The following is a 72,089-nucleotide window of genomic DNA, read 5'->3' as shown; positions in this document are numbered from 1 at the left end:
CTTGATCTCAACACATGAGGAGGTGGTTCTCTCTCAGAGAATGTATGCTGGAAGCGTAGGCACATTTTGATGGCTCTCCTCACGAATGAAGAGTGAGTGGAGGGGTATATATAGCCTCCACACAAAATCCAACTGTTACACACAATTTACCAAACTCGATGGGACCGAATCAGAAAACTCGGTCAGACTGATTTAGTTCATAATGTGACCGTTAGGCATTTCGGTGGGATCGACATGATCAACTCGGTGGGACCGATGTGCTAGGGTTAGGGTAAAAGCTCATCTTGGTTTGACCGATTGCACAAACTCGGTGGGACCAATTTTGGTAATAAGCTAACTAGAGAGTTGGTCAAGCAAACTCGGTGAGGCCGATTACAAATCTCGGTAAGACCGAAATAATTGCAACAGGAACCAGAGAGTTTGCAAGTCCATCTCGGTAAGATCAAGATCCCATCGGTGAGACCGAACTGATTAGGGCTTCTGGCTGTGACTATGTCAAGTGAACTCGGTGGCGCCGGATAGATCAAATCGGTAGGGCCGAGTTTGACTTTTGGTTTGGGACATATGTGGAAATAAGAAAGTGGTTGAGGGATTTGTAGCATATCACTAAGTACTTTGAGCAAGCAAGCCATTAAGCAACACCTCATCCCCTTTTAATAGTATTGGCTTTCCTAAGGACTCAATGTGATCTTGGATCACTGAAATGAAAATGTAGAGTCTTGAGCTTTTGAGCTTATGCCAATCCTTTGTTCTTAGCCTCTTGCAGGGGTTCCACATCCTCTTGTCCATGCCACTCCATTTGTTGAACTCATCTGAAATATACTAGATGAAAACGTTAGTCCAACAAGAGATATGTGGACATTAATTACGAAAATCACCCAAGGTGCACTTGTGCTTTCAGCATCGCGAAGAGCTTGGGAATCGTTTTCATCATCCCTTGCATATTATAGTTCATCACGAAGTTTTAGTAACTTGGTGATAGTGACTATTGAACTCTGTCAATCACTATATTATCTGGAAGATTAACTCCCACTTGATTCAAGCAATTGTAGTACCCAGACATTCTTAGCACATGCTGACTAGTTAAGCTATTCTCCTCCATCTTGTAGGGAAAGTACTTGTCAGAGGTCTCATACCTCTTAACACGGGCATGAGTCTAAAATATCATTTTCAGCTCTCATATGCTCCATGGTGTTCAAAAGATTTTTGAAGTCCCGGTTCTAAGCCGTAAAGCATGGTGCACTAAACTATCAAGTAGTCATCATACCGAGCTTGTCAAACGTTCATACCGTCTGCATCTGCTCATGCAATAGGTCTGTCACCTAGAAGTTCATCAAGGACATAATTCTTCTATGCAGCAATGAGGATAATCCTCAGATTACGGACCCACTCCGCATCATTGCTACTATCATCTTTCAACTTAGTTTTCTCTAGGAACATATCAAAAATAAAACAGGGGAGCTATACGTGAGCTATTGATCTACAACATAGATATGCAAATACTATCAGGACTAAGTTCATGATAAATTTAAGTTCAATTAATCATATTACTCAAGAACTCCCACTTAGATAGACATCCCTCTTGTCATCTAAATGATCACGTGATCCATATCAACTAAACCATGTCTGATCATCACGTGAGATGGAGTAGTTTTCAATGGTGGACATCTCTATGTTGATCATATCTACTATATGATTCACATTCGACCTTTCGGTCTCAGTGTTCCGAGGCCATATCTGCATATGCTAGGCTCGTCAAGTTTAACCCCAGTATTCTGCATGTGCAAAACTGGCTTGCACCCGTTGTATGTGAACGTAGAGCTTATCACACCTGATCATCATCTGGTGTCTCGGCACGACAAACTGTAGCAACAGTGCATACTCAGGGAGAACACTTATACCTTGAAATTTAGTGAGGGATCATCTTATAATGCTACCGCTGTACTAAGCAAAATAAGATGCATAAAAGATAAACATCACATGCAATCAAAATATGTGACATGATATGGCCATCATCATCTTGTGCCTTTGATCTCCATCTCCAATGTACCGTCATGATCTCCATCATCACCGGCATGACACCATGATCTCCATCATCTTGATCTTTATCAATGTGTCGTCACATAGTCGTCTCGCCAACTATTTCTTTTGCAACTATTGCTATCGCATAGCGATAAAGTAAAGCAATTATATGGCGCTTGCATCTTATGCGATAAACAGAAAACCATAAGGCTCCTTCTAGTTACCGATAACTTTAACAAAACATGATCATCTCGGACAACCAATTATATCTCATCACGTCTTGACCATATCACATCACAACATGCCCTGCAAAAACAAGTTAGACGTCCTCTACTTTGTTGTTGCAAGTTTTACGTGGCTGCTACGGGCTTCTAGCAAGAACCGTTCTTACATACGCATCAAAACCACAATGATTTTTCGTCAAGTGTGATGTTTTAACCTTCAACAAGGACCGGTCGTAGTCAAACTCGATTCAACTAAAGTTGGAGAAACAGATACCCGCCAGCCACCTGTGTGCGAAGCACGTCGGTAGAACCAGTCTCATGAACGCGATCATGTAATGTCGGTCCGGGCCGCTTCATCCAAAATACCAACGAATCAAAGTAAGACGCTGCTGGTAAGCAGTATGACTATTATCGCCCACAACTCATTGTGTTCTACTCGTGCATATAACATCTACGCATAGACCTAGCTCTAATGCCACTATTGGGGAACGTAGTATTTCAAAAAAATCCTACGATCATGCAAGATCTATCTAGGAGAAGCATAGCAACGAGTGGGGAGAGTGTGTCCACGTGCCCTCGTAGACCGAAAGCGGAAGCGTTTAGTAACACGGTTGATGTAGTCGAACGTCTTCACGATCCAACCGATCCAAGTACCGAACGTACGACACCTCCGTGTTCAGCACATGTTCAGCACGATGACGTCCCTCGAGCTCTTGATCCAGTTGAGGACGAGGGAGAGTTTCGTCAACACGATGGCATGGCGACGGTGATGATGAAGTTACCGGCGCAGGGCTTCGCCTAAGCACTACGACGATATGACCGAGGTGTGTAACTATGGAGGGGGGCACCGCACATGGGTAAGAGAAGACTTGGTGTGTTCTAGCGGTGCCCCCCCCCACATATATATATATATATATATATATATATATATATATATATATATATATGGGAGGGGAGGGAGTAGTAGGAGGCGCGCCCCAAGTAGGAGGAATCCTACTTGGGGCCTAATCCTATTCGGCCTCCCCCCTTTCCATGTTTTCCGGAGGGAGAAGGAAAGAGGAGGGGGAGAGAAGGAAAGGGGAGGCCGAATTGCCCCCCTTCCTTTCTCTCCTCTCCCTTCCCTTTCTCCCACCCTATGCGGCCATGTATGGGGCGCACCAGCCCACTAGGGGCTGGCATGCCCCGCCCTAGGCCCAATAAGGCCCATATCTTAGCCGGGGGTGCCCGAAACCCCTTTGCGGTGACCCGATACGTACCCGGTACCCCCGAAACACTTCCTGTGTCCAAATACTATCGTCCTATATATGAATATTTACCTATCGTCCATTTCGAGACTCCTCGTCATGTTCGTGATCACATCCGGGACTCTGAACAACATTCGGTCATCAAATCACATAACTCATACAATATAAAATCGTCATCGAACGTTAAGCGTGCGGACCCTACGGGTTCGAGAACTATGTAGACATGACCGAGAAACCTCTCCGATCAATAACCAATAGCAGAACCTAGATGCTCATATTGGCTCCCACATATTCTACGAAGATCTTTATCGGTCAAACCGCATAACAACATACAGTGTTCCCTTTGTCATCGGTATGTTACTTGCCTGAGATTCAATCGTCGGTATCATCATCCCTAGTTCAGTCTTGGTACTGGCAAGTCTCTTTACTCGTTTTGTAATGCATCATCCCGCAACAAACTCATTAGTCACATTGCTTGCAAGGCTTATTGTGATGTGCATTACCGAGAGGGCCCAGAGATACCTCTCTGATACTCGGAGTGACAAATCCTAATCTCGATCTATGCCAACTCAACAAACACCATCGGAGACACCTGTAGAGCATCTTTATAATCATCTAGTTACGTTGTGACATTTGATAGCTCACTAAGTGTTCCTCCGGTATTCAGGAGTTGCATAATATCATAGTCATAGGAACATGTCTAAGTCATGAAGAAAGCAATAGCAATAAACTAAACAATCATAGTGCTAAGCTAACGGATGGGTCTTGTCCATCACATCATTCTCTAATGATGTGATCCCGTTCATCAAATGACAACACATGTCTATGGCTAGGAAACTTAACCATCTTTGATTAACGAGCTAGTCAAGTAGAGGCATACTAGGGACACTCTGTTTGTCTATGTATTCACACATGTACTAAGTTTCCGGTTAATACAATTCTAGCATGAATAATAAACATTTATCATGATATATGGAAATATAAATAACAACTTTATTATTGCCTCTAGGGCATATTTCCTTCAAACTCGACGAAGGTAAAGAGTCAGGTATTAAGCTTCAGTATGATTGTGTAATATCTTTTATGAATACCGATGCTCTTCAAAAGTTTAGCACTAAATATGGACTTGACTCTGAGATAGTAGCCTCCTTTTGTGAATCATTTGCTACTCATGTTGATCTCCCTAAATAGAAGTGGTTTAAATATCACCCACCTGTTAAAGAAGAAATCAAAGAACCGGTACCAGTTAAAGATGAAACTATAATTTATAATGTTGATCCAGTTGTTCCTTCTGCTTATATTGAGAAACCACCTTTCCCTGTTAGGATAAAGGAACACGCTAAAGTTTCAACTGTGGTTAACAAAAGCTATATTAGAACACCTAAACCCGATGAACAAATTAAAGTAGAACCTAGTATTGCTATGGTTAAAGATCTCTTGGATGAAGATATGGATGGGCATGTTATTTACTTCTGTGAAGAAGCTGCTAGAATTGCCAAACCTGATAAAAAGGATAAACATTGACCAGTTGTTGGCATGCCCGTCGTCTCAGTTAAAACAGGAGATCACTGTTATCATGGTTTATGTGACATATGAGCTAGCATGAGTGCTATCCATTACACCTTATATCAAGAAATTATGAATGACATAGCACCTGCAGAGATAGAAGACATAGATGTTACTATTAAACTTGCTAATAGAGACACTATATCACCAATTGGGATTGTTAGAGATGTTGAAGTCTTGTGTCAGAAAATAAAATACCGTACTGATTTTCTTGTTCTTGGTTCCCCACAAGATGACTTTTGTCCCATTATCTTTGGTAGACCTTTCTTGAACACTGTTGATACGTCTCCATCGTATCTACTTTTCCAAACAATTTTGCCCTTGTTTTGGACTCTAACTTGCATGATTTGAATGGAACTAATCCGGACTGACGCTGTTTTCAGTAGAATTGCCATAGTGTTATTTTTGTGCAGAAATAAAAGTTCTCGGAATGACCTGAAACTTCACGGAGAATATTTTTGGAATATATAAAAAATACTGGCGAAAGAATCAAGGCCAGGGGGCCCACACCCTATCCACGAGGGTGGGGGCCCGCCTACCCCCTGGGCGCGCCCCCTGCCTTGTGGGCCCCCTGGTGCTCCACCGACCTCAACTCCAACTCCATATATTCACTTTTGGGGAGAAAAAAATCAGAGAGAAGGATTCATCGCGTTTTACGATACGGAGCCGTCGCCAAGCCCTAAACTCTCTTGGGATGGCTGATCTGGAGTCCGTTCGGGGCTCCGGAGAGGGGAATCCATCACCATCATCATCATCAACCTTCCTCCATCACCAATTTCATGATGCTCACCGCTGTGCGTGAGTAATTCCATCGTAGACTTGCTAGATGGTGATGGGTTGGATGAGATTTACCATGTAATCGATTTAGTTTTGTTAGGGTTTGATCCCTAGTATCCATTATGTTTTGAGATTGATGTTGCTATGACTTTGCTATGCTTAATGCTTGTCACTAGGGCCCCAGTGCCATGATTTCAGATCTGAACCTATTATGTTTTCATGAATATATGTGAGTTCTTGTTCCTATCTTGCAAGTCTATAGTCACCTATTATGTGTTATGATCCGTTAACCCCGAAGTGACAATAATCGGGATATTTACCGGTGATGACCATAGTTTGAGGAGTTCATGTATTCACTAAGTGTTAATGCTTTGGTCCGGTACTATTAAAAGGAGGCCTTAATATCCCTTAGTTTCCAATAGGACCCGCTGCCACGGGAGGGTCGGATATGATAGATCCCCTATACTTGTGGGTCATCACTACCACGGGAGGGTAGGACAAAAGGTGTCATGCAAGTTCTTTTCCATAAGCACGTATGACTATATTCAGAATACATGCCTACATTACATTGATGAACTGGAGCTAGTTCTGTGTCACCCTATGTTATAACTATTGCATGAGGAATCGCATCCGACATAATTCTCCATCACCGATCCAATGCCTACGAGCTTTTCACATATTGCTCTTTGCTTAGTTACTTTACCGTTGCCACGGTTACAATTACTACAAAACTACTACTGTTACTTTTGCCACCGTTACCGTTACTTCCATACTACTTTGCTACTAAATACTTTGCTGCAAATATTAAGTTATCCAGGTGTGGTTGAATTGACAACTCAACTGCTAATACTTGAGAATATTTTTTGGCTCCCCTTGTGTCGAATCAATAAATTTGGGTTGAATACTCTACCCTCGAAAACTGTTGCGATCCCCTATACTTGTGGGTTATCAAAACTATTTTCTGGCGCCGTTGCCGGGGAGCATAGCTCTATTCTTTGAGTCACTTGGGATTTATATCTGTTGATCACTATGAGGAACTTGAAAGACGAAAGAACTAAGATTTTTCCCACAACTACGAGGGGAGGTAAGGAACTGCCATCTAGCTCTGCACTTGATTCACCTTCTGTTTTGAGTAAGCTTGCGACGCCTAAACCTACTTCTTCTATTAATTCTGATATGTCGCATGTTGTTGATGATGCCACTTCTGCTATGCATGATACTTATGATGAAACTACTTCTATGCTTGATACTATTGTGCCATTAGGTGAATTTCTTGATGAACAACTTGCTAGGGCTAGGGAGAATGAAATTATTGAAACTGATAATATTGATGAAAGTGATGATGAAGATTTTCCCCGTAGATATGAATTGCCTGTTGTGCCTGAGAGTTATGTTATGCATGAAGAATCTGCTAGAGACTTTCTTGCTTGCAATAAAAGATATGATCTTAAGAAACTGTTAGTTAAGCTGAAAGAAAAGTCTTTGAATGCTGGAATGAAATATGACCCTGCTTTTGCTACTTCACCTATCTGTGTTACTGATAAGGATTATGATTTCTCTGTTGATCCTGAGATAATTACTTTGGTTGAATCTGATCCTTTTTATGGCGATGAATCTGAAACTGTTGTGGCACATCTTACTAAATTAAATGATATAGCCACCCTATTCACTAATGATGAGAAAACTCGCTACTACTATATCCTTAAATTATTTCCGTTCTCATTAAAGGGTGATGCTAAAACATGGTTTAATTCTCTTGATCCTGGTTGTGTGCGTAGTCCCCAGGATATGATTTATTACTTCTCTGCTAAATATTTCCCCGCTCGTAAGAAACAAGCTGCTTTAAGGGAAATATATATTTTTTGTGCAAATTGAATAAGAGAGTCTCCCACAAGCTTGGGGGAGGATTCTCCAATTACTTAATGCTTTGTCTAATCATCCTCTCAAGAAAAATGAAATACTTGATATCTTTTATAATGGACTAACCGATGCTTCCAGAGACCACCTGGATAGTTGTGCTGGTTGTGTTTTCAGGGAAAGAACTGTTGATCAAGCTGAATTGCTATTGAATAATATGTCGACTAATGAAAATAATTGGACACTTCCTGAACCAACTCCTAAGCCAACTCCGAAGAAAAGGGGTATTCTATTTCTCTGTCCTGAAGATATGCAAGAGGCAAAGAAATCTATGAAAGAAAAGGGTATTAAAGCTGAAGATGTTAAGAATTTACCACCTATTGAAGAAATACATGGTCTTGATAACCCGACACAGGTAGTAAAGGTAAATTCTCTCTATAGATTTGATGAAGGTGATATTCCTCGTTATAAGTCTGCTAGCCAATGCTTAGATGAGTTTGACAATTTTATTGTTAAACAAGAAACTTCAATGCTTATGTTGGTAGACAATTGCAACGTAATGCTTATATGATTGAACACTTGAGTGATTATATGTCTAGTGTTAAGTGTGAACTTAAACTTATTCGTAAACATGCTTCTATGGTTACCACTCAAGTAGAACAAGTGCTTAAAGCTCAAAATGATTTGCTCAATGAATTAAATAATAAGAAAAATGATAATGATGTTAGAGTTACGACTAGAGGGTGTACAATGACTCAGGAACCTTTGTATCCTGAGGGCCAACCTAAGAGAATTGAGCAAGATTCTCAGAGAACTAATGTTGATGCACCTAGTCCTTCTAAGAAGATGAAAAAGAAAAATGATAGGACTTTGCATTCTTCTAGTGAACCTGTTATAAACACACCTGAGAATCCCAATGATATTTCTATTTCTGATGCTGAAACACAATCTGGTAATGAACATGAACCTAGTGATAATGTTAATGATGATGTTCATGTTGATGCTCAACCTAGCAATAATAATGATGCAGAGATTGAACCGGTTGTTGATCTTGATAACCCACAATCAAAGAATCAACATTATGATAAGAGAGACTTTGCTGCTAGGAAGCACGGTAAAGAAAGAGATTCATGGGTTTAGAAACCGATGCCTTATCCTCCTAAACCATCCAAGAAAAAGGATGATGAGGATTTTGAGCGCTTTGCTAAAATGATTAGACCTATCTTTTTGCGTATGCGTTTGACTGATATGCTTAAAATGAATCGTTATGCTAAGTATATGAAAGATATTGTTACTAATAAAAGAAAGATACCGGAAGCTGAAATTTCCACCATGCTTGCTAATTATACTTTTAAAGGTGGAATACCTAAGAAACTAGGAGATCCAGGAGTACCAACTATACCATGCTCCATTAAAAGAAACTATGTTAAAACTGCTTTATGTGATCTTGGAGCCAGTGTTAGTGTTATACCTCTCTCTTTATATCGTAGACTTGATTTGAATAAGTTGACACCTACTGAAATATCTTTGCAAATGGCTGATAAATCAACTGCTATACCTGTCGGTATTTGTGAGGATCAGCCTGTTGTGGTTGCAAACGTTACTATTTTAACGGACTTTGTTATTCTTGATATTCCTGAGGACGAAAGTATGTCGATTATCCTTGGTAGACACTTTTTGAATACTGCAGGGGCCGTTATTGATCGCAACAAAGGCAATGTCACTTTTCATGTTAATGGTAATGAGCATACGGTACACTTTCCGAGGAAACAACGACAAGTCCATAGTATCAATTCTATTTGAAAAAATTCAACTATTACTATTGGAGGTTTTGAATTTCCTCATCCTACAGTTAAGAAGAAATATGATATTCTTATTGTTGGGGATGTGCTTATCCCCGCTGAGGTAACCTTGTGTTATTCGAAATTTCTCTGGTTCCATGTTATTCGAAAAGAGTTTGTTAACAAGACTTCATCAACCTTGTTAGTGGATTCCTTTTGATGAGCATGAGATGAATGAAGTTAGAAAGCACAACCTTCTGTACCCTCCTTTTACTTTCTGTTATTTAGATCAAATAAAGCAAAAATAGTATTTTCTGTCTGTTTCCGAATTATTTGTGCAATAAAAAATACCCTGAAAATAAAAGTTCTCCAAATGCCCTGAAAATGAAATTTGATTTTTTTTCTAGAATATTTGAGAATATTTGGCACTGAGAACACATCAGGGGGAGCAAGCACCTGGCCACGAGGGTCCAGGGCGCGCCCCCTTGCCTCGTGGGCCCCTGGTGGCCCCCCTCCACTTATTCCTGCACCCACACACTCCTTCTTCCTCCCAAAAAATCAACCTCCAGCTCAAACCCGTGTTCTAGCTCATCTTGCTACGATTTTCGATCTCCTTGCTCAAAGCTCCATTCACAAAACTGCTTTGGGGGATTGTTCTTCGGTAAGTGACTCCTCCAATGGTCCAATTAGTTTTTGTTCTAGTGCTTTATTTATTGCAAAAAATTTCCTGCTAAGGTGACACTATTCTTGAGCTTGCATGTCAAATTTATATGGTCCCAAGTTGTTCTAATGCATGATATAGTCTCTAGGCACTTGTGGGAGTGGTTGTTATCAATCTTGTTGAGTTTGGTTCACTTTTATTTTGAGTTACTAAAATTTTTAGAAATTTTTCAAAGGAAGAAATATGTTTAGGAAAATGTACCAAGGTGGTTCCTCAAGGAAGCAGGCACCTAGTCTCACGATACGTGAGGCGGACTATGAACTACCGTGGGAAGCTCAAGTGCGGCCTTGTGAATGGCCGTCCGAGGAGTTTGTGGTCAGAGCAGTTATAAACACTACAAAAAAAGACACATCTGTGACATTTTGGGCCGAACAAAATTTTTCCTGTCATACTTATGACACTTCTATGACGATAATTGTGACAAAACCCGATATCATCATCATAGATGTGGTGGGCTCCTACTTCTATGACAAAAAATCATGACAGAAAATGGGCTTTTCATCCTGGGCGGGCCGGAGACGCAGCTGCATGACATTCTTCGGGCCGTCCATGACGGAAAAAACCGTGGTAGAAGCGAGGGCTAGGAAAATATCGGGGTGTTCCCGGTTACGGTGGGTGGTCGGGGCCGAGCGATGCACGGAGGTTTGCCGTTTCTCTCGTAAACGCACACGCGTGGGTGCGAGGCGTTGGGCTCTAACTGAACCCGAGCGAGGCGTTCGCCTACTGAACCCGAGCGATTGCACTGCAGGCTACGCGTTACTGAACCCGAGCGATCGATCGATGGCTGTTAACTGAACCCGATCGAGCGATTCCTTCGCTACTGCTGCTAACTGAAGCCGATCGATGCTGCCTCAGGATGAACAGTGAGCGTTGTTGGGGGGTTTGGATGAATAGTTCCCGGTGGGGGTGGATGAACAGGACCCCGTGGGGTTGCCTCTGGATGAACAGGACCCCGATCGACCGAGCCGGTTGGGGTTGGATGAACAGGACCCCGTGGAGGGCTGGATGAACAGGACCACCCCGTGGAGGGCTGCATGAACAGTAGACGGTGGAGGGCTGTATGAACAGTAGCCCGTGGAGGGGTGGTTGAACAGGAGCCCGTGGAGAGGGCTGGTTGAACAGTAGCCGGTGGAGTAGCGTGCGGTGGAGGCTGGATGAACACGAGCCCGTGGATGAACAGTCGCAAGTGGAGGCTGGAGGAGGTCGACGGTGGATGAACAGTAGCCTGTGGAGGCTGGAGTGGGTCGACGGTGGAGATGAACAGTATCCCGTGGAGTCCCGTTTTGCAGTACGCCACACCCCTCGGACCCACGTTTCGACTGTAGCGCTCCAACACAAGTCTGTTTCCTCCATTTTGCGGTACGCCACACCCCTCCCGATCAACATGACCCCGTTTCGACCGTAGGAGGTCCGTTTCCTCCGTTTTGCGGTACACCAGACCCCTCCCAATGAACAGGATCCCGTTTCGACCATGGCCGGTCGAACACAAGGCCGTTTCCTCTGTTCTGCGGTATGCCAGGCCTTGTTTCCATCGGCTGTTCCGTCCAAGCCCTCCCTATGAACACGACGACGCATTCCGTTCTGACCTAGCCGGTTGGCTCCCCATGAACACGACGACGACGCAATTTCTCCGTTCCGACCCATCCATGTACACGAGCCCTGGCCGTACGTATGCACGAGTAGGCGTTCGAGACCCAGCCCGTATGTATGTATGTGGCCATATTTTCTTTCTTGCACACTGTCACTATACGTACGTGTACATGCTACGTGCGCGCCTCTACTACGACACGTGCGCGCCTCTACATCGACCAGTATGTTACACGTTCGCGACCAAAATGACAACGCTACGTACGCTTCGACCAGGTGGGTCCCGACTGTCAGGCACTTCCTTCCATGCGAAGATGTAGCTAGTGGGTCCCAGCAGTCAGGGGGGCGAATCGTTTTTTTTTGCCCGGACGCACTTCCTTGCATGCGAAGATGTAGCTGGTGGGTCCCAGCAGTCAGGGGGAAACTTTTTTTGCGAAATACGATGGCCCGTCCGGTGGGTCCCTGCTGTCAGGTGGAGAAATAATTATTTTGTGCGTAATAAGGAGGCACTTCCTTGCGGCCGCCGTGGACCCAGCTGTCAGCCTCTCCACGTACAGTACTCTTCCGATGGAAGTCGTTCCTTGACCACATTGACCACGCCGCGCCGAGAGCACCATGGCGGTGGACGACGGCGAGGCCTAGGAAGGGGACGACGCGGAGCCGGGGAAGACGCGGCAGTGGATGCCCACGCGGAGAGGAGTACGAGGGTTCACTGGTTCGGCTGCGGTGTGAGGGCCATCGCCGCAGAATAACAAGGGGTGTGGGTGAGTAGAGGGATGCCCTGGCCAGCGGTGGGAGTAGTAAGGGGCGGTGAGGCCTGCGCGGCAGCACAGCCGGCCACGGGAGGCAGGAGCAGGCGGCACGACCAGCACTACTTTGGGCGGCTGGAGCAAGAAGACCAGAGGTTGAAGAAGCACGACGGCCGTTGGATGGACATCGTACGGTCACTGCAGCTAGAATCGTTTATATTGACTAAGTTGACAAAGCCCTTGGTACGCGTCAACTTAGTAGGCCCACAGGTCAGCTTCCGAAATGGTGCGCCCCAGATGTCAAGGGGGAGGAATCATTTTTTGGGCGGGTGAAGCTAGAATATCCGAGGTTGAAGAAGAAGCACGGCATCCGTTGGATGGACATCCAACGGCCACTGCTTCAAGAACGGTGTGTTGACTATAAGTTGACAAAGCCTTGCATACGCGTCAACTCCTTTTTTTGGAGGGGACGCGTCAACTTAGTAAGGCCACAAGTGTGTGGCAGAGAACTTATAGCCCATTTGAGATTTGTAAGAATGTGCAGCCAATTTTTGAATTCTAATGGAATTTACTACAGCCCATTTACAGTTTGTTAAAAGTACAACCCATTTCAACCAACCGTTCAAAACAGAATTCAATAAATTTCCCACATTTTGATGGGATCCGAAATATTTTTATCCCGAAATTTCTAGTCAGATTAAATACAATTTCAATATAAATTTATATTACGTAAAAATCCAACGAAACATTGCGCTCGCAACAATTAATGAAATTAAAATTTTCAATATCCAAAAATAATATTTTATAAAGTAATTACGTGTTTGGTGCATTTTTTATAGTTACTGCCCAGTTTTTATAACTACATCCCATTTATTTTTTCTTAAAGCCCATTTTCTTGTTAAGCCTAATGCATCCCTCCTAGGAAAGATTTGCAGCCCAGCGGGGCGGAGAATAACAACTTGACCTTTCCTGGGTATTCCTAAAAAAAGTATAGCTGGGTAGCCATTTTCAGCTTGAAAAAAATTAATATCGGGGCTGGATATGTGGTCTGGGCTTCACGGGCCACAGCCCGCCCAGTTAATACCTGCAGCGATGTTTTCGTTGTTGTTCAGAGGAGAAAAATTAATATCTGGGCTAAACATCGCTAAAGAAAAACTCTGCAGTGCTCACACCTCAAAAACACAAATACTGCTCGAGCTGCTTGGTCCCAGCTGTCGGCCGCTTCTTGTGCAATTCTCTTGTTTATTGACTACATAGGTTGAAAATGGTGTGGGACCGTGATGTCAGGAAACCAGGACGAAGCAAAAAAAGTTATAGTTTTATATACTAATAAGGAGGCACTTGCGTACGTGCGGCTATGGCCCTGGTGGGCCCCCACTTTCATCCTCTCCAAGTAAAGTCATCTCCTCATCCTCATGTCCGTTGACCATGTTGACAACGCGAGACGGCGGCGCCACGGCGAACGCAACAACTCGAAGGACAACGGAGAGGGCCTCGCGGGCCCTACGGATGGTATGATAAAACGCCCCCTGCTCATTCGGGAACCCAGGATCATAGGGCCACATGTCCGCGACGACATCGTCGTTCGCTTGTTCACCGGTGCTCGTTGAGGAGACGGAGGTTGCAGCACAGGTCCTCCTGCGCTGGTAGCTCTTCCGCCATTAGGGCATCGAAGTGCGGACGCACCTGCTCTATGGTGAACATGGCATGAACCGGCTTGGACAGTGGCGCCGGCTCCCGGTCGGAAGCTATGTCCATTGTCTGATTTTTGTCGCTCAGCTCGGCGAGCTAGCTGGCGAGCCAGCATGTCCAGCTGCTAGACTGACCCGCTGCCAAGCACGAGTCTGACTGCCCTGGCCCACCCAGACCGCCTCCCTCGCCCGCGCGCGCTTTCCACCTGAAACGGTCAGCACCGCCCGCCCCGCTTCCCGGTGCAGGCGATTGCTCCGCCTTTAAATGACACAAGTGCCATCCGTCCGTCCTTCTGCCGCCCACATTAATGATACGCGGTTGCTAAGGCAGCTACTCCAACGCCACACGTCCGTCCCTTCGCCGCCCACCATTGCCATATAAACTGTTGCGCTGGCCATAGACGCAGTCATCCGCATCTGTTCCCTTTCTCCTGTCCACACCACTACTGCCCACCATGGCTTCCTCGCGCTCCAGCGCTCTTCGGGACGGGCGGACAACGGACCATAAGGAGATGGCAGCCATTGCTGCCGACTGGCTGGCCGTCAGGCAGCTGGAGGACGACGACGTCCCAATGGAGAACATGGTAGTCGACGATCCGGCGCCAACCCCCTCCTCCGTGCCATCCTCGCCGGTGCATTGCACCATGACCATCGGCGAGGCCCGTGCCCAATATATGTACACGGTGAGGCAGAAGCGTGAGGAGCAGTTCTGGGAGGCGCAGGCCGATGCCGCCTACAACCACCATCTCCTCCAGGAGCACCGACAGGCAGAGGAGCACATCACCGCGGAGCGGGCAGAGCAGGAGGCGCTGCTCGACTCGTACTGCTCCGCCCGCGAGGGCCTCCTCGAGCGCTGGCGGTACGTCATGCGGGTGGCGAGGCTGCGGCCGCCTACAAAGAGGGCGATGAAGCGGGCGAGGCGCTGTTTGGCGAGACTGAGAACGAGGCAGAGGACAATGCCGGCTCCGACGAGTCCCCACTCCGCTGGCGTCGACGAGGCCCTGCTTTGCCGAGGCCCCGCGATGCCAACAACGAGGCAGAGGACACCGCCGGCTCCGCCGAGGCCCCACCCTGCGGCAACGAGGGGGAGGATTTCCCCTGCTCCGTCGAGGCGCCGCCCGCCGGCAACGAGACAGAGGACATTGCCGGCTCCGCCGAGGCCCCGCCCCGCTGCCAGCGAGGCCGCGCCACATAGAAAATGAGGAAGAGGAACACGGTAGGTCGCTGCCGCTCGGGTCCAAGTAACGCCACCGCTGCTACCCTCCGGTTGAAGCCAAGGTTGGCGGGTTGACCACTGACGGTCGGTTAGCTTCTTGGCGGCGACGTGGAGTCAGAGAGCTATGTTGGAGAAGGACGTTGCTTCTACTTAACTGCTGGAGCAGTTGGCTAACTGACATGTGGGCCCAACAGGCATCTGGGCCACATGTCAGTTACGCAATTGCACCTGCAGTTAAGTCACTGAAGCTTCTGTTCGGCTCAGCCGAACATAGGTGGGTAGCTTCGGTTAATTAATTATACCTCCAGCGCACCCCTTTTTAGTTGAAGAATGTATGAAATGTAATGAAATCCGGCATGTTTATATGAAATCCGACCATGTATGAATGAATTTATTTCGATTAATTCGAATTCTTGTATCACTGGCACTGGATGAACATGCAAAACAATACGTACTAGCATTATTCCCAGGGTGATCACCTTGTTTGCAGCAGTTTCACATGTACTCCCTCCGGTCCTTTCTAGTCTGCATACAAGTTTTGTCTGCAGTCAAAGTATCTCTACTTTGACCAATCTTATAGAAAAAAGTATGCACTTTCACAATGTGCGAAGTAAAAAGGAACAGAAGGAGTACAAAGAGTTTGAGCAGCTTTTTAGCGTTCCTGTACATTGCAATCAAACACACAGGCCTGGCAATTCATAGAGAACATTCAAAACAATCGATGATTATGCATCTCAGCGATTCACATGTCAGAGCCAATATTTACTTCACAACTAAAGAATAAAGAAAAAATGGATCGACGCTGCTGACAGCAAAGGGCGTCCCATTCGAAAATATCAAACGCATGTCTTCTTGCTAAAATCAATGAGCAAAATTTGACAAGGTTGTCCCATTCCAAAATATCAAATGCCTACGATTGTGGAATGGGCAGGGTTTGCCATCAGTTCGGACATTGACATGGCACCTCGTGCTAAATAAACCAGCTGTTCTTTTTGTGCAGTTCCACCAAAATCAACCAAATTCGCGCGTAGCTTGTATGATTTCGCCCTTATATGTTGCAACGCCTTGAACTTATCGGCACCTCCTTTCTTGTGGTGGAAATGAATGATTCGATGTATTCATGAACATTTTGTGCAGTTCCCATTGAAATCAAGCTGAGCACCCCTGTTTGCACAAATACAAAAAAAGTGATTAGTATAAAGCAAACTGTACTATGAATTGACAGTTTAAACAGGCACCTACATGGTCCATGTAGAGCACACTTTTAGAAAAATGGAACTCACCGGAAAGAATCCTAGAACAACATTGTACTCGCGCATCACAGCAAGAAAATGGAGATTTGTCAGTCCTTCTGAGCTGAAGTTAGTTTGGTCTTGTGGGGAGTAATGTAACCATCCTTCAACTGCTCCTTCTGATGAGAAGATAGACAGGGCTTCTTCATCCTGGCATAATCGGAACTAGTCACTTCACGTACTCCATATTCTTCTTCAGAGGAGGATGATCCTGTTGTGCAAAGACAAGAGGACAACTAAATGCTAGCATCCCTGTTTGCTCGAAAAAAGGAAAGGAAATATTTAAAACAGCACAGATGAAGCACTTCTCAAGGACAATACCACTTTTTCATGACAGTATCTAAACAGTAGCACAACACCAATAGAGATGACAAAGCTCAATCATATGGATGAAATCAGTGGGCGAGTACCAACCTTTGTCAGGAGGCTTATTGTGTAGAGCATACAGATGAAGCACTTCTCCGGAACCATCTGTTGCTATCTACTGTGGTGGCCATGCTTACTATATACTCCTCGATTAGTTTAATGTTTCCAACATCTTCTTGTGCAGTTCCACTAAAATATATGGTATCTTCAAAGAAGATCCCTGTTTGCACAAGTAGAGATAATTACGTATTACATTAAGAGTGGCATCAAATCAGTGGCAAAACAATTGCTCGTTCCAGCCATAGCAATAAATTAAGATGCAAAACTATATCATTACTTGTGTCATCACAGTTCCAGTGCTTCATTACAGCACCGGGAGTTGATTTTTGTTTTTCTTCCGCTTGTTCTTCCCCTTCATCACTTGGTTCAATAACAGACAAGCTTCGCCTTCAATGTAAGATTTGGCATGTCAATTAGGTTGCACAAGTATAGCACTAAACAATGACATTAATTTTCTGATGAAAGTGGCAAAATACAGGCCAACAGTTGTGAAATATCCTTATCTTACCTCAATGGGATATTACGGTGCACATACAGATTGGAAGTCTTGTCTCCATTTGTGCAGTTCACTAAAATCAAGCAACATTACCGTACAAGTAGCACAACATATGAAAGCACACTGCAGAATCATGTGAAAGAAGGCTAGTACTGACCTCTCATGACGCGGAATTCAAACAACTCACAAGAAGAAGATCTGAACCAAATTTGCCAACACGGATAGGAAGTAAGATCTCCTCTTGTGCAGTTCCACTAAGATCAAGCAATCAAGCAACGTTGTCGGTGTGACATTTTGGTTGAACTGCACAAAACACTCTTAAAACAAAAGTGTTTTGTGCAGTGCAACAAAAGGTCACAATGGCAACGAGGTGAAGTAGATAACCCTGTTTACACAGAGGTGCAAAGGAAACAACTAGTGGTCAATAACGGTGGATGACACAGAAGCCAACAAAAAGAAGCATCTACCTTATCTAAATGGGAAAGAAAGCAAGACAGTAGCATTTCTCAAACGGTGGCATTGATTTATATTAACAGAGAGATTATATTAACAATAAAATTCGTTAAACATGTAATTTGCTTTTAACTGTGGCATTGCATCAATTTTCCAGCGGCATTATTAGAGGGTGTTTGTTTACAGGGACATTTTGGTGGAGGGACTAAAAAAACTCCGTGTCAGTCCCATCTAAACCAAACAGGAGGGACTTTTAGGGACTAAAAGTGGGCATTTGGGACTAAAGAAAGAAGACCCCGAGGGAGAGTCTTTTTGGGACTTTTTCCAACAGTTGCCCCTGCCACGCATCGCACCTTGTCTCTATTAGTTCATTACTAGGGGTAACATGGTCTTTTAGCATGTCATTTAATAACCTCTAGTCCATGTTTAGTCCCTGGAACCAAGCAGGTAGGGACTAGGGAGTTTTTAACCAAACAGGGCCTTAGATTAACAACAGCTAAAGAGTTGCACGGGACAGTGGACGCACCAGCACCATGTGCATCTACCGATGTACTGGGGTGATGCACAGTCTGTTGCAACAAAGAACAAACAACCAAGGAGCATATTTGTGTTGGTCCCAGTTTTGTTATCTTTAGACACCTTTCCCTATGTGAGCGCAGCAAATCTAGTCCTGCTCAAACTCTACAGCCTTGTCCCCCAAAACAAAAGATCAGTTCGTTACAGATGTGCGTACTGCGTTTGTCATTGTTTTCCCTTTTCGACCAACGTAGGTGCTGGATAGCCAGTCTGTACTAGTACTTTCCCCACTTCCTTTCCTCTTTGAACCACGTCCTAGATTTATGCTATACAACTTTCCCCACTACTTTCCCCCATTCCTTTCCTCTTTGAACCACGTCTTAGATTCATGCGATACAACTTTCCCCACTACTTTCCCCCTTCCTTTCCTTTTTGAACCACGTCCTAGATTCATGCTATACAACTTTTCCCACTACTTTCCCCCATTCCTTTCCTCTTTGAACCACGTCCTAGATTCATGGTATACAACTTTCCCCACTACTTTCCTGTTTGATCCAACACCTAGATTCGAGTGCAGAAGCGGAAAAAGCCCACATGCAGCTAGAGCAATGCATGTGGAATAAGTAAATTATACCTTAAGGTTCTTGGGGTGTGGTTCGGTGGGCGACCGGAGGCCGTTCGACCCACACTATGTACGGCGGTGAAGAAGAAGGGGTCGGAGGCCCTCCCGCGCCGCCGCTGGGTGAAAGTGAACAGCTGTGTCGGTAGTGGATTCCCTCCCTCGCCGACAGCGACAGCGTTAAGCCTCCTTCCCTTCCCGGCGGACGGATCCTGCCGGCTCTTTGACCAGCAGTGAGGGGAGAGAGAGAGAGGCCAACGAAGTCTTGTTTAGATCTGGAGAGGGTGAGAGAGTGTGAAGAGAGCAACTACAAGCAGACCAGCAGTGAGGGGAGAGAGAGAGGCCAACGAAGTCTTGTTTAGATCTGGAGAGGGTGAGAGAGTGTGAAGAGAGCAACTACAAGCGCTGAGGCTCCAGCGTGTATATATATACTGGAGAGAGTGTGAAGAGTGCAAACCCTAGAAAACAAGCGCCGAGGCTGCAGCTTATACGTGATGAGGTGATTATACGGTCACTACGAGATCGTATAGCTCCGTATCCATCCATTTTGACCAGTCAAAGAATCCTCCTGGCACGAATTATGCTCAAGTGTAGTTATCGAACCCGAGACCTCAAGTTTGATGAGCGAACAGGCTAACCAGCTACACAACCCTCCCGTTATGTTCAACGAGAGGAAAATAACCTTTTATACATTCCTGCATTCGTGTGACAAGCATGCCGTGTTTTTTTGTGTGTGGGAGTCATTGGGATTTAAATCATAATCGTGTCATGTGGCTTTGGTGGTAAGACTATCCACAGTGGTGCAGAAATAATGCAGCCTTAGTCACCTTACCTCTCTCCACGTAGTACGTTGGGTCCCACCAGTCAGAGGGTGAAACAAACAAATTAATAAGAAAAATTAAAAGCGCCAGCGGTGTATCTTACCTCACACATCTCGCTACTGCTCGGGAACACTGTCCAATTGATCCCTCTGTTCGCTCACGTACTATTTTAAGTGAATCCTTATTATAACATGCACACAATTTTGGGCACTTGTATTCGACCTAAGTCAGTGTGCCACCGTATCTCGTACGACTCCCTCCGTCTAGGTGTAATAAGTCACGTTAGAAGGTGCAGCGGGACCAAGGTGCAAGCAGATTGGAGGAGAAGGAGAAACTTGACCGGTCATTCCTCCAATCAAAGCCCTGATTTCTGTCTCTAAACGCAACAATTAATCCAAACAACTAAGAGATGCCGTTTTAGCTACCATGCAGGGCCACGTATTAACTCGCATGCAAGCCGACTTTGATTTCTTGACTGATCAACGCGTAGTTGCGCTCCATGCATTGGGTTTCCGGGGGAGATAACAAGGCAGAGTAAGGAGCGTTTGGTTACATTGCTTAGGCTGGTCATAGTGGTGAGTAACTTGGACTAGTAACATGCATATGTTACTAGTCTATGTTACTACTACGCGAAGTTTGCCGTCGGAAGCGAGCCGATCTGGCTCTCCTGAGCTAGCAAGGTTTTTCTAGCCCACCCAAGCTAGCTGGCCCACAAAAGCTAACATATTTTAACAGTTCCAAACGCCTAACCTTGCCCGGCTATGCTATAAGCTATTCTTGCTAAGGATCCAAACGCTCCCTAAGTAACAACGCTCGCTAGCAACGAAGCCAGGAGGGGATTGAGATGTGAAGTTAATGGACGACGCCTAAACATTTTGGGAATATCTGATTTCCGTAAGATGACTTAACACCTAGACGGAGGGAGTACTACTCCTCAGTCCAGGTTTGATGGAATATTCGTCACCTCTTCTCTTCTTGTACGTACTCCATTTGTATCTCACTTCATGTGGCTTCGCACTCGCACGATTTTCCTATTCTATGAACCTGTGTGTGCGTGTGCGTGTGCATGTGTGTGTTTAACAGCATGTGTGTGTTAGAGAGAGCGATAGATCAACCTACACCTACAGAGAGATGGTGTGTAGTGTACAATTTTAGCCGCGAGAGTCGGTGCATCCTCTCGTTTCCGGGCGTCCGGTAGGGACAGGCGGACAGCTGCCACGCCCGCTCCTGACCAGCCTGGCCCACCCAAAGCCCCTCCATCGCCCGCACGCGCTTCCCGCCCAAAACGGTCAGTGCCGCACCAAAGAATCGGTGCCGCATTCATGCCCGGGCAGAGCGGACGCGACCTCTCACTAGCGCCTACGTTGAAGGGAGAAGCGGATTCAAGAGTGATGGTTGCTTCGTCCGTCCAACTTACTGCTGGGTCTATGTGATTTGACGGCTCATTGGTCATTATTACTGAGGTGGTAGGACTGCTGGATGTCCCACGCTTTCGGCGAAAGGAGGTACTACTAGATTACAATTTTCTCCATTCTTACGGCGGAGGAGTGCAAGAGCAGTGAAAACACGCAGGCTCAGTGATTACATGGCCCACCTCACACTATCACCATATTTTCTGGACACCGTGCGACACCTAACTCTTTACATAGTACTCCCTCCGTTCCTAAATATAAGTCTTTGTAGAGATTCCACTAGGTGGACTACATACGGAACAAAATGAATGAATCTACACTTAAAATGCATCTATATACATCCGTATGTGGTTCATGGTGAAATCTCTACAAAGACTTATATTTAGGAACGGAGGAAGTACTAGTATAGTACGTACTGTAATTTATCAGCGAGATAGTACAATGCTATGAAGCTTCCAGCTTCTGTTACATGTATCTTGCGTCCAAGGTTGCCCGTTGCAACATTTCATCAAATACAAAGGAGACTAACATGCATGCTATTGCATCTCAATGATTGACAGATCATAGCAAATATCGGTTCCTCAAAAAGATCATAGCAAATATGTACTCCCTCCGTTCCAAAATAAGTGTATCAACTTTATGCAGGGGGTGTTTGTTTCCAGGGACTTTTTAGTGTAGGGACTAGAAAAAGTCACTCTTAGAGACTTCTTAACCAAACAGGAGGGACTACTAGGGACTAAAACTTGCTTTTTGGGACTTAATGAAGAAGACTCTCAAGGAGAGTCTTTTTAGGACTTTTCCAACAATGCCCCTCCCTGCACCCATTGCCCCGCCGCCCCATGGTGTTGTTTGGTTGTTATTTTTCTGTATACTAGGGGTAACATGGTCATTCAATAACCTCTAGGGAGGGACTAGGGACTTTTTAGTCCCTGAAAACAAACAGGGAGGGACTTTTTAAGGAGTAGGGACTTTTTAGTTGGGACTAGAAAAAGTCCTAGGACTTATGAACCAAACAGGGCCTCAATATGGACTACATACGGAGCAAAATGAGTGAATCTACACTCTAAAATACGTCTATATACATCAGTGTTTGGAGTATGTACTAGTAGTTCATATTGAAATCTACTAAAGGACATATATATTCCAAACAATATGATAATCTCTCTAACCAAGGTAGTAGGGACGAGGAGTAAACGGAGGGAGTAGTAAAATTTTCTCCTCGTCCTGCGAGCCACCGCGCGCGTGGGTGAGGGAGCAGGCGTAAGGCGTATAGTACTACTACTAGTAAGCAAGCTTCACCTCATCCTGCAAGCCACCGCGCCCGTGGGCGGGGGAGACGGCGTACTAACCAAGCTTCTCCTCGTTCTGCGAGTTGATGGGACACATCAAAAGTACTCCAGTGTATAGAGCCTTGCCTCTAAGGTAGGCCCCACATGGTTTGCCTCTTTTTTAACATAACGCGTCAAGTCGCAATTTGTTTGTTCACCCGTGGTAGACGATCCTCCCTCCATCAAGTGGACAACCAGTACACGTGTCAAATTACCACGTGGACAACCTTTTCATACAGAAATGAGCTCCACCGTGTACCCGCGCGGGTGTGGTTGGGAAAGAGACGGGAGTACGTGCGCCATGCGTGCACCACTTCTCTTTGTCCACGTCCCGACCTACGTGGGTGTGTGTGAGAGATACAAACCTAGACAAATGGCTTGTGCGTTCGTGAGTGTTTTTTGTTTTGGGGGGGGGGTTGATTTCGTGAATGTATTTGTGGGAATATGTGTCAATGACATCTCAAACAAAATTTTGCATGCAATGTCGTCTGTGAAATGGAGGCCTATCCATATCATATATAGAGGGTCGGGTGATCCACGAGAAGAGAGGGAGGGGTCATAGATATCGATAGAGTCGAAGAGAGGATCAAGTGGGTGGGTGCGAGATCGATGAAGAGAGCGCTCGATGTATCGGTGTGTGTGTGGGAGGGGGTGGGGGGAGGGGTAGGCAGAGGCCTAACTATAGACGTAGAACGACTCGTATATGTGTTGAGAAGGAGAGACCCAGCTATGTCTTGAGGGAGATCGGTCGACATCCATACATAACTGAAGGACGGGAAATAGGATGGGACAGAGAGAGAGAGAGAGAGAGAGAGAGAGAGGGAGGGAGAGGGGTAGAGTGCTGGATGGGTGATGGAGTTGCTTCTTGAAGATGGTGGGAGAGGCCTACTAGACAAACTGAGGGTGGAACTGCAATATTATCAATAAGAGTGGGGATGTGTTTCTGTGTGTGCATGTGCGTGATAGATCTGTCGGGACGCATCCATGGATGATGAAGGGGAACCATGTGTTTGGTAAGCAAACATAACTAGATCGGTAGATCAATTGTTGTTTGTCGGAGGAAGGGAGAGACATAACTAATGAGGTAGATCGATCGACGCGTGGGGAAAAACGAGTTATAAGGACCTAGCTAGCTATATGTATAGCGGGAGATCGGTCGGTGTACGTCCATTTGTTAGAGGCAAATAAGGCTCGGCGAGACGGATAGACAGAGAGAATGGAGCTAGGAGGTGGTGCGAGAGGCCCAGCTACTAGCTAGATAGGGGGAGGAGTGTGCGGTTGTGAGATCGATGAAAAGAGGGGCGAGAGTTTACACATGTGTGGGACCGTATGAGAGACACGAGGCAAGGACACATAAAGGAGGAGATTGAAGGTGCGTGTGTATGTTGTAGGCAGACATCGCTGGAGAGGTTTATCGATCGGTGTGTGTCGGAAAAAAGTTGTGGAGACTGTGGGAGAACGACCTAAAGAAAAAATGAATGTGCGCGATGGATAGAATGCGGAGGGAGGGGGAGGGCGAGGAGGGCGTGTGCATGCACGAGAGAAAGTTAGTGGTAGCTACAAAGGTTAGAGGATTGTGTGGGTGTAAGAGACTAACAAAGATCATAATTTGATATGAAAGTGGATTCATATATTTGAATAGGAGATCATAGTGTTTTAAACATATGCATGCATGAATATAGCGGTGATACGCGTGTTGTGGTTTTGCACATGTTATACCATAATGTGATAATGCATGGCGTTTGCAACTCACAGCTAAATGTCGAACAATCTAAACCATACTATACATCGAACAATCTCACATTTTATTTGAATTTGTGATAATGTGTGGCGTTTGCAGCTTACAACTAAATATCGAACAATCTAAACAATACTATATATCGAACATTCTCACATTTTATTTGAATTTGTGGTAATGTGTGGTGTTTGCAACTCACATCTAAATACTTGTAGGCGTAGGGGGCGGGGCACCATACATAATGTGATAAACACATTATACATATGAGACATGGTTTAGATTATGAAGATCTAGCTAGAGCTTGAAATGTACTGTGATTTGAAATCAACATAAAGTGGATTCAAAAAATCGAGTTCGAGTTCATATAGTACACATAGTTCATATGTAACTCGAGACTAATCATGTGGTGTGCTGTGAAGATAATACACAAACGATGGTTTAACTTGACAATAATGATGATTGTAGATCTTACTAAAACAGAGAAACGAATTCAAATGCTTTGACTTCACAACAATCATTATTGTAGATCTTATTCAAATAGAGAAACGAATTCAAATTTAGTTCATATTGAAGCGGTAGTATATACGTTTGGAATGCACTAAAACGTTCATTTGAGTAGTAGGTTGCATGCATTATACACGTAGCGAAATATTTTAATTGAACATAACATGAATTCAAAGTTTTGAATGACATTTGTAGTGCGAATTGATTTGGTACAGTACACATTAGGCTTGTCCGGAAATTTCAACCCGCGCCTTGTTAGCCCAAAATATTTAAGATATATCTTTGTCTCGTTGTGCTCCGACAACACCCTCCATCTCAACCCGCGCCTTGCTATTCCAAAATTACAACGCGCGCGAAAACTCCCACCTCCTGTGAAATCCCGACACGCGAAATGCCCGTGATACCCCTGAACCGAAAGAACCGCCTCAAATCGGTGGGGGTACTTTCGTAACTTACCCCACATTTCGGACAAGCGCGTCCCTAAGCCATGGTTCCCCACTCCCATCCCATCCGACCACCCATTCGTACACCGAGGCCGGGAAAACCCGCGAAGCCCCACACCCTCCTCCGTCCGCCACCCAGCCGGAGCCTCTTCCCCGACGACGTCGTCCACAGCAACACCTCGACGTCCCTCATCCACCGTACCAGATAAGGATCCGTCGTCGATCTGGTCATCCCGCCGCTTCAGCCACCCCGTCCTCCACCTCCAAGGAGCTGCCCCGACGTTCCCCTCGTCTTTCGCGCCACCTCCATTCCCACACCGACGTCTTCACCTGCACCACTGGAAGAGCATCATCATCACCGTTTCCTCGGATGAAGCTGCGGCCTAATTGGCGCCACCAAAGAGGTTGTACACTAATCGCCGCATTTTCTTCTTGATTCGATCTCACGGTGCTGTCGGCGCTCGGTCCTGAGCCGACACGGCGCGGCTCCATCCACGGCGGCGCCGCTGGCCACTTCCTCCACGGCGTCGCTCCCTCGGCGGCGACGTCCACATCAGTAGGAGCTGCTGCTGCTTTAGCTCTCGCTCGCGCTGCTGCTCTGCTCTTGCTCTCGGTCCCCTGCCTGGTCTGCTCTTACTCTTGCTCTTGCTGCTGCTCTCGCTCTTGCTCTTGCTTGCGATGCTGCTCCGATTTAGCTACACTTGAGCCGACTGAATCGACTTTTGGGTCAGTCGATTTTCAGGGGGTGGGGGGCTCGCCGGAGTTAAGGAAGAACCAGCCGCAGCGAGGAGGGGGGCTCGCCGGAGAGGTACCCCACTATCAATGTTCGGGTTCAGGGTGGGGGCGGTGGTGGGGCGGTGGCGTGGGGATCGCCAGAGAAAAAGCTCGGCATGGGGGGGCTTAGAGGGATGGCCGGGGCGGCGGCGGACCGGCGGTGGGGAGTGTTTTCGGGGCGGGCGGGGGGGCGCACCGCCGACCGCGGGGGGCGGCTGTTTGGCCAGTGGTGGCTGGCAGCTCAGGGGGGTGGAGGTTGAAGATGAATTGCATGCCCTTGATTTCGTATCTAACGGCTGCAAAATCAGCTGACCAGAGATGAAAAAGTCAGTCGACTGACGTGTAACCTCACCTCTAGTGCGTTTAGTTTCGACAGTAAAATTCAGTTTTGACAGCAAAATTCAGTTTCGACAGTTAAGTTCAGTTTCGACAGTTAAATTCAGTTTCGACAGTTAAGTTCAAAGATGAGCGGCTAATGTATACATCTAGCACTTTGTGGTTATGTATTTTACGTCATCTATTGGAGATGCTATTAGAATTCTACTCAGGTTAACGTTGTCTCTCTTGTCCTGCTTCAGCCTCGGCGTCGTACAACTCACCGGAGCTGCTCCAACGACGAAACCCTCCATCACAGCGGAGCAGTACCTCGGGCTCCATCTCCAGACGCCTAAGATCTTCTTCCCCTCCTCCGACAGCCAAGTCAGCCGGAGCATCCTCACCGGCCAACCCAATCATGCTGAGATCGACATGGCTTCGCCAAAGAGGTTGTACACTTCTTGTGGTTTGACTTAATCTCACCATGCTTCTTTGCATCCTGTGATCTTCCAATTCTTGTGAACCAAACACCCAGATTGGCAGAAATCCTGTGTTTTTAAATTCTCTGTTTTGCACGTGCATTCCTATCCTATTCCTGTCTATTTCCTATCCCTGCATTGTTAGAATCCTCAAATTCAAACAAGCCCTTACACAATTACTTCTGTTACAGATATGTGTCAAAGAAAACCTTGTGTGGTTTGTCCTGCTCCTGCGGTGCTGTGTTCCACCCCAGCTCAGCTGCTCCAACGATGGAAGGGTTCACCACAGCAGGGATCCGCTCTCCAGACTGTCTTTCGCCGCCTCAGATCTTCTTCCCCGCCGCCGGCAGCCACGACAACTGCATTACCATCATCAACTGAGCAGATGACCTTGAGGACTACACGGGTCCGCAAGAGAGGTCGCACTCTTCCGTGTCTGCTTACGTTATGCATCGCTTAATATGATGACATGCTACTTTATCGTCGTGTTCACCTATTAGACTCCGAGTCAGGTCCAAACTTATGCTGAAACTTGAGTTTTTAAATGGTTGTGGGGTACATATTGGGGCAGCAATCAGTACTATCTGTCTACTATCTGGTTAATCTCGGGTGTCTACTATGAGTTTCATGTTGGGTGCAAACAAACATTAAAGGAGCCATTATCTGTATTTTTTAACTAAAGCTATTATCTGCCTGCTATCATTGGTTTTGGGTCTATCCACAGTTTGCTACCATCACTCTGGATTTGTGCATGCACTCCTTACATAATCTCACTATGTTTTATTCCTATGCATGTCAGTTATTGTACACAATGGAACTGAACATGTAGAGCAAAAGAGACGAGCCTTGCGTGGCAATAAAATTTCATGCAGACGTCGCTCCATGGTGGGCGCAAAGGCAGCCCCCCTCCACCCATTTCGGATCATAATCAAGAGGAAGATAACTGTTCTGAGGGGGATTCAGAAGCAGAAGACCACTCCTATTTACCCCATGAGGTCTTCGCTCTAACTTGGCATGCTGATGTTGGTAATATCATGCATATGGTGCCTTGCATTGCTTACTGTATACATCAAAGATGTCATCTGCTTAGTTTAGACATGCTTTGTGTCAATGCCATCTGTTTAGTTTCTTTATCGTATATGTGAATCATGCAATGCCATCTTGTTTAGCCAGGCATCATATATGTGAATTTTGCAATGCCACCCTGGTTAGCCAGTCATCTTATATGTGAATTATATCATGACATCATTTTTTTATTACGTGTTAAATTTGTCAACAATTTTAGTACATTCAATTACTCTTCCTGTGCATCAGCCATTCGGCACGGTCATGGAAAAATCTGGAGTGGAAACAAGGTCTTCAGAGCAGACAATGCTATCTGACGAAGTGCATGTCTTGCTGGTTACAGATAGCTCCTCAGAGGAGGATTCAGAGACAGATGACCAGTCCTATCCCCCCCCCCGAGGTGCATGCTCTAACTTGGCAGGGTTATGTTGCTCATATCGTGCGTATGGTATCTTGCATTGCTATGTCATTTGCTTAGTTTAGACATGCTTTGTGTGAATGCCACCTGTTTAGTGTCTAATTACCATATATGTGAATTATGCAATGCCATCTTGTTGCAAGACATTATATATGTGAATTATGCAATGCTATCTTGTTGCAAGGCATTATATATGTGAATTATGCAATGCCATGATGTTTAGCCAAGCGTCATATATGTGAATTATATCATGCCGTCCTTTTTTTGTATTTCTCATTGCTTTTGTCGACAATGTTTGTATATTCAACTGCTCTTCCTGTGCATCAGCCATTTGAATTGGTGATGGAGAAATCTGGAGTGAAAACAAGGTCTTCAGAGCAGACAATGCTACCTGCTGAAGCAGATATCTTGCTGGTTACAGATAGCTCTTCAGAGGAGGATTCAGAGGCAGATGACCAGTCCTATTATCCCCCTGAGGTGTATGCTCAAACTTGGCAGGGTTATATTACTCACATCATGCATATGTTGTATTGCAATGCTTAGTTTTTACATCATATACACGATATTGAATGCCATCTCCTTAGTTGACACATCATATATGTGATTGCCCTCTGCTCACTTCCTTAGTATATAAATCATATATTTGAATTATATCATGCCATGATGTTTACATAGACAGCATGTATCTGAATTATGGCATGCCAACCCATTTTCTAAAGACATAATATAGTTATATCATCTCATCCTGTTTACATAGTCATCATATTTTGAATTATGTCATTCTATCCGTGAATTATATCATGCCATCATGTTTCCATCGACGGCATGTTTGTGATTTATGGCATGCCAACCACTTTAATAGACACATCGTATAGTTATATCATGTCATCCTGTTTACATAGTCATCATATTTTGAAGTATGTCATTCTATCCTGTTTAGTTAGCCATCATACATGTGAAATTGTGTCATGCTATCCTGTTTAATTAGCCATCATATATGTGAAATTATGTCCTGCTATTCTGTTTGGTTAGACAACATAAATGTGAATTATTTCATGCCCTGTTTTCTTCCCTACTATCCATTGCACCTGTCTATCTTACAATGTCTGTACATTCAATTACTTTTCTTGTTTATCAGCCATTTCAATTGGAGGGGGTGATGGCAGTATCTGTGGGAGTAAAAACACGGTCTTCAGAAAAGATCGTGCTACCTGTCGATGGAGATAGAACCACGGTTGTACTTGCCCAAGAACCAGCCCCACCACACATAACCCAGACTCACGCAGATTGTACCCCTACCCAGTTGGACAGAGAACCAGCTACACCCCTTCTAACCCCAACCCCAGCAGATAGTAACCCAGTTCCCGTTGACACAGCACCGTCTCCACCACAGAGCACCCAAACACGAGCAGTTAGTAAGGCAACTGCAGTGCCCAAAGCACGAGGACCACCACTCCGAACCCCAAGTCAACGCTTAAAGCAGAAGAAGAATTGTTCTCAGGTCAGGTTCCGTAGCTATGGTTCATACTACTTTGCTCTTGCATCACTGTATTTACTCATACCAACTAATTTCAAATTTGAAGGATGCAATTGAAACTCCAATGGCGCAACAGGTATGTTTTAAACCTGTTTCTTTAACGTGTTTGCTGTTGTAACTTGCTCTATGTTGATTTCAGTTTCAATTGAATAAACAGTTATGTTCTCATGCCATGCACATTACAAGTGTTGTTATTGCTGTGTAGTTTCCCACACTTATATTCTGTCTATGCTGCTTTGTCTTAAATAGATATGATTCGAACTGTATCTATCTTGATTTGGCAACATAAACTAGAATGATATAGACCATACAGTGACCATACTACATAGATATATGTTTGTTTCATGTTGTTATCCTGTCCACCTTACTACTGAACTGGTTTACCAAAATGAGTTTCATATACTACATTGTAAACTGTGATGTGTTTGTTTGTTTCTCTTTTAGAACGCGGATAAAATATTGGAGAAGAGTACCCCGTTATGCAATGGTAAAGGAAGTAATGCAGATAAGGTTCAAGATAGTGAGACATCCCTGTTGGTCTCCAAGAAAGCTGATAAAAACTATATTGAAGACACTGAGACAACCCCAAAGTCCTGTCTTGATGTAGTGTTCGAGTTACTGGCTACTACTGCTGGCACCAGCTCTTCGAACTTGCTGCCTGAATCAGTTCGGCTTCTTGAGTCTCAACTTCAAGTTGAAAGACATCGATAAGATGTTATGCGACAGGAAGCCGAAGGACTGAGGAAGTCCCTGCAGAATTCAGATGCATACTTTCTGGTGCAACAGCAAGTGCTGGAGGATTTAAGCGCCAAACAAGAGAAAGTTAATAAGCTTGCTAAGCATCTTGCCAGCATTATGGGTACCCGGGATATTGTTTCTTGAGCTCTTCTGAAGTGGTTTCAGTTTTGGACTTGTTTTGCTGCGGCGTTTATATGCTGCTTTGTTCCCTATATTTGCACTAGTGGCGAACTGTGATGCCCAGTGGATGTAATATGTGTAATAGCCGTGATAGCGTAGCGTAAGTTGCTTGCTAATTTATTTCCTTATTGTCTTATTTATTTGTTTTCTTGTAGTCAGTGCAGTTCTTTTTCCGCGGTTTGCTAGTGGCCGCAATAACCTATTTTTTAAAACTAGGCCACAATAACCATGGGCTACATATTTACTGTAGTTAACATGGGCCTCCTATGGGCCGTAGAAACAATGGGCCTTATACGGGCCGTAGACACGACGGGCCTTCTACGGGTCGTATCATCAATGGGCCTTCTACGGGCCGTATGATCGGTTGGCCAAACATGGGCCGATAATAGACCACATTATGGCTGTAAATGGGCTAGAGTTGAAATCGTCCGTTCATGGGCCGACCATAACGGGCCGTCGTTAATCGGCCGTATTTGATGACGCTATGAAAACGGCCCAACGTATTAACGGGCCACAAACGGGCCGACTGTAACCACAGGCTGAATTTGGCCCACAAGCAGAAAATGACAGTAACGGGCCGTAAGTAAACGAATGCTGGAAATGAGCCCAAGAAAAAATGGGCCCTGAGAAGGCCGAAAGATAACATGGGCTGGAAACGGCCCAACGGCATAACGGACCATTAATGGGTATAAAGTGATACACTCTTCATTACGGGCCAGTTTCACCACGTGTCGTTAATGGGTCTAAAGTGATACACTGTTCATTACGGGCCAGTTTTACCACGGGCCGTTAATGGGCCGAGAGTTACAAAGGGCCTCATATGGGCCGAAAGACGTCATGGGACATACATGGGCCGGAAGTTAAAATGGGCTGGAATTATATTGGATGGCCAAGATGTCGATACTGGGCCTAATTCGGACAGGTCGTTGATATGTCTCCGTCGTATCTACTTTTCCAAACACTTTTGCCCTTGTTTTGGACTCTAACTTGCATGATTTGAATGGAACTAACCCGGACTGACACTGTTTTCAGCAGAATTGCCATGGTGTTATTTATGTGCAGAAACAAAAGTTCTCGGAATGACCTGAAACTTCACGGAGATTATTTTTGGAAAAAATAAAAAATATTGGCGAAAGAATCAAGGCCAGGGGGCCCACACCCTTGCCACGAGGGTGGGGGCGCGCCTGCCCCACTAGCCGCGCCCCCTGCCTCGTGGGCCCCCTGGAGCTCCACCGACCTCAACTCCAACTCCATATATTCGTGTTCGGGGAGAAAAAAATCAGAAAAAAAGATTCATCGCGTTTTACAATACAGAGCCGCCGCCAAGCCCTAAACTCTCTCGGGAGGGCTGATCTGGAGTCCGTTCGGGGCTCCGGAGAGGGGAATCCGTCACCATCGTCTTCATCAACCATCCTCCATCACCAATTTCATGATGCTCACCGCCGTGCGTGAGTAATTCCATCGTAGGCTTGCTAGATGGTGATGGGTTGGATGAGATATATCATGTAATCGAGTTAGATTTGTTAGGGTTTGATCCCTAGTATCCACTATGTTCTGAGATTGATGTTGCTATGACTTTGCTATGCTTAATGCTTGTCACTAGGGCCCGAGTGCCATGATTTCAGATCTGAACCTATTATGTTTTCATGAATATATGTGAGTTCTTGATCCTATCTTGCAAGTCTATAGTCACCTACTATGTGTTATGATCCGGCAACCCCGAAGTGACAATAATCGGGACCACTCCCGGTGATGACCGTAGTTTGAGGAGTTCATGTATTCACTATGTGTTAATGCTTTGGTCCGGTACTCTATTAAAAGGAGGCCTTAATATCCCTTAGTTTCCATTAGGACCCCGCTGCCACGGGAGGGTAGGACAAAAGATGTCATGCAAGTTCTTTTCCATAAGCACGTATGACTATATTCGGAATACATGCCTACATTACATTGATGAATTGGAGCTAGTTCTGTGTCACCCTATGTTATGACTGTTACATGATGAACCGCATCCAGCATAATTCTCCATCACCGATCCAATGCCTACGAGCTTTTCACATATTGTTCTTTCGCTTATTTACTTTTCGTTGCTACTGTTACAATCACTACAAAACCCAAAAATATTACTTTTGCTACTGTTACCGTTACTTCCATACTACCTTTCTACTAAATATTTTGCTGCAGATATTAAGTTATCCAGGTGTGGTTGAATTGACAACTCAACTGCTAATACTTGAGAATATTCTTTGGCTCCCCTTGTGTCGAATCAATAAATTTGGGTTGAATACTCTACCCTCGAAAACTGTTGCGATCCCCTATACTTGTGGGTTATCAAGACTATTTTCTGGCGCCGTTGCCGGGGAGCACAGCTCTATTCTTTGAGTTACTTGGGATTTATATCTGCTGGTCACTATGAAGAACTTGAAAGATGAGAAAACAAAAATTTATCCCTCAACTACGAGGGGAGGTAAGGAACTGCCATCTAGCTCTGCACTTGATTCACCTTCTGTTTTGAGTAAGCTTGCGACACCTAAACCTGCTTCTGCTATTAATTCTGATATGTCGCATGTTATTGATGATGCCACTTCTGCTATGCTTGATACTTATGATGAAACTACTTCTATGCTTGATACTACTGTGCCACTTGGTGAATTTCTTGATGAACAACTTGCTAGGGCTAGAGAGAATGAAATTATTGAAACTGATAATATTGATGAAAGTGATGATGAAGACTCTCCCAATAAATATGAATTGCCTGTTGTGCCTGAGGGCTATGTTATGGATGAAGAAACTGCTAGAGACTTTCTTGCTTGCAATGATAGAAGTGATCTTAAGAAATTATTAGCTAAGCTGAAACAAAAAACTCTGAATGCTAGAATGAAATATGATCCTGCTTATGCTACTTCACCTATCTTTGTTACTGATAAGGATTATGAATTCTCTATTGATCCTGATATAATTACTTTGGTTGAATCTGATCCTTTTTATGGCTATGAATCTGAAACTGTTGTGGCACATCTTACTAAATTAAATGATATAGCCACCCTGTTCACTAATGATGAGAGAACTCGCTACTTTTACATCCTTAAAATATTTTCGTTCTCATTAAAAGGTGATGCTAAGATATGGTTTAACTCTCTTGATCCTGGTTGTGTGCGTAGTCCCCAGGATATGATTTATTACTTCTCTGCTAAATATTTCCCTGCTCATAAGAAACAAGCTGCTTTAAGGGATATATATAATTTTGTGCAAATTGAAGAAGAGAGTCTCCCACAAGCTTGGGGGAGGCTTCTCCAATTACTGAATGCTTTGCCTGATCACCCTCTCAAGAAAAATGAAATACTTGATATCTTTTATAATGGACTAACCAATGCTTCCAGAGACCAACTAGATAGTTGTGCTGGTTCTATTTTCAGGGAAAGGACACCAGATGAAGCTGAAATTCTATTGAATAATATGTTTACCAATGAAAATAATTGGACAGTTCCTGAACTGTAATGACCCGAACCTGATAAGATTCGATGTCTCTGTGCTCACTGTGCTAGTCCCTGGATCGACTCGCTAGCACACACAGTACATATGAATATCAAATAACAAGTGCATCATTTACTATAACGTATGATCCAGAATTCACAAAATATTACAAACTGAGTAGCACATAGCTAGCTTTATTCAATAATAACAGCGGAAATGTAGCCTAACAAATGATGAAAAGAATGATCCTATTAACATTCCAAATTTTAAAAATTTGGGATGTTACATGAACCAACTCCTAAGCCAACTCCAAAGAAGGGGGCTGTTCTATTTATCAGTCCTGAAGATATGCAAGAGGCAAAGAAATCTATGAAAGAAAAAAGGTATAAAAGCCGAACATGTTAAGAATTTACCTCCTATTGAAGAAATACATGGTCTTAATTTACCGCCTGTTGAAGAAATATATGGTCTTAATCCATTACCTATAGAAGAAACTCATGGTCTTGATAACCCGACACAGGTAGTAAAGGTAAATTCTCTCTATGGATATGATAGAGCTGAAATCCCTCCTACTAAGTTTGCTAGCCAATGTTTGGATGAGTTTGATAACTTTATGGTTAAGCAAGAAGGTTTTAATGCTTATTTTGGTAGACAATTAAAGCAAAATGCTTATATGATTGAACACTTGGGTGACTATATGTCTAGAGTTAAAGGTGAACTTAAACTCATTAGTAAACATGCTTCTATGGTTACCACTCAAGTAGAACAAGTACTTAAAGCTCAGAATGATTTGCTCAATGAATTGAATAGTAAGAATAATGACTATGCTGTTAGAGTGGCTACAAGAACTGGTAAAATGACTCAGGAACCTTTGTATCCTGAAGGTCATCCTAAGAGAATTAAGCAAGATTCTCAGAGAAATAATGTAGATGCACCTAGTCCTTCTAAAAGGAAGAAAAACAAAAATGATAGGACTTTGCATGCTTCTAGTGAACCTGTTGTCGACACACCTGAGAATCCAAATAATGTTTCTATCTCTGATGCTGAAACACAATCTGGTAATGAACATGAACCTAGTGATAATGTTAATGATGATGTTTATGTTGATGCTCAACCTAGCAATGATAATGATGTAGAAATAGAACCTACTGTTGATCTTGATAACCCACAATTAAAGAATCAACGTTATGATAAAAGAGACTTTGTTGCTAGGGAACACGGTAAAGAAAGGGGGCCATGGGTTTAGAAACCCATGCCTTTTCGTCCTAAACCATCCAAGAAAAAGGATGATGAGGATTTTGAGCGCTTTGCTGAAATGATTAGACCTATCTTCTTGCGTATGCGTTTGACTGATATGCTCAAAATGAATCCTTATGCTAAGTACATGAAAGAAATTGTTACAAATAAAAGAAATATACCGGAAGCTGAAATTTCCACCATGCTTGCTAATTATACTTTTAAGGGTGGAATACCAAAGAAACTTGGAGATCCAGGAGTACCAACTATACCATGCTCCATTAAAAGAAATTATGTTAGAACTGCTTTATGTGATCTTGGGGCCAGTGTTAGTGTTATGCCTCTCTCTTTATATCGCAGGCTTCATTTGAATAAGTTGACACCTACTGAAATATCTTTGCAAATGGCTGATAAATCAACTGCTATACCCGTCGGTATTTGTGAGGATGTGCCTGTTGTGGTTGCAAACGTTACTATTTTAACGGACTTTGTTATTCTTGATATTCCCGAGGACGATAGTATGTCTATTATTCTTGGAAGACCCTTTTTGAATACCGCAGGGGCTGTTATTGATTGCAACAAAGGCAATATCACTTTCCATGTTAATGGTAATGAGCATACGGTACACTTTCCGAGGAAACTACCTCAAGTCCACAGTATAAACTCTATTGGAAAAATTCCATTGATTATTATTGGAGGTTTTGAATTTCCCTTCCTACTGTCAAAAAGAGATATGATATTCTTATTATTGGGGATGTGCATATCCCCGTTGAGGTAACATAGTGTTACTCGAAATTTCTCCGGTTCCATGTTATTCGGAATGAGTTTGTTAACAAGACTTGATCAACCTTGTTAGTGGATTCCTTTTGATGAGCATGGGATGGATGAAGTTAGAAAGCACAACCTTCTGTACCCTCTCTCTACTTTCTATTATTTAGTTGAAATAAAGTAAAATTAGTATTTTTTCTGTCTGTTTTCTGATTTATCCGTGCAATATAAAAATACCCCGAAAATAAAAGTTCTCCAAATGCCCTGAAATTTAAATATGATTTTTTAGAATATTTGAGAATATTTGGCACCGAGAACACATCAGGGGGAGCAAGCACCTGGGCACGAGGGTCCAGGGCACGCCCACCCCCTGGGTGCGCCCCCTGCCTCGTGGGCCCACGGTGGCTCCCCTCCACTTATTCTTGCACCCACACACCTCTACTTCCTCCCAAAAAATCACCATCCAGCTCAAGCACGAGTTCTAGCTCATTTTGCTGCGATTTTTGATCTCCTTGCTCAAAGCTCCTCTCACAAAACTGCTTTGGGGGATTGTTCCTTGGTATGTGACTCCTCCAATGGTCCAATTAATTTTTGTTCTAGTGCTTTATTCATTGCAAATTTGTGCTGCCTAGGTGACCATGTTCTTGAGCTTGCATGTCAAATTTATATGGTTCCAAGTAGTTCTAATGCATGATATGAGCTCTAGGCACTTGTATGAGTAGTTGCTATCAATTTTGTTGAGCTTGGTTCACTTTTATTTGAAGTTACTAAAAATTTCAGAAATTTTTCAGAGGAAGAAATATGTTTAGGAAAATGTACCAAGGTGGTCCTTCAAGGAAGCAAGGACCCAGACTTGCAATGCGTCATGCTGAAGATGAACCACCAAGGGACGCTCCAGTGCGGGCTTGTGAATGGCCTTCAGAGGACTTCATGCATCAAGCAGGAATCAAGGAAGAATTTAACGCATATGTGCGTAACGCTGATCTTGTGAGCTTCGAGGCAGATAAGTGCCGTCAATACCACTATCTCACTAGTTCCTTTGTGAGGAGGTTTGAATTTTCATCTTCACGCAATTCCCAAACTGTCCTGTTTGATCTTTATGAAAATTCTTTTACTATGGACTTAGAGGATTTTACCACTGCTTGCAAACTTCCACAATGGGGTAGTACTAGTGAACCTCGCAAATCTGAATTTAGAGATTTTCTTGCTAGTATAACTGTTGGGGAATCTAGGGACATAGCACAAGCTACCATAGGGAGCATTCATTTTCCTGCTATACACTATTTTGCTCTCTTCATAGGTAGGTGCATAAATGGTAAGGATGAAGCATGTCACATGTGTGTCCCTGACCTCAGTATTCTCAGGAGTGTTGTGTTAGGAGATAAACATTATAATTTGGGAGCCATTGTTGCACGTAGGTTGCATCATAATAGATTTAATGGAGATTTCTTTGGTGGAATTTATGCAACACGTTTAGCTAATTTCCTTGGTGTAACCATACGTGAGGATGACATTGAGTTGCCTCCTGCTTATTTAGATTATGAGGCTATGGTTCGTCATCGTTTTGTTGAGAGGAACGATCAGTTCCTCCAGTACCGACTAATCTTTTACCGACGACGCACCTATCACGTCGCTCTCCCTGCTTCCACTTTCTTTGACTTTCAAGCAAAAGGGAGATATTTTATAACCAGAGAGGAGGCGGACGAGTATAAGAGGAGGGCTGAGATAGCTCGCCTCCAAGCTGCAGCCCACGATACAATGACTGTTGCATCTCAGTACAACCCCAACTACAACTTTGGATATCCGCCAGGCCAGCCGTGGCAAAAGACCAACTTAGGCCAAAAGCCTAAGCTTGGGGGAGTACGTATCTCTCACCGACATTACATTTATGTTCACACAATCATTGCTAGATGTCGGTGCTCATACTTTTTCACTGCAATATCCATGCTAGTTTATTTTCCTTTTTATGCTTTCTTCTTGTGTGTTTGATAAACCTTAAGAAAACCAAAAAAAATAGTAGTAGCTTTTAGCTAGTTTTTTCTTGCTGTAGTAATAATTAAAAAAACCTAAAATATTTCATGTTCTTCTTTTGCTTGTTGGGAGCTTTCCCATGTAAATAGTTTTTATTTCTTTTCTCTTCTTTGGGGGTCGATAGGAGAAGACCACGATTAAATTGTTGAAGTAGCTCTTATATGCATTATTGTTGATTTAACCAAGAGCCCATATTGCCTTGTCTTCTCCTGTTTATTGAATGCTCACAGATTCCAGCTTAGTCCAATGCACGTGCACTATTATTATTATTCACATCGTTCGGTCGTGCAAGTGAAAGGCAATTATGACGATATATGATGGACTGATTGAGATGAGAGAAGCTGGTATGAACTCGACCTCTCTTGTTTTTGTAAATATGATTAGTTCATCGTTCCTGATTCATCCTATTATGAATAAACATGTTTGCAATGACAATTAGAGATCATAGTTGCTTATGCCATGCTTAATTAGCTAGGAGTTTATAATGGTTTGCCTTGCGTGCCAACATGCTATTAAAATGGTTGTGATATGGTATGATAGGGTGGTATCCTCCTTTGAATGATTCAAGTGACTTGACTTGGCACATGTTCACGCATGTAGTTGAAACAAAATCAACATAGCCTTCATGATATTTATGTTCATGGTGGATTATATCCTACTCATGCTTGCACTCAATGTTCATTAATTTTAATGAATGTTCATCACTGTTGTCGCTCTCTAGTTGGTCGGTTCCCAGTCTTTTGCTAGCCTTCACTTGTACTAAGCGGGAATACTGCTTGTGCATCCAATCCCTCAAACCCCAAAGTTATTCCATATGAGTCCACCATACCTTCCTATATGCGGTATCTACCTGCTGTTCCAAGTAAATTTGTATGTGCCAAACTCCAAACCTTCAAATGAAATTCTGTTTTGTATGCTCGAATAGCTCATGTATCAACTAGGGCTGTCCATATCTTCCATGTTAGGCGGGTTATTCTCAAGAGGAGTGGACTCCGCTCGTCACTCACGAGGAAATGGCTGGTCATTGGGATGCCCAGTCCCATGCTTTATGCAAATCAAATCAAAATAATTGCAAACAAAACTCCCCCGGGACTGTTGTTAGTTGGAGGCACTCATTGTTTCGAGCAAGCCATGGATTGATGCTTGTTGGTGGAGGGGAGTATAAACTTTACCATTCTGTTTGGGAACCGCCTATAATGTGTGTAGCATGGAAGATATCGCCATCTCTTGGTTGTTATGTTCACAATGAAAGTATGCCGCTCAAAATATTATTTATCTCTATTTCAAAACCGAGCTCTGGCACCTCTACAAATTCCTACTTCCCTTTGCGAAGGGCCTATCTATTTATTTTTATGTTGAGTCATCACCCTCTTATTAAAAAGCACCAACTGGAGAGCACCGCTGTCATTTGCATTCATTACTGTTAATTTATATTGGGTATGACTATGATTGGATCTCTCTTACCATGAATTACAATGTCTAGTCAGTCCTTGATCTTTAAAGGTGCTCAGCATTTATTTTTACAGTCTCAGAAATGGCTAGCGAGATACCATCTTGTTATATCATATTATGATTGTTTTGAGAAAGTGTTGTCATCCGAGATTTATTATTATTGCTCGCTAGTTGATTATGCCATTGATATGAGTAAACATGAGACCTAAATGTTATTGTGAATATGGTTAGTTCATAATCTTTGCTGAAAACTTGAATGCTGGCTTTACATATTTACAACAACAAGAGCAAACAGAGTTTGTAAAAGTTTTTCTTTATCACTTTCAGTTTTTCAACTGAATTGCTTGAGGACAAGCAATGGTTTAAGCTTGGGGGAGTTGATACGTCTCCGTCGTATCTACTTTTCCAAACACTTTTGCCCTTGTTTTGGACTCTAACTTGCATGATTTCAATGGAACTAACCCGGACTGACGCTGTTTTCAGCAGAATTGCCATGGTGTTATTTATGTGCGGAAACAAAAGTTCTCGGAATGACCTGAAACTTCACGGAGATTATTTTTGGAAAAAGTAAAAAAAATTGGCGAAAGAATCAAGGCCAGGGGGCCCACACCCTTGCCACGAGGGTGGGGGCACGCCTGCCCCCCTGGGCGCACCCCCTGCCTCGTGGGCCCCCTGGAGCTCCATCGACCTCAACTCCAACTCCATATTCGTGTTCAGGGAGAAAAAATCAGAAAAAAAGATTCATCACGTTTTACGATACGGAGCCGCCGCCAAGCCCTAAACTCTCTCGGGAGGGCTGATCTGGAGTCCGTTCGGGGCTCCGGAGAGGGGAATCCGTCGCCATCGTCATCATCAACCATCCTCCATCACCAATTTCATGATGCTCACCGCCGTGCGTGAGTAATTCCATTGTAGGCTTGCTGGACGGTGATGGGTTGGATGAGATATATCATGTAATCTTGTTAGATTTGTTAGTGTTTGATCCCTAGTATCCACTATGTTCTGAGATTAATGTTGCTATGACTTTGCTATGCTTAATGCTTGTGACTAGGGCCCAAGTGCCATGATTTCGGATCTGAACCTATTATGTTTTCATGAATATATGTGAGTTCTTGATCCTATCTTGCAAGTCTATAGTCACCTACTATGTGTTATGATCCGGCAACCCCGAAGTGACAATAATCGGGACCACTCCCGGTGATGACCATAGTTTGAGGAGTTCATGTATTCACTATGTGTTAATGCTTTGGTCTGGTACTCTATTAAAATGAGGCCTTAATATCCCTTAGTTTCCATTAGGACCCCGCTGCCACGGAGGGTAGGACAAAAGATGCCATGCAAGTTCTTTTCCATAAGCACGTATGACTATATTCGGAATACATGCCTACATTACATTGATGAATTGGAGCTAGTTCTGTGTGACCCTATGTTATTTTTGTTACATGATGAACCGCATCCGGCATAATTCTCCATCACCGATCCAAAGCCTACGAGCTTTTCACATATTATTCTTTGCTTATTTACTTTTCCGTTGCTACTGTTACAATCACTACAAAACCCAAAAATATTACTTTTGCTATTGTTACCGTTACTTCCATACTACCTTGCTACTAAATATTTTGCTGCACATATTAAGTTATCCAGGTGTGGTTGAATTGATAACTCAACTGCTAATACTTGAGAATATTCTTTGGCTCCCCTTGTGTCGAATCAATAAATTTGGGTTGAATACTCTACCCTCGAAAACTGTTGCGATCCCCTATACTTGTGGGTTATCAGCCGTAAATGGGCCCTGGGTTAGCGGGCTATAAATGGGCTATATGCGAACAGGCTGTTAACAGGCTTGCCATGGGCCGGCCCGCCACCTTTTGACCAAGTCAAACGGGGCGGCCTTTTCACAGGAATGGGCCTCTGTTGGGCCGTGCCACGTGTCGACGTATCATAGGCGCTTCGGGTCCAATGAGGGGACGACATCTGTCCCAACGGTAAGCCGACACGTGTTTCCTCCAGCCAATGGTGATTTTACACGTGGAAAATCGCCATTGGTCGTGGCTGTTAATGGGTTCTCGGATCCAAAACCGGACCCGATAGCTTAACGGCGTTCCGTTATGGTGGATGCCACGTGTCGGTCACCCTTGACGAAAGCACTTCTGTGACGCGCGATTTGTCGTCATGGAAGTGGACACTTCCGTGATGATAATTTTGGTAATGTCATGGAACACTTCTACGACAGCATAGGTATGACTATCTTGATTCTGTCATAAAATCGTCATGGATGTACATGCATGACAGAAAACGTGACCTACTGTGACAAACACGTATCATCACGGAAGTGTATTTTTGTGTAGTGAAAGGATGAATTTGACGCGTATGTGTGTAATGCTGAACTCGAGGGCTTCATGCTAGATAAGTGCCCTCAGTATTATCACCTAACTGATTCCTTTGTGAGAAGGTTTAAATTTACATCTTCACGCAATTCTCACACTATCCTATTTGATCTTTACAATAAATCTTATACCATGGACTTAGAAGATTTTAATGCCGCTTGTAAACTCCCGCAATGGGGTAGTGCTAGTGAACCTCGCAAATCTCAATTTAAAGATTTTCTTGCTAGTATCATTGTGGGGGAATCTAGAGAAATAACACAAGCTACCATAGGGAGCATTCATTTTCCTGTTATACATTATTTTGCTCTCTTTATAGGTAGATGAATAAACGGTAAGGATGAGGCATGTCACATGTGTGTTCCAGATCTTAGTGTTCTCAAGAGTGCTATTTTAGGAGATAAACAATACAACTTGAGGGCCATTGTTGCACGTAGGTTGCATAATAATAGTACTAATGGAGATTTGTTCGGAGGAATTTATGCAACCCGTGTAGCTAATTTTCTTAAGATACCCATACATGAAAATGATATGGAATTGCCTCTCACTTATTTGGATTATAATGCTATGGTTCGCCATCAGTTTATTGAGAGGAATGAACAGCCTCTCCAGTACCGACTAATGTTTGACAGGCGCTGCACTGTCCATGTTGCTCTCCCTGCTCCTAGTTTCTTTGACTTTCAGGAAAAAGGGAGATATATTATAACTAGGGAGGAAGCGAACGAGTATAAGAGGAGGACGGAGGCAGCTCGCCTCCAAGCTGCAGCTCATGAGGCAATAGCTGCTGCATCTCAGTACGACCCCAGCTACAACTTTGATCCTTGGGCATAGACCAAACTTAGGCCAAAAGCCTAAGCTTGGGGGAGTACGTATTCCTTACCAACATTACATTCAAGTTCACACACTCATTCTAGTTGCGGTGCTCATACTTTTTTATTGTACTATCCATGCTACTTTATTTTGTTTTCTAGTCTTCTTCTTGTGTGTTTGAATAACCTTAAGAAAAATCAAAAAAATTAGTTGTAGCTTTTAGCTAGTTTACTTTCCATGCCTGTAGTAGTAGTAATTAAAAAGAAAAACCCAAAAAGATCTCTCGTTCTTCTTTTTCTTGTTGGGAGCTTTCCCGTGTAAATAGTTTTATTTCTTTTCTTTTCTTTGGAGGTTGAGAGGAGAAGACCATAATGAAAATGTTCAAGTGGCTCTTATATGCATTATTATTGATTTAACCAAGAGCCCCTATTTCCTTGTCTTCTCCTTTGTATCAGATGCTTGCAGATTCCAGCTTAGTCCTATGCACGTGCACTATTATTATTATCACCACCGTTCGGCCGTGCGAGTGAAAGGCAATAATGAGGATATATATGATGGACTGATTGAGATGAGAAAAGCTGGTATGAACTCGACCTCTCTTGTTTTTGTAAATATGATTAGTTCATCGTTCCTGATTCAGCCTATTATGAATGAAACATGTTTGCGATGACAATTAGAGATTATAGTTGCTTATGCCATGCTTAATTAGCCAGGAGTTTATAATGGTTTACCTTGCGTGCCAACATGCTATTAAAATGGTTGTGATGTGGTATGATAGGATGGTATCCTCCTTTGAACGATTCGACCGACTTGACTTGGCACATGTTCACACATGTAGTTCAAACGAAATCAACATAGCCCCCACGATATTTCTGTTCATGGTGGATTATATCCTACTCATGCTTGTGCTCAATGTTTATTAATTTTAATGCATGTTCTTGACTGTTGTCGCTCTCTAGTTGGTCGCTTCCCAGTCTTTTTCTAGCCTTCACTTGTACTAAGCAGGAATATTGCTTGTGCACCCACTTCCATAAACCCCAAAGTTATTCCATATGAGTCCACCATACCTTCCTATATGCGGTATCTACCTGCCGTTCCAAGTAAATTTGTATGTGCCAAACGCTAAACCTTCAAATAAAATTCTGCTTTGTATGCTCGAATAGCTCATGTATCAACTAGGGCTGTCTGTATCTTCCATGCTAGGCGGGTTATTCTCAAGAGGAGTGGACTCCAGTCCTCACTCACGAGAAAATGGCTGGTCACCAGGGATGCCCAGTCCCATGCTCAAATCAAAATAATTGCAAACAGAACTCCCCTAGGACTGTTATTAGTTGGAGGCACCCGTTGTTCCGGGCCAGCCATGGATTGATGCTTGTTGGTGGTGGGGAGTATAAACTTTACCATTCTGTTTGGGAACCGCCTATAATGTGTATAGCATGGAAGATATTGAGATCTCTCGGTTGTTATGTTGACAATGAAAGTATGCAGCTCAAAATATTATTCATCTCTATTTCAAAATCGAGCTCTGGCACCTCTATTAAAAAGCACCAGCTAGAGAACACCGTTGTCATTTGTATACATTACTATTAGTTTATATTGGGTATGACTGGATCTCTTCTTACCATGAATTACAATGTTTAGTCAGTCCTTGATCTTCAGAGGTGCTCTGCATTTATGTTTTGCGGTCTCGGAAAGGGCTAGCGGGATACCATCTTGTTATATCATATTATGATTGTTTTGAGAAAGATTTGTCATCCGAGATTTATTATTATTCCTTGCTAGTTGATTATGCCATTGATATGAGTAAACATGAGACCTAAATGTTATTGTGAATATGGTTAGTTCATAATCTTTGCTGAAAACTTGAATGCTGGCTTTACATATTCGCAACAACAAGAGCAAACAGAGTTTGTAAAAGTTTTTCTTTATCACTTTTAGTTTGTCAACTGAATTGCTTGAGGACAAGCAAAGGTTTAAGCTTGGGGGAGTTGATACGTCTCTGTCGTATCTACTTTTCCAAACACTTTTGCCCTTGTTTTGGACTCTAACTTGCATGATTTGAATGGAACTAACCCGGACAAACGTTGTTTTCAGCAGAATTGCCATGGTGTTATTTTTGTGCAGAAATAAAAGTCTCGGAATGACCTGAAACTTCACAGAGAATATTTTTGGAATATATAAAAAATACTGGCGAAAGAATCAAGGCCAGGGGCCCACACCCTTTCCATGAGGGTGGGGGCGCGCCTACACCCTGGGCGCGCCCCCTGCCTCGTGGGCCCCCTGGTGCTCCACCGACCTCAACTCCAACTCCATATATTCACGTTCGGGGAGGAAAAAATAGAGAGAAGGATTCATCGCGTTTTACGATACGGAGCCGCCGCCAAGCCCTAAACTCTCTCGGGAGGGCTGATCTGGAGTCCGTTCGGGGCTCCGGAGAGGGGAATCTGTCGCCATCGTCATCATCAACCTTCCTCCATCACCAATTTCATGATGCTCACCGCCGTGCGTGAGTAATTCCATCGTAGGCTTGCTGGATGGTGATGGGTTGGATGAGATTTACCATGTAATCGAGTTAGTTTTGTTAGGGTTTGATCCCTAGTATCCATTATGTTCTGGGATTGATGTTGCTATGACTTTGCTATGCTTAATGCTTGTCACTAGGGCCTGAGTGCCATGATTTCATATCTGAACCTATTATGTTTTCATGAATATATGTGAGTTCTTGATCCTATCGTGCAAGTCTATAGTCACCTATTATGTGTTATGATCCGTTAACCCCGAAGTGACAATAATCGGGATACTTACCGGTGATGACCGTAGTTTGAGGAGTTCATGTACTCACTAATTGTTAATGCTTTGGTCCGGTACTCTATTAAAAGGAGGCCTTAATATCCCTTAGTTTCCAATAGGACCCCGCTGCCACGGGAGGGTAGGGCAAAAGATGTCATGCAAGTTCTTTTCCATAAGCACGTATGACTATATTTGGAATACATGCCTACATTACATTGATGAACTGGAGCTAGTTCTGTGTCACTCTATGTTATAACTATTGCATGAGGAATCGCATCCGACATAATTCTCCATCACCGATCCAATGCCTACGAGCTTTTCACATATTGCTCTTTGCTTAGTTACTTTACCGTTGCCACTGTTACAATTACTACAGAACTACTACTGTTACTTTTGCCACCGTTACCGTTACTTCCATACTACTTTGCTACTAAATACTTTGCTGCAGATATTAAGTTAACCAGGTGTGGTTGAATTGACAACTCGACTGCTAATACTTGAGAATATTCTTTGGCTCCCCTTGTGTCGAATCAATCAATTTGGGTTGAATACTCTACCCTCGAAAACTGTTGCGATCCCCTATACTTGTGGGTGATCAACCGTTAATGCTAAAATAGATCGTGAGAAACAAACTGTCGGTGTTAGTTTTGGTGACGAATCTCATGAGTTTAATTTTTCCAAGTTTAGTAGAAAACTTCATGAAAACGAATTGCCAAGTAAATATGAATTAATTGGTCTTGCTTCTATTGATGTGCCACCTACTGATCCACTAGAAGAATATTTGCTAGACCATGAAAATGATTTACATATGCATGAAAGAAATGAAATAGATAAGATTTTCTTTGAACAACGTCCTCTTCTTAAACTCAATTTGCCTATTGAAACTTTGGAGGTCCTCCTCCACCTAAAGGTGATCATGTGTTTGAATTAAAACAATTGCCAGACACTTTGAAATATGCTTATCTTGATGAAAAGAAGATATATCCTTTTATTATTAGTGCTAACCTTTTAGAACATGAAGAAAAAAGATTATTGAAAGTTCTAAGGAAGCACCGAGCTGCTATTGGATATACTCTTGATGATTTTAAGGGCATTAGTCCCACTCTATGTTAGCACAAAATTAATATGGAACCTGATGCTAAACTCGTTGTTGATCACCAACGTTGGTTAAATCCGAAGATGAAAGAAGTGGTAAGAACGGAAATATTAAAACTTCTGGAAGCAGGTATAATCTATCCTATAGCTGATAGTAGATGGGTAAGTCCCGTTCATTGTGCCCCTAAGTAAGGAGGTATAACTGCTGTTCCTAATGATAAGAATGAACTTATTCCACAAAGAATTGTTACAGGCTATAGAATGGTAATTGATTTCAGAAAACTAAACAAAGCAACTAGAAAAGATCATTACCCTCTGCCTTTTATTGATCAAATGCTTGAAACATTATCTAAGCACACACACTTTTGCTTTCTTGATGGATATTCTGGTTTTTCACAAATACCTGTTTCTCAACCTGATCAAGAAAAGACCACTTTTACTTGTCCCTTTGGAACTTATGCTTATAGACGTATGCCTTTCGGTTTATGTAATGCACCTACTACCTTTCAAAGATGTATGACTGCTATATTCTCTGACTTTTTTGAAAAGATTGTTGAGGTTTTCATGGACGACTTCTCTGTTTATGGGAAGTCTTTTGATGATTGTTTAAGCAATCTTGATCGAGTTTTCCAGAGATGTGAACAAACAAATCTTGTCTTGAATTGGGAGAAGTGCCACTTTATGGTTAATGAAGGTATTGTCTTGGGTCATAAATATTCTGAAAAGGGTATTCAAGTGGACAAAGCTAAGGTTGATGCAATTGAGAAAATGCCATGTCCTAAAGATATCAAAGGTATTCGTAGTTTCTTAGGTCATGCTGGTTTCTATAGGAGATTTATCAAAGACTTTTCTAAAAAAATTAGGCCTCTTACAAACCTTTTGCAAAAGATATCCCTTTTGTTTCTGATGATGATTGTTTAGAAGCCTTTGAAACACTCAAGAAAGCCTTAATTTCTGCACATATTGTTCAACCACCTGATTGGCACTTGCCTTTCGAAATTATGTGTGATGCTAGTGATTAAGCCGTTAGTGATGTTCTAGGACAAAGAGTTGATAAGAAACTGAATGTTATTCATTATGCTAGTAAAACTCTAGACAGTGCTCATCAAAATTATGCTACTACTTAAAAAGAATTCTTAGCAGTGGTATTTGCTTGTGACAAATTTAGATCTTACATTGTTGATTCCAAAGTAATTGTTCACACCGACCATGCTGCTATTAAATATCTTATGGAAAATAAAGATGCAAAACCTAGACTTATTCGATGGGTTCTCTTATTACAAGAATTTGATTTACATATCACTAATAGGAAAGGAGCTGAGAACCCTGTAGCTGATAAGTTGTCTAGGCTTGAAGATGTGCTTGATGACCCACTACCTATTGATGATAGTTTTCCTAATGAGCAGTTAGCTGCAATAAATGTTGCTCATAGTACTCCTTGGTATGCTGACTATGATAATTACATTGTTGCTAAATATTTACAACCTAGCTTTACATACCAACAAAATAAAAAATTCTTCTATGATTTAAGACATTACTTTTGGGATGACCCACATCTTTATAAAGAAGGAGTAGATGGTATTATTAGACGTTGTGTACCTGAGCATGAACAGGGACAAATCCTACGGAAATGTCACTCCGAAGCTTATGGAGGGCATCATGCTGGAGATAGAACTTCTCACAAGGTATTGCAATCTGGATTTTATTGGCCTACTCTCTTCAAGGATGCCCGTAAGTTCGTCTTATCTTGTGATGAATGCCAAAGAATAGGTAATATCGGTAAGCGTCAAGAAATGCCAATGAATTATTCACTTGTTGTTGAACCATTTGATGTTTGGGGATTTGATTACATGGGACCTTTTCCTTCCTCTGATGGGTATACACATATTTTGGTTGCTGTTGATTATGTTACTAAATGGGTATAAGCTATTCCAACCAGTAGTGATGATCATAACACCTCTATTAAAATGCTTAAGGAAGTTATTTTCCCAAGGTTTGGAGTCCCTAGATATTTAATGATCGATGGTGGTTCACACTTCATTCATGGTGCTTTTCGTAAAATGCTTGCTAAGTATGATGTTAACCATAGAATTGCATCACCTTATCATCCTTAGTCTAGTGGTCAAGTTGAACTTAGCAATAGAGAAATAAAATTAATTTTGCAAAAGACTGTCAATAGGTCCAGGAAGAATTGGTCTAAGAAATTAAATGATGCACTTTGGGCTTATAGAACAGCATATAAAAATCCTATGGGTATGTCTCCTTATAAAATGGTCTATGGAAAGGCTTGTCATTTGCCTCTTGAGTTAGAACATAAAGCATATTGGGAAATCAAAGAGCTTAATTATGATTTCAAACTTGCTGGGGAAAAGAGGTTATTTGATATTAGCTCATTAGATGAATGGAGAACCCAAGCTTATGAAAATGCAAAATTATTTAAAGAAAAAGTTAAAAGATGGCTTGACAAAAGAATCCAAAAGCGTGAGTTTAAAGTCAGAGAATATGTTCTTTTGTACAACTCTCGTTTCAGATTCTTTGCAGGAAAACTCCTCTCAAAATGGGAAGGCCCATATGTTATCGAGGAGGTTTATCGGTTTGGAGCCATCAAAATAAATAATGCCGAAGGTACTAACCCGAAGGTTGTCAATGGACAACGAATAAAGCATTACATCTCAGGTACGCCCATTAATGTTGAAAGTAATATTATCCAAACTTTGACACCGGAAGAACACATAAAAGAGTCCTTCCAGAACACTCCAGAATCGTGAAAATAAGGAGGTACATGATACGGTAAGTAAACGGACTCCAAAAAATCCGCAAAAATATTTTTTGTCAGTTTTGGAATATTTAGAAAATTAGGAAAATAAGAAACTTCCAGGAAGCGTACCCTGGTGGGCACAAGACACCAGGGCGCGCCTGGCTTGCCTAGCGCGCCCAGGTGTGTTGTGCCCACCTGGGACACCTCCTAGACTCTGTTTTTCTTTTGTTTGCTTGTCCTCCAAGATAAAAAAATCTATAGATCCCATCTACCATGGCTGCTTCAAGCTCCTCCAAGGACAAGTTCTTCAAGAACGTCATCAACCCATATTTGCGGGAGGTGGTGCAGTACCCTTAGGTCATTGAGATGCATGAGGGGGTGCTTCACCTTCGCGATGTGCCCTGTCCCAAGGGGATGGGAACCGTCGAGGCCAGGCTCGAAGCTATGGAACAAGACGTCTTCCGGTGCAAGGGGATGGTGGAGCGTGGACTCCATGCCAATCACCTCATGATCACGGACCTCTCCCGTGATCTCAAGGTGGATGGCAAGCCCATGAAGGACATCGTCTTCACCCTCAACGAGCAAATCAACTTCCTCCAAAGCCAGATCTATGATCTCCAAAACCAAGTCTTTGAATATGAGGCGAGGTTTAAAGGTATGAGTTTGGATGCTAGTTGGAGGACCCGTGAGACTCACTCCTCCTCTTATGATGGTGTACCACTGCCATGGAAATCCGAGGACAAGATCTCTTCTTCATCACCACCACCATCTTCTTCATCACCAAAAGAGAATTGAGTATCGGGTATGGGCACTCCCCTTGGCTTCCACCAAACTTGGGGGAGGTGCCCCGGTATCGTATCATCCCACTATCTTTTTACTTTTACTTATTTTAGTTCGATCTTTTGATTTAGATGAATAAAAGTTTAGTTCGATCCTTTCTTTTCGAGAGTTTTGCTTAGTGATCTATCCTTGTAATCGTGTGCGAGATATATAATAAAGTTAGTTTGAGTTTTTGCTTTCTTTACTTTCATGTTGCAATAAAAAGAAAGGAAATAAATAAAAGAGAAATGAAATAAATCAAGAAGATCATATACTAATCTTATGGTAGGTGATGACACCACATAAGGAAAAGTATAAGTAGAAATTTTTTATTAGAGATTGACAAACATAAAATTAGTCAATGATGCAACTCATGAAAGAATTAATAAGGGAAGAGAAGATTCACATATAAATATACTATCCTAGAAATCTTTTGTGATTGTGAGCTCTCATCAAAATATTATATGCCAAAATTGTTGACGTTGGACAAGGAAGACAACTTAATGGTTTATGTTTGTTTATATTCACATAGAAGTCATGTTGTCATAGATCCTTCAACATGTGGTGCTTGCCCCCTATCTTTGCTAGCCAAAAATTCCGCACTAAGTAGACATACTACTTGTGCATCCAAAAACCCTTAAACCCAAATCTTATTTTCAAGTGTCCACCATACCTACCTGGGGATTGAGCAAGATCCCTCAAGTAAGTTGTCATCGGTGCAAACAGGCAATAAAAATTGCTTCTAAATGTGTGAGATCATTTAGTGTAAGAGAAAATTGAGCGTTGCACGAACTTGTGATGGTGAAGAATAAAAGCGACAGACTGCATAATAAAGGTCGCTATCACAAGGGGCAATGCGACGTAAAGTTCTTTTGCACTAAGGGGTTGAGCATACAAACAAATAAGCACATGGAAACCTCTGCTTCCCTCTACGAAGGGCCTATCTTTTACTTTTATGTATTTACTTTTATGCAATGAGTCAAAGTTTTCCTTCTACTCCTTTTTATTTTTCTCCTTTGGCAAGCATCATGTGGTGAGGAAAGATCTAGGCACATATGTCCAGTTGAATATGGATAGCATGAGTTATTATTGTTGACATCACCCTTGAGGTGAATACGTTGGGAGGCGAAACTATAAGCCCTTATCTTTCTATGTGTCCGGTTGAAATGTTTTGCTCATGTGTACGCGGTGAGTGTTAGCAATCATAGAAGACTATATGATGGTTGAGTATGTGAACTTGCCAAAAGGCTCCGACACGTGACCCTTCCTGAAAAGATGATGAATTGTAGTTGCAAAGTTGACCGAGAACATAGTTTGTCGGTTTTTAATAGAGTTTTTGCTTTACACTTTGATTGTGTCATGAATTGTCACTTATTCATGAGAAGTCTATGATAAAAGTTCTATGATAAAAGTCTTATGTTTAAATTTGTTGCTGTTATAATAATTCACATGATGCTTCTATGTCTGTATTTTGTTTTTATCGACACCTCTCTCTCAAAGCATGTGGACATGTTTTTCGATTTCGGTTTTCGCTTGAGGACAAGCTAGGTCTAAGCTTGGGGGAGTTGATACGTCCATTTTGCATCATGTTTTATTACTGTTATTTATGATGTTTTATGAATAATAATGCTTTTTGGAGTAATTCTAATGCCTTTTCTCTCATAATTTGCAAGGTACACACCAAGAGGAAGAATTCCGGCAGCTGGAAATCTGGACCTGAAAAAGCTACGTCAGGCTACCTATTCTGCACAACTCCAAGCAAGCTAAAACTTCACGGAGAATTTTTATGGAATATTTGAAGAATATTGGAGCAAATAAGTACCAGAGGGGGCCCACCAGGTGGGCACAACCCACCTGGGCGCGCCAGGGAGCCCAGGCGCGCCCTGGTGGGTTGTGCTCACCCAAGCCCACCTCCGGTGCCCATCTTCTGGTATATAAGTCATTTTGACCAAGAAAAAAATTAAAGAGAAGACTTTCAGGACGGAGCGCCATCGTCTCGAGGCGGAACTTGGGCATGAGCACTTTTGCCCCTCTGGTGAAGCGATTCCGCCGGGGGAACTTCCCTCCCGGAGAGGGAAATCATCGTCATGATCATCACCAACAACTCTCCCATCTTGGGGAGGGCAATCTCCATCAACATCTTCAACATCACCATCTCTTTTCAAACCCTAGTTCATCTCTTGTGTTCAATCTTGTTACCGGAACTATAGATTGGTGCTTGTGGGTGACTAGTAGTGTTGATTACATCTTGTAGTTGATTACTATATGGTTTATTCGATGGAAGATTATATGTTCAGATCCAATATGCTATTTAATACCCCTCTGATCTTGAGCATGATTATCGTTTGTGCGTAGTTACTTTTGTTTTTGAGGTCACGGGAGAAATCATGTTGCAAGTAATCATGTGAACTTGATATGTGTTCGATATTTTGATAGTATGTATGTTGTGATTCCCTTACTGGTGTCATATGAACATCAACTACATGACACTTCACCATATTTGGGCCAAAGGGAATGCACTGTGGAGTAGCAATTAGATGATGGGTTGCGAGAGTGACAGAAGCTTAAACCCCAATTTATGCGCTATTCCGTAAGGGACCGATTGGATCCAAATGTTTAATGCTATGGTTAGAATTTATTCTTAATACTTTTCTCGTAGTTGCGGATGCTTGCAAGAGGGTTAATCATAAGTAGGAGGTTAGTTCAATTAAGAACAAAACCTAAGCACCAGTCCACCCACATATCAAATTATCAAAGTACCAAACACGAATTAAACCAACATGATGAAAGTGACTAGATGAAATTCCCGTGTACCCTCAAGAACGCTTTGCTTATCATAAGAGACCGTTTTGGCCTGTCCTTTGCCTCAAAAGGATTGGGCTACCTTGCTGCACTTTTTTTACTACTATCATTACTTGCTCGTTACAAATTATCTTGCTATCAAACTACTCTGCTACCTACAATTTCAACACTTGTAGACATTACCTTGCTGAAAACCACTTGTCATTTCCTTCTGCTCCTCGTTGGGTTCGACACTCTTACTTATCGAAAAGAGCTACAATTGACCCCCTATACTTGTGGGTCATCAAGATGGAGTAGTCTTCAATGGTGAACATCTCTATGTTGATCATATGTACTATATGATTCACGTTCGACCTTTCGGTCTCCAGTGTTCTGAGGCCATGTCTGTATATGCTAGGCTTGTCAAGTTTAACCTGAGTATTCCGCATGTGCAAAACTATCTTGCACCCGTTGTATGTGAACGTATCCTATCACACCCGACCATCACGTGGTCTCTCAGCACGAAGAACTTTCGCAACGGTGCATACTCAGGGGGACCACTTATACCTTGAAATTTAGTTAAGGGATCATCTTATAATGCGAAGCCGTACTAAGCAAAATAAATTGCATATAAAGGATAAACACCACATGCAATCAAAATATATGACATGATATGGCCATCATCATCTTGTGCCTTTGATCTCCATCTCCAAAGCACCGTCATGATCTCCATCATCACCGGCTTGACACCTTGATCTCCATCGTAGCGTCATGGTCGTCTCGCCAACTATTGCTTCTACAACTATCGCCTATGCATAGTGATAAAGTAAAGCAATTACATGGCGTTTGCATTGTATACAATAAAGCAACAACCATAAGGCTCCTGCCAGTTGCCGATAACTTACAAAACATGATCATCTCATACAACAACGTATATCACATCATGTCTTGACCATATCACATCACAACATGCCCTGCAAAAACAAGTTAGACGTCCTCTACTTTGTTGTTGCAAGTTTTACGTGGCTACTACGGGCTTCTAGCAAGAACTGTTCTTACCTACGCATCAAAACCACAATGGTGTTTCGTCAAGTTTGCTGTTTTAACCTTCAACAAGGTCCGGTCGTAGTCAAATTCGATTCAACTAAAGTTGGAGAAACAGACACCCGCCAGCGACCTTTATGCAAAACTAGTTGCATGTCTGTTGGTGGAACCGGTCTCATGAACATGGTCATGTAAGGTTGGTCCGGGCCGCTTCATCCAACAATACCGCCGAATGAAAATGAGACGTTGGTGGTAAGCAGTATGACTATCACCGACCACAACTCTTTGTGCTCTACTTGTGCATATCATCTATGCATAGACCTGGCTCTGATGCCACTGTTTGGAAATGTAGCATGCGGTTTCAAAAATTTCCTACGCTCACACAAGATCTATCTAGGAGATGCATAGCAACGAGAGGGGAAGAGTATGTCCACATACCCTCGTAGACCGAAAGCGGAAGCGTTTGACAACGTGGTTGATGTAGTCGAACTTCTTGTTCTGACCGATCAAGCACTGAACGTACGGGGCCTCCGAGTTTTGCACACGTACAGCTCAATGACGTCCCTCGAACTCTTGATCCACAAAAGTGTTGAGGGAGAGTTCCGTCAGCACGACGGCGTGGTGACGGTGATGGTGAAGTGATCCGCGCAGGGCTTCGCCTAAGCACTACAAATATATGACCGGAGGCGTAAACTGTGGAAGGGGCGTCGCACACGGCTAAAAATTGTTGGTGTGTCTTCTAGGCACCCCCTCCCCATGTATATATAGGTGGGAGGGGGAGGGGAGCAGCCTTGGGGCGCCCCAAGTAGGAGGAATCCTACTTGGGGGCCTCCTCCAATTCGGCCTCCCCCTTTCCTTATTTCCGGAGGGGGAATCCTATTCCCTCTATTTCATTTCATCCTACCCTTTTCCTTTCTCCACTTAGGCCGGCCCATATCAGGGGCACACCAGACCCTTGTGGCTGGTGCGTTTCCCCTATTGGCCCATAAGGCCCATATCTTTTGCCGGGCACTACTACAAAAAGGGCTATAGCTAATATGGACATTAATGGCGCACCATGTATGTGGTGTGCCACTGCTATATAGCAGTGGCGCACCAGATACAGGTACGCCATTATTGACATATTACTAATGGCGCACCTGGTGTGTGGTGCGCCATTATTTTAGTTTTGAAAAAAAAAATGTTAGCAGTGGCGCACTAGGGGATAGTGCGCCATTACTAGTTGACATAGTAATGGCGCACCTGTACAAAGTGCGCCATTACTATGTGTATGACTGGGTCAAACCTTGGTCAAACTTAGTAATGGCGCACTTTGCATAGGTGCGCCATTACTATGTCAAACTTAGTAATGGCGCACCTACACAAAGTGCGCCATTACTAACTTTGACCAAGGTTTGACCAAGTCATACACATAGTAATGGCGCACTTTGTGAAGGTGCGCCATTACTAACTTTCTTTGCACCCCCCCCCCCCACGTGGACCCCTTTTCAGTTTTAGAAAAAATAAAAGAAAATGATGGAAATGTCAAAAAAATAAAAAAAAGTAAGTTTCCCTTGTGATATGTGGTCTAGTAGTTGGGAAAATTTACAAATATGAATTTCGACTTTATTTGCAAAATCTCTCTGGAATTTAGTAAAATGGGCATAACTTTTGCATACGAACTCGGATTAAAAAGTTTTTTATATGAGCTTGCTACTGTAGTACTATCGACGCGCGGTAGTACCATTGGGATCAGCGGTAGTACCACTCCGGCGGCACTACCGCCCCGAGGTTCCTTGTTGTTGCTCTATTTTCCTGTTCTGCCGTCCGAGCAGTAGTACCGCTCCATGGAGCGGTAGCACCGCTCGTGTGCGGGCTGAGCACATAACGGTTGGATTTTCCCCACCTATAAATGGGGGTCTTCTTCCCCATTGAACCTTATCTTTCTAGCTCGTGTTCTTCCCCCATTGTTGACCTTCTTCGAGCTTGCTATCTCTCAATCCCTCCAATGATTCTTGCTAGTTCTTGAGGGAAAAGAGAGAGGAGGTCTAGATCTACGTTTCCACCAATCACTTTCTCCCCTATGTGTGGGGAACCCCTTGGATCTAGATCTTGGAGTTCTTCATGTTCTCTTCTTCGTTCTTCCTCTCATTTTCCTCCATAGCATCAATTGCTTTGGTGGGATTTGGGAGAGAAGGACTTGGGCACTTCGTGTGCCCTTGCCATTGCATTTGGTGCATCCGTTTGAGTTCTCTACGGTGATACGTGGAAGTGAAGTTGAGAAGCTTGTTACTCTTGGGTGTTTGGGCACCGTAGAGCTTGTTCCTCTGGGGTGCCTTGGTGCCCTAGACAGTTGCTATTGTCGGAGCTCAATCATTGTGGTGTAAAGCTCCGGGAAATCGTTGAGGTCTCCAATTAGGTTGTGGAGATCGCCCCGAGCAATTTGACAGGTACCGGTGACTGCCCCCAAGGGTTGCCAAAGTGTACGGGTTCAGTGACCGCCCCCAAGGGTTGCCATTTGTACAGGTTCTGTGACCGCCCTCAAGGGTCCCTTAGTGGAATCACGGCATCTTGCATTGTGTGAGGGCATGAGAAGATTACGGTGGCCCTAGTGGCTTCTTGGGGAGCATTGTGCATCCACACCGCTCCAAATGGATATTAGCATCCGCAAGGGTGTGAACTTCGGGATACATCGTCATCTCCGCGTGCCTCAGTTATCTCTTACCCGAGCCCTTTACTTATGCACTTTACTTTGTGATAGCCATAGTTTTTCATGTTATATATCTTGTGCTATCACTTAGTTGTTTATCTTGCTTAGCATAAGTTGTTGGTGCACATACGTGAGCCTAGTTGTTGTAGGTCTTGTGCTTGACAAATTAACCGCTAGGTTTATCCGGCATTTGTCCAACCCTAAACCGTACTTATTTAAAAGCGGCTATTCACCCCCCCCCCTCTAGGCGACATCCACGATCTTTCAGCTAAGTCACAGAATGATTTGATTAATGAAATGGATAATAAAATGAGTGATCATGTTGTTAGGGTAATGATTAGAGGAGGTAGAATGACTCAGGAGCCTCTGTATCTTGATGGTCATCCTAAGAGAATTGAGCAAAATTCTCAGAGAATTAATAATGATGCACCTAGTTCATCGAAGAAGAAAAAGAAAAAGAAAATGATAGAACTTTGCATGATTCTAGTGAACCTGGGGTAGAAAAACCTTCTAAGAATCATAATGATATTTTCTATTTCTGATGCTGAGACACAATCTGGTGATGAACATCCACCTAGTAACGATGCTAATGAGTTCATGTGGATGCTCAACCAAATAATGATGTGGAAATATAACCAGTTGTTGATCTTGATAACCACCTACTAAGAAAAAAATATGATAGAAGTGATTTATTGCTAGAAAACATGATAAGGAAAGAGAACCATGGGTTCAAAAACCCATGTCGTTTCCTACTAAATCTCTGAAAAATACAGATGAGAAAGATTTTGAGTGCCATGTTGAAATACTTAGGCCTGTTTTCTTGCGTACTCGTTTGACTGATATTTTCAAAATGCCTCCATATACTAAATACATGAAAGATATTGTCACTAATAAAAGAAAGATAACTGAAGGCTAAATTCCACCATGCATGTACATTATTCTTTTATGGGTGGAGTACCTAAGAAGTTAGGAGAACCAGAATACCCACTATACCATGCTCCATTAAAAGAAATTATGTCAAAACTGCTTTCTGTGATTTAGGAGCCGGTGTTAGTGTTATGCCTTTATCTTTATATAGAAGACTTGATTTGAATAAGCTCACACCTACCGAAATATCTTTGCAAATGGTTGATAAGTCAACTGCTATACCTATCGGAATTTGCGATGATGTTCCCATTGTGGTTGCAAACGTTACTATATTAACAGACTTTGTTATACTGGATATGCCGAGGACGACGCTATGTCGATTATCCTTGGAAGACCCTTTTTGAATATTGCAGGGGTTGTTATTGATTGGAACCCCGTTGTAGATTTTCAGAATCCCCAAAAACCTAACAGAATAAAAGATACGGGGCTTTTAAGATCTAGAGGGGGAAAATGGAAAAAAAATCAAACTTAGTAATGCCGCACCCTTTGCTAGGTGCGCCACTAGTAACAGAAAAAAATTGGTCTCGATTTTTTTTTGGAAAAAATGTTCAAAATATGATACGTAATATGACCGGGAAGTTTGAAATGTTTTTTCAAAATTTCATCACACTCATGAACATGAACAAAGTCATAGACATCAACAAGGTTTAATAGGATTGATATGATAGATATATCAACAAGTGCCTGTTAAGTGAGCTGGTGCTGGGGTTGGATAGAACTGCGAAGTTAACCGTGCTCGGGCTGGAGTAGTGTGAGGATGGGTGACCTTCCGGGAAGTTTGACCACGGAGTGCGATTTGACTTGAGATTAAGCATATTGACCCGAGATTAAGCCACAGTGACCCGAGATTAAGAAAAAAACAAAAAAATTGAAAAAAATTTGTTAGTAATGGCGCACCAGATATGTGGTGCGCCATTACTAAGTCAGATAGTAATGGCGCACTACTATCTGGTATGGTGCGCCATTAGTACTTGTTACTAGTGGCGTGATGATAGTGGTGCACCTATAGTGCGCCATTAATGGCCAAAATAGGTGCGCCACTAACAGGCCTTTTCTTAGTAATGGGGGGTGCCCGGAACCCCTTCCGATGACCCGATATGTACCCGGTACCCACCGGAACACTTCCGGTGTTTGAATATTATCGTCCTATATATCAATCTTTACCTCTCGACAATTTCGAGACACCTTGTGATGTCCGTAATTGATAACCCACAAGTATAGGGGATCGCAACAGTTTTCGAGGGTAGAGTATTCAACCCAAATTTATTGATTCGACACAAGGGGAGCCAAAGAATATTCTCAAGTATTAGCAGTTGAGTTGTCAATTCAAACACACCTGGATAACTTAGTATCTGCAGCAAAGTATTTAGTAGCAAAGTAATATGGAAGTAACGGTGGCCAATGTAACAGTAGCAGTTTTGTAGTGATTGTAACAGCGGCAACGGAAAAGTAAATAAGCAAAGAACAATATGTGAAAAGCTCGTAGGCATTGGATCGGTGATGGAGAATTATGTCAGATGAGATTATTCATGCAACAGTTATAACATAGGGTGACAAAGAACTAGCTCCAATTCATCAATGTAATATAGGCATGTATTCTGAATATAGTCATACGTGCTTATGGAAAAGAACTTGCATGACATCTTTTGTCCTACCCTCCCGTGGCAGTGATGACCCACAAGTATAGGGGATCTATCGTAGTCCTTTCGATAAGTAAGAGTGTCGAACCCAACGAGGAGCAGAAGGAAATGATAAGCGGTTTTCAGCAAGGTATTCTCTGCAAGCACTAAAATTGTAGGTAACATATAGTTTTGTGATAAGATAATTTGTAACGAGCAACAAGTAACAAAAGTAAATAAATTGCAGCAAGGTGGCCCAATCCTTTTTGTAGCAAAGGACAAGCCTGGACAAACTCTTATATAGAGAAAAGCGCTCCCGAGGACACATGGGAATTATCGTCAAGCTAGTTTTCATCACGTTCATATGATTCGCGTTCGGTACTTCGATAATCTGATATGTGGGTGGACCGGTGCTTGGGTGCTGTCCTTACTTGGACAAGCATCCGACTTATGATTAACCTATTGCAAGCATCCGCAACTACAAGAGAAGTATTAAGGTAAACCTAACCATAGCATGAAACATATGGATCCAAATCAACCCCTTACGAAGCAACGCATAAACTAGAATTTACCACCTATTGAAGAAATACATGGACTCGACACCCCGACACAGGTAGTAGAGGTAAATTCTCTTATTAGAAGGTAATGTTCCTTATAATAAATCTACTAGTCAATGCCTAGATGAATTTGATAACTACATTGTTAAGCAAGAGCATATTAATATGTATGTTAGCAAGCAATTGAAACGTAATGCTTTCATGATTGATTGTTTGAGTGATTTGAAATGTAATGCTTCCAAAGGAACTTCTTGAAGTCCAAGTGTTCGTTTCAAGGAGTTTATGTGTTGACCAAGGTACTATTCAAGGAATTATATAAAGATTGGTCATGATACATGGTTGATCAAGACTGAGTCAAGAGTGAATCAAGTTGATCAACACACAAAGTGTACAAGATGTACCGAGAGGGATCAAGTGATCCCATGGTATGGTAACCATTGTCCATTACGCTTTGTGTACTAACCCATGGTCTTTGTGAGAGTTCTGTATGGGGTTAGGTATGTTTCGATGGGCTTGCGTCAAGAGGAAGATCTCATACAACCCATGGAGGATGACATCAAGTAGTGATCGTCATCAAGATTGCCGTGTGCAAGTTCAAGTGGAGCATCACGAAGAGATCATGCTTGAAGCTTGCCGTCCATTATGGTGACAATGGATTTGTGAAGATGTGCCAAAGAGTGGCTCACCCATAGTGGAGTATGGGGGAGAAATCAACTAGTCTTCATCGAGCCAACGCAATCAAGAAAGGTGGTCCAACTTGAGGGAGTCAAGATCGCCATCATCTAGCTCAAGTGGACTATGTGCAAGGCAAAGGTTTGCCCTTGATAGGTTTTCTATTTTACCGGTCTCATGGTGGTAGTTTGGGGACCGGGTTATAGGATCGGTTGTCATACTATCAAGGAGGGATCTCAAGTTAGTAGCTTGATCGTATCGTCCGTAAAGAGCTCAAACCATTGCATCTTTGCATCATCCTTCTTGGCTCTTGTTTGGTGTTTCTCTTTGTGTGTTTTAGAGCTTATGGTTATCTTCTTGACAAGCTCGAGTTCATCGAAAATGGAGTTCACATGCATCTTCTATGATGTTTTCGATGTTGGAGGTTATGTCAGTTCTTCTCTGTTGGAGGTTTCACTCCTCCATATCTTAGGCATACCTCCCCTGCCTCTTCCTACTATAATATTGAGGTTCTTCTCTATCGCTGTTTGGATAATACTCATCGTCTTCTATCCAACAAGGTTGAGTTTGCTCAATTCGGAGCTCATATGCAGAAGTTATGACAGTTCTGGTTTTCTTGTTCCATCTGTTTTGCTTGGGGCTTGCTTGATGCAACCTATGTTAGTACTGCTTTGGTCAGCGGTAGTACCGGTTGTATGCGGTAGTACCAACCCTTTTGGGCGATAGTACCACTTGGAAGCGGTACTTCTGATGTTCCTGTTCCGCGCGCACTTCCACTTATTCTAGGGGTTATGTTTTTCGTGTCGGGTTCAATGGTAGTAGGTGAAGTGCGGCAGTACGGCCTATAAGCGGTAGTACCATCCCGTTCGGGCGGTAGTATCGCTACTGTAGTACAGTCGTCGCGCTGTGCTCTGCTCTCCCTCCTCTACTCCTGTGTTCTGCTTCTCCCGCGGTAGTACCACTGGGATGAGCGGTAGTACCACTCCGGCGGCACTACCGCCCCGAGGTTCCTTGTCGTTGCTCTGTTTTCCTGTTCTGCCGTCCGAGCAGTAGTACTGCTCCATGGAGCGGTAGCACTGCTCGTGTGCGGGCTGAGCACATAACGGTTGGATTTTCCCCACCTATAAATGGGGGTCTTCTTCCCCATTGAACCTCATCCTTCTAGCTCGTGTTCTTCCCCCATTGTTGACCTTCTTCGAGCTTCCTATATCTCAATCCCTCGAATGATTCTTGCTAGTTCTTGAGGGAAAAGAGAGAGGAGGTCTAGATCTACGTTTCCACCAATCACTTTCTCCTCTATGTGAGGGGAACCCCTTGGATCTAGATCTTGGAGTTCTTCGTGTTCTCTTCTTCGTTCTTCCTCTCATTTTCCTCCATAGCATCAGTTGCTTTGGTGGGATTTGGGAGAGAAGGACTTGGGCACTTCGTGTGCCCTTGCCATTGCATTTGGTGCATCCGTTTGAGTTCTCCACTGTGATACATGGAAGTGAAGTTGAGAAGCTTGTTACTCTTGGGTGTTTGGGCACCCTAGAGCGTGTTCCTCTGGGGTGCCTTGGTGCCCTAGACAGTTGCTATTTTCGGAGCTCAATCATTGTGGTGTAAAGCTCCGGGAAATCGTCGGGGTCTCCAATTAGGTTGTGGAGATCGCCCCGAGCAATTTGACAGGTACCGGTGACTGCCCCCAAGGGTTGCCAAAGTGTACGGGTTCAGTGACCGCCCCCAAGGGTTGCCATTTGTACAGGTTCTGTGACCGCCCTCAAGGGTCCCTTAGTGGAATCACGGCATCTTGCATTGTGCAAGGGCATGAGAAGATTACGGTGGCCCTAGTGGCTTCTTCGGGAGCATTGTGCATCCACACCGCTCCAAATGGATATTAGCATCCGCAAGGGTGTGAACTTTGGGATACATCGTCATCTCCGCGTGCCTCAGTTATCTCTTACCCGAGCCCTTTACTTATGCACTTTACGTTGTGATAGCCATAGTGTTTCATGTTATATATCTTGTGCTATCACTTAGTTGTTTATCTTGCTTAGCATAAGTTGTTGGTGCACATAGGTGAGCCTAGTTGTTGTAGGTTTTGTGCTTGACAAATTAACCGCTAGGTTTATCCTGCATTTGTTCAAGCCTAAACCGTAATTATTTAAAAGCGGCTATTCACCCCCCCCCCCCTCTAGGCGACATCCATGATCTTTTAGCAAAGTCACAGAATGATTTGATTAATGAAATGGATAATAAAATGAGTGATCATGTTGTTAGGGTAATGATTAGAGAAGGTGAATGACTCAGGAGCCTCTGTATCTTGAAGGTCATCCTAAGAGAATTGAGCAAGATTCTTAGAGAATTAATAATGATGCACCTAGTTCATCTAAGAAAAAAAAGAAAAAGAAAATGATAGAATTTTGCATGATTCTAGTGAACCTGGGGTAGAAAAACCTTCTAAGAATCATAATGATGTTTCTATTTCTGATGCTGAGACACAATCTGGTGATGAACATCCACCTGGTAATGATGCTAATGAGTTCATGTGGATGCTCAACCAAATAATGATGTGGAAATATAACCTGTTGTTGATCTTGATAACCACCTACTAAGAAAAAATATGATAGAAGTGATTTATTGCTAGAAAACATGATAAGGAAAGAGAACCATGGGTTCAAAAACCCATGTAGTTTCCTACTAAGTCTGTGAAAAATAAGGATGAGAAAGATTTTGAGTGCCTTGTTGAAATTCTTAGGCCTGTTTTCTTGCGTACTTGTTTGACTGATATTTTGAAAATGCATCCATATACTAAATACATGAAAGATATTGTCACTAATAGAAGAAAGATAACTGAAGGCTAAATTCCACCATGCTTGTAAATTATTCTTTTAAGGGTGGAGTACCTAAGAAGTTAGGAGAACCAGAATACCCACTATACCATGCTCCATTAAAAGAAATTATGTCAAAACTGCTTTCTGTGATTTAGGAGCCAGTGTTAGTGTTATGGCTTTATCTTTATATAGAAGACTTGATTTGAATAAGCTCACACCTACTGAAATATCCTTGCAAATGGTTGATAAAACAACTGCTATACCTATCGGAATTTGCGATGATGTTCCCGTTGTGGTTGCAAACGTTACTATCTCAACAGACTTTGTTATACTTGATATGCCCGAGGACGGCGCTATGTCGATTATCCTTGGAAGACCCTTTTTGAATATTGCAGGGGTTGTTATTGATTGGAACCCCATTGAAGATTTTCAGAATCCCCAAAAACCTAACCGAATAAAAGATACGGGGCTTTTAAGATCTAGAGGGGGGAAAATGGAAAAAAAAAATCAAACTTAGTAATGGCGTACCATTTGCTAGGTGCGCCACTAGTAACAGAAAAAAAATTGGTTTCGAAGTTTTTTTGGAAAAAATGTTCAAAATAAGATAAGTAATATGACCGGGAAATTTGAAATATTTTTTCAAAATTTCATCACTGAACATGAACAAAGTCATAGACGTCAACAAGGTTTAATAGGATTGATATGATAGATATATCAACAAGTGCCTGTTAAGTGAGCTGGTGCTGGGGTTGGATAGAATTGCGAAGTTAAGCGTGCTCGGGCTGGAGTAGTGTGAGGATGGGTGACCTTTCGAGAAGTTTGACCACGGAGTGCGATTTGACTTGAGATTAAGCATATTGACCCGAGATTAAGCCATAGTGACCCGAGATTAAGAAAAAAAAACAAAGAAAATTTGGTTTCATTTTTTAAATATATATTTTCTAAAATAAAAATTGAAAAAAATTGTTAGTAATGGCGCACCAGATATGTTGTGCGCCATTACTAAGTCAAATAGTAATGGCGCACCGTTGGACATAGTAATGGCGCACTATGGGGTGCGCCACTATTATCTGGTATACTAATGGCGCACTAGGGGTGCGCCATTAGTACTTGTTACTATTGGCGTGATGATAGTGGCGCACCTATAGTGCGCCATTAATGGCCAAAATAGGTGCGCCACTAACAGGCCTTTTCCTAGTAATGGGGGGTGCCCGGAACCCCTTCCGGTGACCCGATATGTACCCGGTGCCCTCCGGAACACTTCCGGTGTCCGAATATTATCGTCCTATATATCAATCTTTACCTCTCGACAATTTCGAGACACGTTGTCATGTCCGTAATTGATAACCCACAAGTATAGGGGATCACAACAGTTTTCGAGGGTAGAGTATTCAACCCAAATTTATTGATTCGACACAAGGGGAGCCAAAGAATATTCTCAAGTATTAGCAGTTGAGTTGTCAATTCAACCACACCTGGATAACTTAGTATCTGCAGCAAATTATTTAGTAGCAAAGTAATATGGAAGTAACGGTAACGGTGGCCAAAGTAATAGTAGCAGTTTTGTAGTGATTGTAACAGCAGCAACGGAAAAGTAAATAAGCGAAGAACAATATGTGAAAAGCTCGTAGGCATTTCATCGGTGATGGAGAATTATGCCGGATGCGATTACTCATGCAACAGTTATAACATAGGGTGACACAGAACTAGCTCCAATTCATCAATGTAATGTAGGCATGTATTCCGAATATAGTCATACGTGCTTATGGAAAAGAACTTGCATGACATCTTTTGTCCTACCCTCCCGTGGCAGTGATGACCCACAAGTATATGCGATCTATCGTAGTCCTTTCGATAAGTAAGAGTGTCGAACCCAACGAGGAGCAGAAGGAAATGATAAGCGGTTTTCAGCAAGGTATTCTCTGCAAGCACTGAAATTGTAGGTAACACATAGTTTTGTGATAAGATAATTTGTAACGAGCAACGAGTAACAAGAGTAAATAAAGTGCAGCAAGTTGGCCCAATCCTTTTTGTAGCAAAGGACAAGCCTGGACAAACTCTTATATAGAGAAAAGCGCTCCCGAGGACACATGGGAATTATCGTCAAGCTAGTTTTCATCACGTTCATATGATTCGCGTTCGGTACATTGATAATTTGATATGTGGGTGGACCGGTGCTTGGGTGCTGTCCTTACTTGGACAAGCATCCCACTTATGATTAACTCCTATTGCAAGCATCCACAACTACAAAAGAAGTATTAAGGTAAACCTAACCATAGCATGAAACATATGGATCCAAATCAGCCCCTTACGAAGCAACGCATAAACTAGGGTTTAAGCTTCTGTCACTCTAGCAACCCATCATCTAATTATTACTTCCCAATGCCTTCCTCTAGGCCCAAATAATGGTGAAGTGTCATGTAGTCGACGTTCACATGACACCACTAGAGGAGAGACAACATACATCTCATCAAAGTATCGAATGAATACCAAATTCACATGACTACTAATAGCAAGACTTCTCCCATGTCCTCAGGAACAAACGTAACTACTCACAAAGCATATTCATGTTCATAATCAGAGGAGTATTAAAATGCATATAGGATCTGAACATATGATCTTCCACCAAATAAACCAACTAGCATCAACTACAAGGAGTAATCAACACTACTAGCAACCTACAGGTACCAATCCCAGACTTAGAGACAAGAATTGGATACAAGAGATGAACTAGGGTTTGAGAGGAGATGGTGCTGGTGAAGATGTTGATGGAAATTGGCCCCCTCCCGATGAGAGGAGCGTTGGTGATGACGATGGCGATGATTTCCCCCTCCCGGAGGGAAGTGTCCCCGGCAGAACAGCTCCGCGAGAGCCCTAGATTGGTTCCGCCAAGGTTCCGCCTCGTGGCGGCGGAGTCTCGTCCCGAAAGCTTGCTTATTATTTTTCTTCGGACGAAAGACTTCATATAGCAGAAGATGGGCACCGGAGGGCCACCAGGGGGCCCACGAGGCAGGGGGCGCGCCCAGGGGGGTAGGGCGCGCCCCCCACCCTCGTGCCCAGGGTGTGGGTAGCCTCTGGTATTTCTTCCGCTCAATATTTTTTATTATTTCCAAAAATAACTTCCGTGGAGTTTCAGGACTTTTGGAGTTGTGCAGAATAGGTCTCTAATATTTGCTCCTTTTCTAGCCCAGAATTCCAGCTGCCGGCATTCTCCCTCTTTACGTAAACCTTGTAAAATAAGAGAGAATAGGCATAAGTATTGTGACATAATGTGTAATAACAGCCCATAATGCAATAAATATTGATATAAAAGCATGATGCAAAATGGACATATCAGGCAGGGGGGTCCTATTGGAAACTAAGGGATATTAAGGTCTCCTTTTAATAGAGACCGGACCAAAGCATTAACACATAGTGAATACATGAACTCCTCAAACTACGGTCATCACCGGGAGTGGTCCCGATTATTCTCACTTCGGGGTTGCCGGATCATAACACATAGTAGGTGACTATAGACTTGCAAGATAGGATCAAGAGCTCACATATATTCATGAAAACATAACAGGTTCAGATCTGAAATCATGGCACTCGGGCCCTAGTGACAAGCATTAAGCATAGCAAAGTCATAGCAACATCAATCTCAGAACATACTGGATACTAGGGATCAAACCCTAACAAAACTAACTCGATTACATCATAAATCTCATCCAACCCATCACCGTCCAGCAAGCCTACGATGGAATTACTCATGCACGGCGGTGAGCATCATGAAATTGGTGATGGAGGATGGTTGATGATGACGATGGCGATGGATTCCCCTCTCCGGAGCCCCGAACGGACTCCAGATCAGCCCTCCCGAGAGAGATTAGGGCTTGGCGGCGGCTCCGTATCGTAAAACGTGATGAATCCTTCTCTCTGATTTTTTCTCCCCGAACGTGAATATATAGTTGGAGTTGAGGTCGTTGGAGCACCAGGGGGGCCACGAGGCAGGGGGGCGTGCCCAGGGGGTAGGCGCGCCCCCACCCTAGTGGACAGGGTGTGGGCCCCCTGGCCTTGATTCTATCGCCAGTATTTTTTATTAATTCCGAAAATATTCTCCGTGAAGTTTCAGGTAATTCCAAGAACTTTTATTTCTGCACAAAAATAACACCATGGCAATTCTGCTGAAAACAGCGTCAGTCCGGGTTAGTTCCATTCAAATCATGCAAGTTAGAGTCCAAAACAAGGGCAAAAGTGTTTGGAAAAGTAGATACGATAGAGACGTATCAACTCCCCCAAGCTTAAACATTTGCTTGTCCTCAAGCAATTCAGTTGATAAACTGAAAGTGATAATGAAAAACTTTTACAAACTCTGTTTGCTCTTGTTGTTGTAAATATGTAAAGCCAGCATTCAAGTTTTCAGCAAAGATTATGAACTAACCATATTCACAATAACATTTAGGTCTTATTTTTACTCATATCAATGGCATAATCAACTAGCGAGCAATAATAATAAATCTCGGATGACAACACTTTCTCAAAACAATCATAATATGATATAACAAGGTGGTATCCAGCTAGCCCTTTCTGAGACCGCAAAACATAAATGCAGAGCACCTCTGAAGATCAAGGACTGACTAAACATTGTAATTCATGGTAAAAGAGATCCAGTCATAGTCATACCCAATATAAATTAATATTAATGGATGCAAATGACAGCGGTGCTCTCCAGCTGGTGCCTTTTTAATAAGAGGGTGATGACTCAACATAAAAGTAAATAGATAGGCCCTTCGCAGAGGGAAGCAGGGATTTGTAGAGGTGCCAGAGCTCGGTTTTGAAATAGAGATAAATAATATTTTGAGCGGCATACTTTCATTGTCAACATAACAACTGAGAGATCTCGATATCTTCCATGCTACTCACATTATAGGCGGTTCCCAAACAGAATGGTAAAGTTTATACTCCCCCTCCACCAACAAGCATCAATCCATGGCTTGCTCGAAACAACGAGTTCCTCCAACTAACAAGAGTCCCGGGGGAGTTTTGTTTGCAATTATTTGATTTGATTTGAGCATGGGACTGGGCATCCCGGTGACCAGCCATTTTCTCGTGAGTGACGAGCGGAGTCCACTCCTCTAGAGAATAACCCGCCTAGCATGGAAGATACAGACAGCCCTAGTTGATACATGAGCTATTCGATCATACAAAACAGAATTTCATTTGAAGGTTTGGAGTTTGGCACATACAGATTTACTTGGAACGGCAGGTAGATACTGCATATAGGAAGGTATAGTGGACTCATATGGAATAACTTTGGGGTTTATGGAAGTGGATGCACAAGCAGTATTCCCGCTTAGTACAAGTGAAGGCTAGAAAAAAACTGGGGATCAACCAACTAGAGAGCAACAACAGTCATGAACATGCATTAAAATTAATAAACATTGAGTGCAAGCATGAGTAGGATATAATCCACCATGAACATAAATATCGTGAAGGCTATGTTGATTTTGTTTCAACTACATGCGTGAACATGTGCCAAGTCAAGTCACTTGAATCATTCAAAGGAGGATACCACCCTGTCATTCCACATCACAACCATTTTAATAGCATGTTGGCACGCAAGGTAAACCATTATAAACTCCTACCTAATTAAGCATGGCATAAGCAACTATAATCTCTAATTGTCATTGGAAACATGTTTATTCATAATAGGCTGAATCAGGAACGATGAACTAATCATATTTACAAAAACAAGAGAGGTCGAGTTCATACTAGCTTCTCTCATCTCAACCAGTACATCATATATCGTCATAATTGCCTTTCACTTGCACGACCGAACGATGTGAATAATAATAATAGTGCACGTGCATTGGACTAAGCTGGAATCTGCAGGCATTCAATAAACAGGAGAAGACAAGGCAATATGGGCTCTTGGTTAAATCAACAATAATGCATATAAGAGCCACTTCAACATTTTCATTATGGTCTTCTCCTCTCGACCCCCAAAGAAAAGAAAAGAAATAAAACTATTTACACGGGAAAGCTCCCAACAAGCAAAAGAAGAACAAGAAATCTTTTTGGGTTTTCTTTTTACTTATTTCTACTACAAGCATGGAAAGTAAACTGGCTAAAAGCTACAACTAATTTTTTTAGTTTTCTTAAGGTTTTTCAAACACACAAGAAGAAAGCATAAAAAGGAAAATAAACTAGCATGTATATTACAGTGAAAAAGTATGAGCACCGACAACTAGCATGAGTGTGTGAATATGAATGTAATGTCGGTGAGAAATATGTACTCCCACAAGCTTAGGCTTTTGGCCTAAGTTGGTTTATTGGCACGGCTGACCTGGCGGATATCCAAAGTTATAGTCGGCGTCGTACTAAGATACAACGGCTATGGCCTGATGGGCTGTAGCTTGGAGGCGAGTTGTCTAAGTCCTCCTCTCGTACTTGTTCGCCTCCTCCCTGGTTATAACATGTCTCCCTTTCGCCTGAAAGTCAAAGAAAGTAGGAGCAGGGAGAGCGATGTGATAGGTGCGTCGTCTGTCAAAGATTAGTCAGTACTGGAGGAACTGATCATTCCTCTCAACAAACTGATGACGAACCATAGCCTCATAATCTAAATAAACAGGAGGCAACTCAATATCATATCCATGTATGGGTATATCAAGAAAATTAGCTAGACGGGTTGCATAAATTCCACCAAAGAAATCTCCATTAATTCTACTATTATGCAACCTACGTGCAACAATGGCTCCCAAATTATAATGTTTATCTCCTAATACAGCACTCCTGTGAACACTGATGTCAGGGACACACATGTGACATGCTTCATCCTTACCATTTATTCACCTACCTATGAAGAGAGCAAAATAATGTATAGCAGGAAAATGAATGCTCCCTATGGTAGCTTGTGTTATATCTCTAGACTCCCCCACAGTTATACTAGCAAGAAAATCTCTAAACTCATATTTGCGAGGCTCACTAGTGCTACCCCATTGTGGAAGTTTGCAAGCAGTATTAAAATCCGCTAAGTCCATAGTATAAGAATTTTCATAAAGATCAAACAGGACAGTTTGAGAATTGCGTGATGATGAAAATTCAAACCTTCTCACAAAGGAATCAGTGAGATAGTGGTACTGACGGCACTTATCTGCCTCGAATCTCTCAAGATCAGCGTTACGCACATATGCGTAAAATTCCTCCTTGATTGTTGCTCGAACCATAAAGTCCTCTGATGGCCATTCACAAGCCCGCACTTGAGCTTCCCTCGGTGGTTCATCGTCCGCATCGCGTATTCCAAGCCTGGGTCCTTACTTCCTTGAAGGACCACCTTGGTACATTTTCCTAAACATATTTCTTCCTCTGAAAAATTTCTGAAAATTTTAGTAACTCAAAATAAAAGTGAACCAAACTCAACAAAATTGATAGCAACTACTCCTACAAGTGCCTAGAGACTATATCATGCATTAGAACTACTTGGGACCAAAGAAATTTGACACGCAAGCTCAAGAACAGGGTCATGTAAGCAGCAAAAATTTGCAATAAATAAAGCACTAGAACAAAAATAATTGGACCATTGGAGGAGTCACATACCGAAGAACAATCTCCCAAAGCAGTTTTGTGAGTGGAGCTTTGAGCAAGGAGATCGAAAATTGCAGTAAGATGAGCTAGAACTCGTGCTTGAGCTGGTTGGTGATTTTTTTGGGAGGAAGAAGGAGTGTGTGGTGGCTGGAATAAGTGGAGGGGAGCCACCATGGGCCCACGAGGTAGGGGCGCCCATGGGGGTGGGCGCGCCCTGGACCCTCATGGCCAGGTGCTTGCTCCCCCTGCTGTGTTCTCAGTGCCAGATATTCTCAAATATTCAAGAAAAAATCATATTTCATTTTCGGGGCATTTGGAGAACTTTTATTTTTGGGGTATTTTTTATTACACGGATAATTCAGAAAACTAACAGAAAATACTATTTTTGCTTTATTTAATCTAAATTACAGAAAATAAAAGGAGGGTACAGAAGGTTGTGCTTTCTAACGTCATCCATCTCATGCTCATCAAAAGGAATCTACTAACAAGGTTGATCAAGTCTTGTTAACAAACTCATTCCGAATTGCATGAAACCGGAGAAATTTCGAATAACACTAGGTTACCTCAACGGGGATATGCACGTCCCCAATAATAAGAATATCATATTTCTTCTTGACAGTAGCAAGAGGAAATTCAAAACCTCCAAAAATAATCGATGGAATTTTTCCAATAGAGTTTATACTATGAACTTGAGGTTGTTTCCTCGGAAAGTGTACCGTATGCTCATTGCCATTAACATGAAAAGTGACATTGCCTTTGTTGCAATCAATAACAGCCCCTACAGTATTCAAAAAGGGTCTTCCAAGAATAATAGACATACTATC

This window comes from Triticum aestivum, chromosome 1D, assembly GCF_018294505.1.
Source record: "Triticum aestivum cultivar Chinese Spring chromosome 1D, IWGSC CS RefSeq v2.1, whole genome shotgun sequence".
NCBI lineage: Eukaryota > Viridiplantae > Streptophyta > Magnoliopsida > Poales > Poaceae > Triticum > Triticum aestivum.
This window is presented reverse-complemented; position numbering follows the sequence as displayed.